We start from the raw sequence: 72,089 nt of genomic DNA, 5'->3' as shown, positions 1-72,089 counted from the left end.
CGGCTTTTACACCATCAGGTGGTTCTACAAGCTCCCAGACCTTATTAGAGTACATGGACTCTATTTCAGAATTCATTGCCTTTTGCCAAGATGCTGCATCTATATCTTGGAGTGCTTCGTCATATGATCGGGGATCAGGTTCATGTTTACCCGGGATCAAGTCCGAAGACTCTCCCAAAAACATGAATCTTTCAGGCTGCCTCACAACCCTCCCACTACGACGAGGCACTGTCTGTGGTTGTGTATCATGTGTGACACGTGTTGCAGTCTCTTGTGGTACTTCATCTTGTACTGTTGGTACTGAAGTAGACATGTCCTCTCTAAGTTCTTCTAAAACGACTTTGCTACTGGGCTTGTGATCCATTATATAGTCTTCTTCTAAAAACTGGGCATTGGTGCTAACAATGACCTTCTGGTCTTTAGGACTATAAAATAAACCACCTTTCGTTCCTTTGGGATACCCCACAAACACGCGAACTTCTGTACGAGATTCTAACTTATCAGCATCTGGTTTCAGCACATGTGCTGGACTACCCCAAATCCGAATATGTCTTAGACTGGGTTTTCGCCCATTCCACAATTCTATGGGAGTAGAAGAAACTGATTTAGAAGGTACTAAGTTCAGAACATATACTGTTGTTTCCAGAGCATATCCCCAAAACGAATTTGGTAATTCTGAAAAACTCATCATCGATCTAACCATCTCCATAAGAGTCCTATTCCTTCGTTCTGCTACACCATTCTGTTGGGGTGTTCCAGGTGCAGACAATTGGGATTGAATCGACCTCGATAAGTAATTCCTAAACTCTCCTAAGAGGTATTCGCCACCACGATCTGACCGTAGTGTCTTGATACTTTTACCTAGTCGTTTCTCCACATCAGCCTTGTATTATTTGAACTTATCAAAGCACTCAGACTTGCGGCGCATTAGGTAAATGTATCCATATCTTGAATAATCGTCTATGAAAGAGACAAAATATTCAAAACCTCCTCTTGCCTGGACAGACATAGGACCACACAAATCAGAGTGAACCAACTCTAACACTTCTTTGGCTCTATACCCCTTGGCCTTGAACGACCTCTTGGTCATTTTACCTTCCAAGCAATATTCACAAGTTGGAAAATTTTCCAACTCTAATGAACCCAAAAGTCCATCGGCTATAAGCCTCTGAATCCTACTTAAGTTAATATGACCAAGCCTTAGATGCCAAAGATATGCTTGGTTCATTTCTGAAGGTTCTTTTCTCTTATTAGAAGATGAGTTATAAATTTCCATGTTTTGCTTTGTGGAAGAAATTAGATTTAAAATATACAAATTGCCAACTAATGCACCAGAACAGATAATCACTTTATTTCTTTTAATAACTACATCGTTACTGAAAGAAACTGAATATCCATCTATAAACAGTTTAGAAACTGAAATTAAATTCTTTCTAAAACTGGGTACATAAAGACAATTTCTTAAAACCAAATTCCTATTTCTACTAAAAGATAAGTAGACGTCTCCCACTGCAACAGCTGCCACCTTAGTAGCATTGCCCATGTAGACGGTAATTTCTCCTTCAGATAGTCGTCGGGTTTCCTGGAACCCCTGCAAGGAATTGCAGACATGATCAGTGGCTCCCGTATCTACACACCAGGTGCTGGTAGATAACACCGCTAAACATGTTTCAATAACTAGAGTATGAGATATACCTTTGTTTTGGTTCCTACGAGGACAGTCCGCCTTCCAATGTCCTGTCTGCTTACAGATGAAGCACTTGCCCTTCGGCTTCTTCATTCCAGCTTTAAATCCCGTACTCTGAGATTTATTCACTTTCTTTGCTGAACCAGCTTGTTTCTTCTTCTTCTTTCCTTTCGGTTTAGAAGTAGAACCATTTTCAGCATAGTGAATTTGAGCATTGTGACGAAATAATCCTTCTGCTGCTTGAAGTTCTGTCAGTAGTTCCGCTAATGAATAAATCCTCTTATTCATATTATAGTTCAGGCGAAACTGCTCAAAACTTCTAGTTAGCGTTTAGAGGATCATATCGATCTGGGTTTCCCCATCAATTTCTCCTCCAAGGATCTGTATCTCGTTCAGATAAGCCATCATCTTTAGGATATGATCCCTTACAGGAGTACCCTCTTGCATGGTGGCTGTCATTATCTTTCTCATGGCTTCTTGCCTAGAAGCTCTATCTTGATGACCAAAGAGTTCCTTGAGATTGTTCATAATATCATAGGCTGTTGGTAAATCTTGATGCTAATGTTGCAATACATTTGACATTGAAGCCAAAATGTAACACCGCGCCATCTCATCTGCTTTTACCCATTTCCTATGATATTCAATCTCCTCTTGGGTAGATTCACCAGTAGGTGCATCAGGGCACTGCTCAGTCAGTACATATTTCAGCAGTAAGAACAATGTCCAGGTTTCTTTTCCAATCTATGTAGTTTGGTCCAGTAAGTCTATTCTGTTGAAGTATGATGGACAGTGGGTTGAAAGACATCCTAAGAATCACAAATAACTTTTGGTCAGAACTCTAAATTTAGAATAATATTGATTCCTCAAACAATACTATTTTAAATTAACCAACACCTCATAACACCGTGAATTTTGTATGCCACATTAGTGTGGACGTATACAAATTCAACATTTGTAAAAGGAGGGTTTTAACCCATTAATTTTATTATCTTGTCAACATAACTTTTTGACAAATAAAATTAATAGTTGATATCATTTTGTCACACAAATAATAGCAGTGACTCCGTTAGGGAGGATACTATTAGATGTGTCTAAGTGTATACCATTACTTGACACTAAGTCCATTAATAAGATTATGCCCCTTCCGTTGGGGAAGATCACACGCTCTTAATTAACTTCCTATAGTCATCCAAAAATGGAAGTCTGTTCTAGTGATCCGCAAACAAGCTCATCCGTTATGGAGGAAGGCACTCAGAGCCAACGCGCAAGCTTGTTTGCATCACTTACAAACCAGTAATGGAGACCATGGGATTTATTTAAAAATCCCTCTCCCACTTAGTTATTTATAAATGAGGAATTTTAACTATGCTAGCCTACTTAAACTTGTAAACTAACATTCACACACTGAAGACAATATAAAAGCAATAAATAGAAAATTTAATTTTCAACTATTATGGCTTTTATCTCTAATTGTCCTCCGTGTGTTGTCATCCCAAGCTGCCGCCATATTTGGCCACCACCGGGTCTAGCTGTCGCATCCATCTTGCTCCTAGTTCCACTGCGCCTCTGGTCCTTAGAAGGTTCCACGCTTTGCAAGATTCGATCCACGACATAAATAGAATTTTACATTTTGATCCTATATTCCATAAAAGGAATGTACATGTATCTAGATCAAAAATAAAATCCTAATAAAACTAAATACGACTCCTGCGTATTTTAATACAATCATGCACACACATATAAATTGCCCTTGACATGTCCAAGGGTCCAATCACACACATAATTAACTAAAAGCCATAATAGTTGGATCCTGCATCCACAAAGTTAGCACATCCTACTATTATCCTGCCTAAATTATGTATGACATGTGCATAATTAAACTAAATACCAAATACACAGAGGCAAAACCCTAGCTCTGATACCAATTGTTGGTTGCTACTCGGAAAACCTAGAGGTTCCACTGTACAAAATTTTGTACAAAGGTCTGAACCTTTTCCTAGCTACCATGTGTTCTTTTAAATTAAATTTTGGATCGCTGCGGAACTTAACACGTTTGATCCAAAACTTAATCTATTTGTTCTTTAGGTTTTAACTTGGATCTCTGCGGAACTTAACACGCTCGACCCAAGTCTCCTTAAGTTATTAATTCCATTAAATACTAATTTCCATAAAGGTTCCCAGATTGACGTGACGAGGCACATGGCCTTCTTGGATATGGGAGCAACCACCACCGACTAGACAAAACCTTTAATAGAAAGCTAATATTTAATTTCCTAAAATAACTTTAGGTTAACCAAAGAGAACAATCAAATCACAAGGAAAAGAAAGAAAACAAAAGAACACAACATCGAAAAACATATTCGAAATACTAGATCATAAGCCTCTTGTATTTGGTATTATTTCCATAAATAACTAGCATGATGCGGAAATAAAAATTACTAATTATACCTTGTAGAAAAACCTCTTGATCTTCTACCGTATTCCTCTTCTAACCTCGGACGTTGTGTGGGCAACGATCTACCAAGATGAGAAACCACCAACCACCTTCTTCTCCTCCAAGCAAGGTTCGGCCACAAAGGAAGAACTTTACCAAAGAAGAAAATCAAAATACTAACCAAGCTCCAAGAGATGCTAACTTTCTCTCCTTCTTCTTCTTCTTCTCCAAGTAGTATCCGGCCACCACAAGAACTCCAAGAGAGATGAAGTATTCGGCCACCACAAGAGGAAGAGAGGGAGAGGGTAATGGCCGGCCACAACACCAAGGAAAAAGGGAGAGAAAACAATAGAGGTTGTCTCTCATGAAGGCACCCCTACCCCTTCTTTTATATTCCTTGGCCTAGGCAAATTAGGAAATTTAATTACAATAAATTTTCCTTAATTTCCTTGACTTGATTTAATTGAGAGAAATAAAATAAAATTTCCCAAATCAATTTCCAGTGGCATCATTGGAAAACAAAAGAGGACAAGTTTTAATCAACAATTAAAACTTCCTAATTTGTTTCTGGAAATTTTAAAAAATAAAATTTCTCTTTAAAATCTCTTCATGGTTAATAAAAGGAAATATCTATAATTTTAATTTTATTAACATGTGAATAATTTTAAAGAGAAAATAAAACATCTCTCCAATCTACAAATAAGGAAAGAGATCTAATCTCTTTCTTTAATCTTTTGTAAATCTTTTACAAGAGAGATATTTTAATTCTAATTCTCTTTAAATTATATCTTCCACATTATAATAAAAATTAAAATTAAATTTCTTTTTTAATTTATTTTGGCCGGCCCTACTAGCTTGGGTTCAAGCTAGGCCACCCAATAATATACCTAGGCCGGCCCTAGCTTGGTTCCCAAGCTAGCTTGGCCGGCCCCTTATTGGTGGGTATAGAAGGTGGGTATAGGTGGGTATAGAACTCTATAAATAAGAGGCTACGATAGGGACCGAGAGGAGGAATTGGTTTTGGTCTCCCGATAAAATTAAGCATCCCGTGTTCGCCCCGAACACACAACTTAATTTTATCAATGATAATTCATTCCACTAGAGAACTATCATTGAACTACCGCACCAATCCCAAATTACATTTTGGGCTCCTTCTTATTATGAGTGTGTTAGTCTCCATGTGTTTAAGATATCGAATGTCCACTAATTAAGTGAGTTACTGACAACTCATTTAATTAATATCTAAGTCCAAGAGTAGTACCACTCAACCTTATTGTCATGTCGGACTAAGTCCACCTGCAGGGTTTAACATGACAATCTTTATGAGCTCCTCTTGAGGACATTATCAACCTAGTATCTCTAGGACACAGTTTCCTTCTATAATCAACAACACACACTATAAGTGATACCATTTCCCAACTTATCGGGTTTATTGATTCAACGAACTAAATCTCACCCATTGATAAATTAAAGAAATAAATATCAAATATATGTGCTTGTTATTATATTAGGATTAAGAGCACACACTTCCATAATAACTGAGGTCTTTGTTCCTTTATAAAGTATAAAAGAAACGACCTCAAATGGTCCTACTCAATACACTCTGAGTGTACTAGTGTAATTATATAGTCAAGATAAACTAATACCTAATTACACTACGACCTTCTAATGGTTTGTTCCTTTTCCATTTTGGTCGTGAGCTACTGTTTATAATTTATAAGGTACTGATAACATCATCTTCTGTATGTGACACCACATACTATGTTATCTACAATATAAATTAAATGAACAACTACAAACAAATGTAGACAATTAAACCAAATGTGATTCTTTATTCATAATAAATGTTTACAAAGCTTAGGCTTTCAGTATACATTCCAACAATCTCCCACTCTTTATACCATATCTTGAATTGGTTCAACACCAATCATCTTTCTTTTCTCTCGCCGGAAGGGCCTTAGTGAAAGGATCTGCCAGGTTATCCGCTGATGCAATCTTGGTTATGACAACTTCTCCTCGCTTCACAATATCTCGTATCAGGTGGTACTTGCGCTCTATATGTTTACTTGCCTTATGAGCTCGTGGTTCCTTCGAGTTTGCAACTGCACCACTATTATCACAATAAATTGTGAAGATTTTGGGCAAACCAGGAATCACATCTAAGTCCATTAGAAAGCTCCTGAGCCATACTGCTTCTGCCTCAGAGGCTGCTACATATTCAGCTTCCATGGTTGAGTCCGAAACGCATTTCCGCTTAACACTCCTCCATGAAATGGCTCCACCTCCTAAAGTAAACACATAGCCTGATGTAGACTTCATGTTATCCCTATCTGATTGGAAATCAATCCGTGTAACCCACAGGGAGCAGATCGTTTGCTTGGTAAACTAGCATATAATCTCTAGTCCTTCTCGGTACTTCAATATATGCTTTCCGCAGTCCAATGTCCTTGTCCAGAGTTACTCGATATCTACTGACCATGCCCACGACAAAAATCAGGTCTCATGTATAACATTGCATACATTAGGCTTCCTCCAGCAGGAACCGCTTTCATGTCCTCTATCTCTTTTGATGTCTTTGGAGACATCTCTTTAGATAGAGCTACTCCATGTCTAAAGGTAAGAAACCTTTCTTGGAATCCTGCATGCTAAAGCGAGCAAGGATTGTATCTATATATGAAGCTTGGGATAGACACAACATTCTTTTCTTACGATCCCTTATAACTTTGATCCCAAGAATGTGTGCACATTCTCCTAAGTCCTTCATATCAAATTGTTTGGACAACCATACCCTTACGTCTGATAATACCTTGACATTGTTGCCAATTAACAAAATATCATCTACGTATAGTACAAGAAATACCACCACGTTTCCGTTACACTTCTTATATACACAAGACTCATCCGGACTTTGAATAAATCCATATGACTGGATTACTTCATTAAACCGGATGTTCCAAGACCTTGAAGCTTGCTTCAGTCCATAAATGGACCGATTGAGCTTGCACACTAGATGCTCTTTGCCTTTTTCAATGAACCCTTCTGGTTGCTTCATATGGATGTTCTCTTCAAGACTTCCATTAAGGAAAACTGTCTTGACATCCATTTGCCAAATCTCATAATCCATATGAGCAGCAATGGATAAGAGTATCCGGATAGACTTAAGCATAGCTACCGGTGAAAAGGTCTCCTCATAATCGATTCCCTCTTTTTGAGTGTACCCTTTTGCAACAAGCCTAGCTTTGAAGGTTTCTACCTTCCCGTCTGTCCCTCTTTTCCTTTTGTAGATCCACTTGCATCCAACGGCTTTTACACCATCAGGTGGTTCTACAAGCTCCCAAACCTTATTAGAGTACATGGACTCTATTTCAGAATTCATTGCCTTTTGCCAAGATACTGCATCTATATCTTGGAGTGCTTCGTCATATGACCGGGGATCAGGTTCATGTTTACCCGGGATCAAGTCCGAAGACTCTCCCAAAAACATGAATCTTTCAGGCTGCCTCACAACCCTCCCACTACGACGAGGCACTATCTGTGGTTGTGTATCATGTGTGACACGTGTTGCAGTCTCTTGTGGTACTTCATCTTGTACTGTTGGTACTGAAGTAGACATGTCCTCTCTAAGTTCTTCTAAAACAACTTTACTACTGGGCTTGTGATCCATTATATAGTCTTCTTCTAAAAACTGGGCATTGGTGCTAACAATGACCTTCTGGTCTTTAGGACTATAAAATAAACCACCTTTCGTTCCTTTGGGATATCCTACAAACACGCGAACTTCTGTACGAGATTCTAACTTATCAGCATCTGGTTTCAGCACATGTGCTGGACTACCCCAAATCCGAATATGTCTTAGACTGGGTTTTCGCCCATTCCACAATTCTATGGGAGTAGAAGAAACTGATTTAGAAGGTACTAAGTTCAGAACGTATACTGCTGTTTCCAGAGCATATCCCCAAAATGAATTTGGTAATTCTGAATAACTCATCATCGATCTAACCATTTCCATAAGAGTCCTATTCCTTCGTTCTGCTACACCATTCTGTTGGGGTGTTCCAGGTGCAGACAATTGGGATTGAATCCCAGCCTCTGATAAGTAATTCCTAAACTCTCCTAAGAGGTATTCGCCACCACGATCTGACCGTAGTGTCTTGATACTTTTACCTAGTCGTTTCTCCACATCAGCCTTGTATTCTTTGAACTTATCAAAGCACTCAGACTTGCGGCGCATTAGGTAAATGTATCCATATCTTGAATAATCGTCTATGAAAGAGACAAAATATTCAAAACCTCCTCTTGCCTGGACAGACATAGGACCACACAAATCAGAGTGAACCAACTCTAACACTTCTTTGGCTCTATACCCCTGGCCTTGAACGGCCTCTTGGTCATTTTACCTTCCAAGCAGGATTCACAAGTTGGAAAATTTTCCAACTCTAATGAACCCAAAAGTCCATCGGCTATAAGCCTCTGAATCCTACTTAAGTTAATATGACCAAGCCTTAGATGCCAAAGATATGCTTGGTTCATTTCCGAAGGTTCTTTTCTCTTATTAGAGTTAGAAGATGAGTTATAAATTTCCATGTTTTGCTTTGTGGAAGAAATTGGATTTAAAGTATACAAATTGCCAACTAATGCACCAGAACAGATAATCACTTTATTTCTTTTAATAACTACATCGTTACTGAAAGAAACTGAATATCCATCTAAAAACAGTTTAGAAACTGAAATTAAATTCTTTCTAAAACTGGGTACATAAAGACAATTTCTTAAAACCAAATTCCTATTTCTACTAAAAGATAAGTAGACGTCTCCCACTGCAACAGCTGCCACCTTAGTAGCATTGCCCATGTAGACGGTAATTTCTCCTTCAGATAGTCGTCGGGTTTCCTGGAACCCCTGCAGGGAATATGATCAGTGGCTCCCGTATCTACACACCAGGTGCTGGTAGATAACACCGCTAAACATGTTTCAACAACTAGAGTATGAGATATACCTTTGTTTTGGTTCCTACGAGGACAGTCCGCCTTCCAATGTCCTGCCTGCTTACAGATGAAGCACTTGCCCTTCGGCTTCTTCATTCCAGCTTTAAATCCCGTACTCTGAGATTTATTCACTTTCTTTGCTGAACCAGCTTGTTTCTTCTTCTTCTTTCCTTTCGGTTTAGAAGTAGAACCATTTTTAGCATAGTGAATTTGAGCATTGTGACGAAATAATCCTTCTGCTGCTTGAAGTTCTGTCAGTAGTTCCGCTAATGAATAAACCCTCTTATTCATATTATAGTTCAGGCGAAACTGCTCAAAACTTCTAGGTAGCGTTTGGAGGATCATATCGATCTGGGTTTCCCCATCAATTTCTCCTCCAAGGATCTGTATCTCGTTCAGATAAGCCATCATCTTTACGATATGATCCCTTACAGGAGTACCCTCTTGCATGGTGGTCATCATTATCTTTCTCATGGCTTCTTGCCTAGAAGCCCTATCTTGATGACAAAGAGTTCCTTGAGATTGTTCATAATATCATAGGCGGTTGGTAAATCTTGATGTTGCAATACATTTGACATTGAAGCCAAAATGTAACACCGCGTCATCATCTGCTTTACCCATTTCCTATGATATTCAATCTCCTCTTGGGTAGATTCACCGATAGGTGCATCGAGCTCATTCAGTACATATTTATAGCTTTCAGTAGTAAGAACAATGTCCGGTTTCTTTTCCAATCTATGTAGTTTGGTCCAGTAAGTCTATTCTGTTGAAGTATGATGGACGGTGGGTTGAAAGACATCCTAAGAATCACAAATAACTTTTGGTCGAACTCTAAATTTAGAATAATATTGATTCCTCAAACAATACTATTTTAAATTAACCAACACCTCATAACAGTGAATTTTGTATGCCACGTTAGTGTGGACGTATACAAATTCAACATTTGTAAAGGAGGGTTTTAACCCATTAATTTTATTATCTTATCAACCTAACTTTTGACAAATAAAATTAATAGTTGGTATCATTTGGTCACACAAATAATAGCAGTGACTCCGTTAGGGAGGATACTATTAGATGTGTCTAAGTGTATACCATTACTTGACACTAAGTCCATTAATAAGATTATGCCCCTTCCGTTGGGGAAGATCACACGCTCTTAATTAACTTCCTATAGTCATCCAAAAATGGAAGTCTGTTCTAGTGATCCACAAACAAGCTCATCCGTTATGGAGGAAGGCACTCAGAGCCAACGCGCAAGCTTGTTTGCATCACTTACAAACCAGTAATGGAGACCATGGGATTTATTTAAAAATCCCTCTCCCACTTAGTTATTTATAAATGAGGAATTTTAACTATGCTAGCCTACTTAAACTTGTAAACTAACATGCACACACAGTACAATATAAAAGCAATAGAAAATTTAATTTTCAACTATTATGGCTTTTATCTCTAATTGTCCTCCGTGTGTTGTCATCCCAAGCTGCTGCCATATTTGGCCACCGCCACCGGGTCTAGTTGTCGCATCCATCTTGCTCCTAGTTCCGCTGCGCCTCTGGTCCTTAGAAGGTTCCACGCTTTGCAAGATTCGATCCGCGACATAAATAGAATTTTACATTTTTGATCCTATATTCCATAAAAGGAATGTACATGTATCTAGATCAAAAATAAAATCCTAATAAAACTAAATACAGCTCCTGCTGTATTTTAATACAATCATGCACACACATATAAATTGCCCTTGACATGTCCAAGGGTCCAATCACACACATAATTAACTAAAAGCCATAATAGTTGGATCCTGCATCCACAAAGTTAGCACATCCTACTATTATCATGCCTAAATTATGTATGACATGTGCATAATTAAACTAATACCAAATACACAGAGGCAAAACCCTAGCTCTGATACCAATTGTTGGTTGCTACTCGGAAAACCTAGAGGTTCCACTGTACAAAAATTTTGTACAAAGGTCTGAACCTTTTCCTAGCTACCATGTGTTCTTTTAAATTAAATTTTGGATCGCCTGCGGAACTTAACACGTTTGATCCAAAACTTAATCTATTTGTTCTTTTAGGTTTTAACTTGGATCTCCTGCGGAACTTAACACGTTCGACCCAAGTCTCCTTAAGTTATTAATTCCATTAAATACTAATTTCCATAAAAGGTTCCCAGTACTGACGTGGCGAGGCACATGGCCTTCTTGGATATGGGAGCAACCACCACCGACTAGACAAAACCTTTAATAGAAAGCTAATATTTAATTTCCTAAAATAACTTTAGGTTAACCAAAGAGAACAATCAAATCACAAGGAAAAGAAAGAAAACAAAAGAACACAACATCGAAAAACATATTCGAAATACTAGATCATAAGCCTCTTGTATTTGGTATTATTTCCATAAATAACTAGCATGATGCGGAAATAAAAATTACTAATTATACCTTGTAGAAAAACCTCTTGATCTTCTACCGTATTCCTCTTCTAACCTCGGACGTTGTGTGGACAACGATCTACCAAGATGAGAAACCACCAACCACCTTCTTCTCCTCCAAGCAAGGTTCGGCCACAAAGGAAGAACTTTACTAAAGAAGAAAATCAAAATACTAACCAAGCTCCAAGAGATGCTAACTTTCTCCTTCTTCTTCTTCTTCTTCTCCAGTAGTATCCGCCACCACAAGAACTCCAAGAGAGATGAAGTATTCGGACCACAAGAGGAAGAGAGGAGAGGGTAATGGCCGCCACACCAAGAAAAGGAGAGAAAACAATAGAGGTTGTCTCATGAAGCCCCTACCCTTCTTTTATATTCCTTGGCCTAGGCAAATTAGAAATTTAATTACAATAAATTTTCCTTAATTTCCTTGACTTGATTTAATTGAGAGAAATAAAATAAAATTTCCCAAATCAATTTCAAGTGGCCGGCCACATCATTGGAAAACAAAGGAGGATAAGTTTTAATCAACAATTAAAACTTCCTAATTTGTTTCCGGAAATTTTAAAAAATAAAATTTCTCTTTAAAATCTCTTCATGGTTAATAAAAGGAAATATCTATAATTTTAATTTTATTAACATGTGAATAATTTTAAAGAGAAAATAAAACATCTCTCCAATCTACAAATAAGGAAAGAGATCTAATCTCTTTCTTTAATCTTTTATAAATCTTTTACAAGAGAGATATTTTAATTCTAATTCTCTTTAAATTATATCTTCCACATTATAATAAAAATTAAAATTAAATTTCTTTTTTAATTTATTTTGGCCGGCCCTACTAGCTTGGGTTCAAGGTAGGGCCGGCCACCCAATAATATACCTAGGCCGGCCCTAGCTTGGTTCCCAAGCTAGCTTGGCCGGCCCCTTATTGGTGGGTATAGAAGGTGGGTATAGGTGGGTATAGAACTCTATAAATAAGAGGCTACGATAGGGACCGAGAGGAGGAATTGGTTTTGGTCTCCCGATAAAATTAAGCATCCGTGTTCGCTGAACACACAACTTAATTTATCAATGATAATTCATTCCACTAGAGAACTATCATTGAACTACGCACCAATCCCAAATTACATTTTGGGCTCCTTCTTATTATGGTGTGTTAGTCTCCCGTGTTTAAGATATCAAATGTCCACTAATTAAGTGAGTTCTGACAACTCATTTAATTAATATCTAAGTCCAAGAGTAGTACCACTCAACCTTATTGTCATGTCGGATTAAGTCCACTGCGAGGTTTAACATGACAATCTTTATGAACTCCTCTTGAGGACATTATCAACCTAGTATCTCTAGGACACAGTTTTCTTCTATAATCAACAACACACACTATAAGTGATACCATTTCCCAACTTATCGGGTTTATTGATTCATGAACTAAATCTCACCCATTGATAAATTAAAATAAATATCAAATATATGTGCTTGTTATTATATTAGGATTAAAACACTTCCATAATAAGCGAGGTCTTTGTTCCTTTATAAAGTCGGTATAAAAACGACCTCAAATGGTCCTACTCAATACACTCACGGGTGTACTAGTGTAATTATATAGTCAAGATAAACTAATACCTAATTACACTACGACCTTCTAATGGTTTGTTCCTTTTCCATTTTGGTCGTGAGCTACTGTTTATAATTTATAAGGTACTGATAACATCATCTTCTGTATGTGACACCACATACTATGTTATCTACAATATAAATTAAATGAACAACTACAAACAAATGTAGACAATTAGACCAAATGTGATTCTTTATTCATAATAAATGTTTACAAAGCTTAGGCTTTCAGTATACATTCCAACATACCACCCCCTAGGATTTTCCCCGAAGCCGTCGACCCACCAAGACTTTCCCATAGGGTTACCACCGCCTAGACCTAGGGTTACCACCCCCTAGGGTTTTCACCTTGCCTATGTTGGTTGCTACTCGGAAAACCTAATGTTTCCACTGTACAAAAATTTTGTACAAAGGACTGAACCTTTTCCTAGCTACCATGTGTTCTTTTAAATTAAACTTGGATCGCCTGCGGAACTTAACACGTTTGATCCAAAGTTTAATCTATTTGTTCTTTTAGGTTTTGACTTGGATCTCCTGCGAAACTTAACACGTTCGATCCAAATCACCTAAGTTATTAATTCCATTAAATATTAATTTCCATAATTGGTTCCCAGTACTGACGTGGCGAGGCACATGGCCTTCTTGGATATGGGAGCAACCACCATCGACTAGACTAAACCTTTTAAGGAAAGCTAATATTTAATTTCCTAAAATAACTTTAAGTTAACCGAAAGGAACAATCAAATCACAAGGAAAAGAAAAAAAAACAAAGAACACAACATCGAAAACAAATTCGAAATACTAGAATCGCATGCCTCTTGTATTTGGTATTTATTTCCAAAAATAACTAGTATGATGCGGAAAGAAAAAATGCTAGTTATACCTTTTAGAAAAACCTCTTGATCTTCTACCGTATTCCTCTTCTAACCTCGAACGTTGTGTGGGCAATGATCTTCCGAGATGAGAAACCACCAATGCACCTTCTTCTCCTCCTTGCAAGGTTCGGCCAAGTCAATAGCTCCTCGAAGGATGAAGAGAAAACACCACCAATGCTCCAAGGGATAAAGCTTTCTCTCCTTCTTCTCCAAGCTTGAATCTGGCCACCACTTAATCTCCTAGAGGAAGAGAAGGTTCGGCCACGACAAGGGGAAGAGAGAACTTGAAGGGGCCGGCCACACCAAGGAAGAAGAGAGGGAGAAGAATAATAAAAGTTGTGTGTCATGAAGGCACCCCAACCCCTTCTTTTATATTCCTTGGCTTTGGCAAATAAGGAAATTTAATTATAATAAAATTTTCTTAACTTTCCTTGACATGAATTAATTGAGAAAAATAAAATAAAATTTCCCAATTAACCTTGTAATGGTCGGCCACCTCATGGAGATCAAACAAGACAATTTTCAATCAACAATTAAAAATTCCTTATTTGTCTTCGGAAATTTAAAAAAATAAAATTTCCATTTAAAATCCCTTCATGGTTGATAAAAAGAAATTTTTATAATTTTAATTTTTCTACATGTGAATAATTTACAAAGAGAAAAAATAAAATATCTTTCCTATCTACAAATAAGGAAAGAGATCTAATCTCTTTTCTTAATCTTTTGTAAAAGAGATATTTTAATTTTAATTCTCTCTAATAAATTATATCTTCCACATAAGAAAAATTTTAATTTAAAATTCTTTTAAATTTAATGGGGGCCGGCCACCTAAGCTTGGGTTCAAGCTAGGGCCGGCCACCCATGAACCAAGGCTTGGCCGGCCCTAGCTTGAACCACATGCTAGCTTGGCCGGCCCATATATCATGGGTACGAAGGTGGGTATAGTACTCTATAAATAAGAGGCTACGATAGGGACCGAGAGGAGGAATTGGTTTTGGTTTCCCGATAAAATTAAGCATCCCGTGTTCGCCTCGAACACACAACTTAATTTTATCAATAATAATTCATTCCACTAGAGAACTATTATTGAACTACCGCACCAATCCCAAATTACATTTTTGGGCTCCTTCTTATTATGAGTGTGTTAGTCTCCCTGTGTTTAAGATGTCAAATGTCCACTAATTAAGTGAGTTACTGACAACTCATTTAATTAATATCTTAATCCAAGAATAGTACCACTCAACCTTATCGTCATGTCGGACTAAGTCCACCTGCAGGATTTAACATGACAATTCTTATGAGCTCATCTTGAGGACATTATCAACCTAGATTACTAGGACACAATTTCCTTCTATAATCAACAACACACACTATAAGTGATATCATTTCCCAACTTAACGGGCTTATTGATTCATCGAACTAAATCTCGCCCATTGATAAATTAAAGAAATAAATATCAAATATATGTGCTTGTTATTATATTAGGATTAAGAGCACACACTTCCATAATAACTGAGGTATTTGTTTCTTTATAAAGTCAGTATAAAAGAAACGACCTCTAATGGTCCTACTCAATACACTATAAGTGTACTAGTGTAATTATATAGTCAAGAAAAACTAATTCCTAATTACACTACGACCTTCCAATGGTTTGTTCCTTTCCATTTTGGTCGTGAGCTACTGTTTATAATTTATAAGGTATTGATAACATCATCTTCTGTATGTGGCACCACATACTATGTTATCTACAATATAAATTAATTGAACAACTACAACTAAATGTAGATAATTTGACCAAATGTGATTCTTTATTCAAAATAAATGTTTACAAAAGCTTAGGCTTTCAGTATACACTCTAACAATCTCCCACTTATACTAATGACTAAGCTGCCATATCTTCTGGCATACATCTGATTCTCATTCCTTCCACATGCCGATCAAAAGCTTTTGCCGGAAGGGCCTTAGTGAAAGGATCTGCCAGGTTATCTGCTGATGCAATCTTGGCGATGACAACTTCTCCTCACTTCACGATATCTCGTATCAGGTGGTACTTGCGCTCTATATGTTTACTTGTCTTATGGGCTCGTGGTTCCTTCGAGTTTGCAATTGCACCGCTATTATCACAATAAATTGTGATGATTTTGGGCAAATCAGGAATCACATCTAAGTCCATTAGAAAGTTCCTGAGCCATACTGCTTCTTTAGCCGCCTCGGAGGTCTACATACTCCTTCCATGGTTGAGTCCAAACGCATTTGCTTAACACTCCTCCATGCAATGGCTCCACCTCCTAAAGTAAACACATAGCACTGATGTAGACTTACTATTGTCCCTATCGATTGGAAATCTGAATTCGTATAACCCACGGGAGCAAATCGTCCGCTTGGTAAACTAGCATATAATCTCTAGTCCTTCTCGGTACTTTATATATGCTTTACATGATCAATGTCCTTGTCCAGGGTTACTCACGATATCACTAACCATGCCTACAGTAAGCGGATATCAGGTCTCGTACATAGCATTGCATACATTAGACTTCCTACAGCCGAAGCATAAGGAACTGCTTTCATGTCCTCTATCTCCTTTGATGTCTTCGGAGACATCTCTTTAGATAGTGCTACTCCATGCCTAAAAGGTAAGAAACCTTTCTTGGAATCCTGTATGCTAAAACGAGCAAGGATTGTATCTATATATGAAGCTTGGGACAAACACAACATTCTTTTCTTGCGATCCCTTATAACTTTGATCCCAAGAATGTATACACAATCTCCTAAGTCCTTCATATCAAATTGTTTGGACAACCATACCCTTACGTCCGATAATACTTTGACATTGTTGCCAATTAACAAAATATCATCTACGTATAGTACAAGAAAAACCACCACGTTTCTGTTACACTTCTTGTATACACAAGACTCATCCAGACACTGAATAAATACATATGACTGGATTACTTCATTAAACCGGATGTTCCAAGACCTTGAAGCTTGCTTCAGTCCATAAATGGACCGATTGAGCTTGCACACTATATGCTCTTTGCCTTTTTCAATAAACCCTTCTGGTTGCTTCATATGGATGTTCTCTTCAAGACTTCCATTAAGGAAAGCTGTCTTGACATCCATTTGCTAAATCTCATAATCCATATGAGCAGCAATGGAAAAGAGTATCCGGATAGACTTAAGCATGGCTACCGATGAAAAGGTCTCCTCATAGTCGATTCCCTCTTTCTGAGTGTACCCTTTCGCAACAAGCCTAGCTTTGAAGGTTTCTACCTTCCCATCTGTCCCTCTTTTCCTTTTGTAGATCCACTTGCATCCAACGGCTTTTACACCATCAGGTGGTTCTACAAGCTCCCAGACCTTATTAGAGTACATAGACTCTATTTCAGAATTCATTACCTTCTACCAAGATACTGCATCTATATCTTGGAGTTCTTCGTCATATGTTCGGGGATCAGGTTCATGTTTACCCGGGATCAAGTCCGAAGACTCTCCCAAAAACATGAATCTATCAGGCTGCCTAACAACTCTCCCACTACGACGAGGCACATTCTGTGGTTGTGTATCATGTGTGACACGTGTTGCAGTCTCTTGTGGTACTTTATCTTGTACTGTTGGTACTAAGGTAGACGTGTCCTCTCTTAGTTCTTCTAAAACAACTTTGCTACTGGGCTTGTGATCCATTATATAGTCCTCTTCTAAAAACTGGGCATTGGTGCTAACAATGATCTTCTGGTCTTTAGGACTATAAAATAAACCACCTTTCGTTCCTTTGTGATACCCCACAAACACGCGAACTTCTGTACGAGATTCTAACTTATCAGTATCTGGTTTCAGCACATGTGCTGGACTACCCCAAATCCGAATATGTCTTAGATTGGGCTTTCGCCCATTCCGTAATTCTGTGGGAGTAGAAGAAACTGATTTAGAAGGTACTAAGTTCAGAATGTACATTCTTTGTTTCAGGCGTATCCCAAAGCAATTTGGTAATTGAATAACTCATCATTGATCTAACCATTTCCATAAGAGTCCTATTCCTTCGTTCGCCACACTATTACATTGGGGTGTACAGTGCGAGCGGTTGGGATTGAATCCGACCTCGATAAGTAATTCCTAAACTCTCCTAAGAGGTATTCGCCACCACGATCAGACCGTAGTGTCTTGATACTTTTACCTAATCGTTTCTCCACATCAGCCTTGTACTCTTTGAACTTATCAAAGCACTCGGACTTGCGGTGCATTAGGTAAATGTATCCGTATCTTGAATAATTGTCTATAAAAGAGACAAAATATTCAAAACCTCCTCTTGCCTGGACAGACATAAGACCACACAAATCAGAATGAACCAATTCAACACTTCTTTGGCTCTATACCCCTTGGCCTTGAACGACCTCTTGGTCATTTTACCTTCCAGGCAAGATTCACAAGTTGGAAAATTTTCCAACTCTAATGAACTCAAGAGTCCATCGGCTATAAGCCTCTGAATCCTACTTAAGTTAATATGACCAAGTCTTAGATGCCAAAGATATGCTTGGTTCATTTCTGAAGGTTCTTTTCTCTTATTAGAGTTAGAAGATGAGTTATAAATTTCCTTGTTTTGCTTTGTGGAAGAAATTGGATTTAAAGTATACAAATTGCCAACTAATGCACCAGAACATATAATCACTTTATTTCTCTTAATAACTACATCATTACTAAAGGAAACTGAATATCCATCCAAAAATAATTTAGAAACTGAAATTAAATTCTTTCTAAAACTGGGTACATAAAGACAATTTCTTAAAACCAAATTTCTATTTCTATTAAAAGATAAGTAGATGTCTCCCACTGCAACAGCCGCCACCTTAGTAGCATTTCCCATGTAGACGATAATCTCTCCTTCAGTTAGTCATCGGGTTTCCTGGAACCCCTGCAAGGAATTACAGACATGATCAGTGGCTCCCGTATCTACACACCAGGTGCTGGTAGATAACACCGCTAAACATGTTTCAACAACTAGAGCATGAGATATACCTTTGTTGTTCTGATTCCTACGAGGACAGTCCGCCTTCTAATGCCCTGACTGCTTGCAGATGAAGCACTTGCCCTTCGGCTTCTTCATTCCAGCTTTAGGTCCTGTACTCTGAGATTTATTCACTTTCTTTGCTGAACCGACTTATTTCTTCTTCTTCTTTCCTTTCGGCTTAGAAGCAGAACCATTTTCAGCATAGTGAATGTGAGAGTTGTGACGAAACAATCCTTCTGCTGCCTAAAGTTCTGTTAGTAGTTCCGCCAATGAATATACCCTTTTGTTCATATTGTAATTCAGGCGGAATTGCTCAACACTTCTAGGTAGTGTTTGGAGGATCATATCGATCTGGGTTTCCCCATCAATTTCTCCTCCAAGGATCTGTATTTCGTTCAGATAAGCCATCATCTTTAGGATATGATCCCTCACAGGAGTACCCTCTTGCATGGTGGCTGTCATTATCTTTCTCATGGCTTCTTGTCTAGAAGCCCGATCCTGATGACCAAAGAGTTCTTTGAGATTGTTCATAATATCATAAGCTGTTGGTAAATCTTGATGCTGATGTTGCAAGACATTTGACATTGAAGCGAAAATGTAACACCGCGCCATCTCATCTGCCTTTACCCATCTCTTATGATATTCAATCTCCTCTTGGGTAGATTCACTAGTGGGTGCATCAGGACAAGGTTCAGTTAGTACAAACTTATAGCTTTCAGCAGTAAGAACAATGTCCAGGTTCCTTTTCCAATCTATGTAGTTAGGACAAGTAAGTCTATTCTGTTGTAGTATGATAGACAGTGGGTTGAAAGTCATCCTAAGAATCACAAATAACTTTTGGTCAGAACTCTAAATTTAGAATAATATTGATTCCTCAAACAATACTATTTTAAATTAACCAACACCTCAAAACACCATGAATTTTGTATGCCACGATAGTGTGGACGTATACAAATTCAACATTTGTAAAAGGAGGGTAAAACCCATTCATTTTATTATCTTGTCAACCTATCCTTTTGACAAATAAAATTAATAGTTGGTATCCTTTGGTCACACGAATAATAGCAGTGACTCCGATGGGGAGGATACTATTAGACGTGCCTAAGTGTATACCATTACTTGACACTAAGTCCATTAATAAGATTATGCCCCTTCCGATGGGGAAGATCACACGCTCTTAATTAACTTCCTATAGTCATCCAAAATGGTAGTTTGTTCCAGTGATCCACAAACAAGCTCATCCGATATGGAGGAAGGCACTCAGAGCCCGCAAACTTGTTTGCATCACTTACAAACTAGTAATGGAGACGTGGAATTTATTTAAAATCACTCTCCCACTTAGTTATTTATAAATGAGGAATTTTAACTATACTAGCCTACTAAACATGTATACTAACATGCACATAATATAAAAGCAATAAATAGAAAATCTAATTTTCAACTATTATGACTTTTATCTATGTTGTCCTCCATGTGTTGTCATCCCAAACTGCTGTATATTTGGCTAGCTGTCGCGTCCATCTTGCTCCTTGTTCCACGCCTCTGGTCCTCAAAGGTTCCACGCAAGATTCGATCTGCGACATAAATAGGATTTACATTTTCGATCCTATATTCCTTGAAGGAATGTACATGTAAACTAGATCGAACATAAAATAAAAATTTACATCCATCGATCCTATATTCCATAAAAGGAATGTACATGTAACTAGATCAAAATAAAATCCTAATAAAACTAAATACAGCTCCTGCTATATTTTATAATACAATCATGCACACACGTATAAATGCCCTTGACATGCCAGGGTCCAATCACACATAAAAAACTATAAGTCATAATAGTTGGATCCTGCATCCACAAAGTTAGCACATCCTACTATTAACCTGCCTAAATTATGTATGTCATGTGCATAATTAAACTAATACCAAATACACAGAGGCAAAACCCTAGCTCTGATACCAATCGTTGGTTGTTACTCGGAAAACCTAATGGTTCCACTGTACAAAAATTTTGTACAAATGTCTGAACCTTTTCTTAGCTACCATGTGTTCTTTTAAATTAAACTTGGATCGTCTGCGGAACTTAACACGTTTGATCCAAAGTTTAATCTATTTGTTCTTTTAGGTTTTGACTTGGATCTCCTGCGAAACTTAACACGTTCGATCCAAATCACCTAAGTTATTAATTCCATTAAATATTAATTTCCATAATTGGTTCCCAGTACTGACGTGGCGAGGCACATGGCCTTCTTGGATATGGGAGCAACCACCACCGACTAGACAAAACCTTTTAAGGAAAGCTAATATTTAATTTCCTAAAATAACTTTAGGTTAACCGAAAGGAACAATCAAATCACAAGGAAAAGAAAAAAAACAAAGAACACAACATCGAAAACAAATTCGAAATACTAGAATCGCATGCCTCTTGTATTTGGTATTTATTTCCAAAAATAACTAGTATGATGCGGAAAGAAAAAAATACTAGTTATACCTTTTAGAAAAACCTCTTGATCTTCTACCGTATTTCTCTTCTAGCCTCGGACGTTGTTTGGGCAACGATCTTCCGAGATGAGAAACCACCAATTCACCTTCTTCTCCTCCTTGCAAGGTTCGGCCAAGTCAATAGCTCCTCCAAGGATGAAAAGAAAACACCACCAATGCTCCAAGGGATAAAGCTTTCTCTCCTTCTTCTCCAAGCTTGAATCCGGCCACCACTTAATCTCCTAGAGGAAGAGAAGGTTCGGCCACAACAAGGGGAAGAGAGAACTTGAAGGGGTCGGCCACACCAAGGAAGAAGAGAGGGAGAAGAATAATAAAAGTTGTGTGTCATGAAGGCACCCCAACCCCTTCTTTTATATTCCTTGGCTTTGGCAAATAAGGAAATTTAATTATAATAAAATTTCCTTAACTTTCCTTGACATGAATTAATTGAGAAAAATAAAATAAAATTTCCCAATTAACCTTGTAATGGCCGGCCACCTCATGGAGATCAAACAAGACAATTTTCAATCAACAATTAAAAATTCCTTATTTGTCTTCGAAATTTTTAAAAAATAAAATTTTCCTTTAAAATCCCTTCATGGTTGATAAAAATAAATTTTTATAATTTTAATTTTTCTACATGTGAATAATTTACAAAGAGAAAAAAATAAAATATCTTTCCTATTTACAAATAAGGAAAGAGATCTAATCTCTTTTCTTAATCGTTTGTAAAAGAGATATTTTAATTTTAATTCACTCTAATAAATTATATCTTCCACATAGGAAAATTTTAAAATTAAAATTCTTTTAAATTTAATGGGGGCCGGCCACCTAAGCTTGGGTTCAAGCTAGGGCCGGCCACCCATGAACCAAGGCTTGGCCGACCCTAGCTTGAACCACAAGCTAGCTTGGCCGCCCCCTATATCATGGGTACGAAGGTGGGTATAGGTGGGTATAGTACTCTATAAATATAAGGCTACGATAGGGACCGAGAGGAGTAATTGATTTTGGTCTCCCGATAAAATTTAGCATCACGTGTTCGCCCCGAACACACAACTTAATTTTATCAATAATAATTCATTCCACTAGAGAACTATTATTGAACTACCGCACCAATCCCAAATTACATTTTTGGGCTCCTTCTTATTATGAGTGTGTTAGTCTCCCTGTGTTTAAGATGTCAAATGTCCACTAATTAAGTGAGTTACTGACAACTCATTTAATTAATATCTTAATCCAAGAATAGTACCACTCAACCTTATCGTCATGTCGGACTAAGTCCACCTGCAGGGTTTAACATGACAATTCTTATGAGCTCATCTTGAGGACATTATCAACCTAGATTACTAGGACACAATTTCCTTCTATAATCAACAACACACACTATAAGTGATATCATTTTCCAACTTATCGGGCTTATTGATTCATCGAACTAAATCTCGCCTATTGATAAATTAAAGAAATAAATATCAAATATATGTGCTTGTTATTATATTAGGATTAAGAGCACACACTTCCATAATAACTGAGGTATTTGTTTCTTTATAAAGTAGTATAAAAGAAACGACCTCTAATGTGTTAGAGTGTATACTAAAAGCCTAGCTTTTGGTATAAACATTTATCAAGAAATAAGAATCACATTGGTCAAATGTCTACATTTATGATAAATGTAGTTGTTCAATTAATTTATATTGTAGATAACATGGTGTGGGGTGTCACACACAGAGGATCATGTTATCAGTATCTTATAAATTATAAACAATAGCTCACGACCATAATGGAAAGGAACAAACCATTGGAAGGTCGTAGTGTAATTAGGTATCAGTTTATCTTGACTGTATAATTACACTAGTACACTCAGAGTGTATTGAGTAGGACCATTTGAGGTCGTTTCTTTTATACTGACTTTATAAAGAAACAAAGACCTCGGTTATTATGGAAGTGTGTGCTCTTAATCCTAATATAATAACAAGCACATATATTTGATATTTATTTCTTTAATTTATCAATGGGTGAGATTTAGTTTGATAAATCAATAAGCTGATAAGTTGGAAATGGTATCACTTATAGTGTGTGTTGATTATAAAAAGCGTGTCCTAGATACTAGTTTGATAATGTCCTCGAGAGCTCATAAGATTGTCATGTTAAAGCGGTGACTTACAGGCACGTGTGATAATAAGGTTGGTGGTGCTACTCTTGGACTAAGATATTAATTAAATGAGTTGTCGAACTCACTTAGTAGTGGGCATTGACATCTTGACTTAAACTGCATAATGAAGGAGCAAAATGTTGGGATGTGTGAGTTCTGGTCAGTGGAATGAATGTGGTGTGTTCGAGGCTGAACAGATGCTGTCGGGGACAAACCAATTCCTCTCGGTCCCTATCGTAACCTCTTATAAAGTACTATACCCACCTATACCCACCTTCATACCAATAGGGGCGGCCAAGCTAGCTTGGAGTTCAAGATAGGACCCTAGGTTCAGTTGGGTGGTCGGCCTAGCTTGAACCCAAGCTTAGGTGGCCGGCATTAAATTAAAAATTTTATTTTATTTTATTATGTGGAAGATATAATTTATTACAGAATTAAAATTAAAATATCTCTCTTTAAAAGATCTACAAAAGATTAAAAGAAGAGATTAGATCTCTTTCCTTATTTGTAGATTGGAAGATATTTTTTTTTCTCTGAAAAATTATTCACATGTTGAAAATTAAAATTATAGAAATTTCTTTTTATCAACCATGAAGGGATTTTAAAAGGAAATTTTATTTTTTAAAATTTCCAAAGACAAAAAAAGGAAGTTTTAATTGTTGATTAAAATTATCCTAATTGCTCTACATAAGGTGGCCGGCCACATACAATTAATTTGGAAAATTTATTTAATTTTTTCTTAATTAATTGTTGTCAAGGAAAGTTAAGGAAATTTTATTATAAATAAATTTCCTTATTTGCCAAAGCCAAGGAATATAAAAGAAGGGGTAGGGGTGCCTTCATGGTTAACAACCTCTATTATTTTTCTCCCTCTTTTCTTTGGTGTGGTGGCCGACCCTTCCCTTTCTCTCTTCTCCTCTTGTTGGACAAAACCTATCTTCTTGGTGGAGTTTTTGTTTGTGGCCGGATCAAGGAAGGAGAAGAAGGAGAGAAAGCAAGTCTCATCTCTAGCATCCCTTGGAGCATTGGTGGTGGCCGAAATTATTCATCCTTGAAGAAAATTATTGTGGCCGGCCATCCTTTTCCTTTCTTCCTCTTTTGTGGTGGCCAAAACTTATCTCTTGCTTGGAGTTCTTGTGGTGGCCGGATACTACTTGGAGAAGAAGAAGAAGAAGGAGAGAAAGCTTGTATCCCTTGGAGCTTGGTTGGTGTTTTCTTCTTCGTCCTTGGCGAAGCTTCTTTGTGTTGGACGAACCTAGCTAGGAGAAGAAGAAGGTGCTTGGTGGTTTCTCATCTCAGAAGATCGTTGCTCACACAACGTCCGAGGTTAAAAGAGGAATACGGTAGAAGATCAAGAGGTTTTTCTACAAGATATAACTAGTAATTTTTCTTTCCGCATCATACTAGTTATTTATGGAAATAATACCAAATACAAGAGGCTTACGATTCTAGAATTTCGAATATGTTTTTCGATGTTGTGTTCTTTTGTTTTTTCTTTTCCTTGTGATTTGATTGTTCTTTTCGGTTAACCTAAAGTTATTTTAGGAAATTAAATATTAGCTTTCTATAAAAGGTTTTGTCTAGTCGGTGGTGGTTGCTCCCATATCCAAGAAGGTCGTGTGCCTCACCCGCGTCGATCTGGAACCAATTATGGAAGTGATTAATGTTTAATGGAATTAATAACTTAAGGTGATTTGGGTCGAACGTGTTAAGTTCCAGGAGATCCATGTCAAAACCTAAAAGAACAAATAGATTAAGTTTTAGATCAAGCGTGTTAAGTTCCGAGGCGATCAAAATTTAATTTAAAAGAACACATGGTAGCTAGGAAAAGGTTGGACCTTTGTACAAAATTTTTTATGCGATGGAACCTCTAGGTTTTCGGTAGCAACCAACAATTGGTCTCGAGCTAGGGTTTTGCCTCTGTGTGTTGGTATTAGTTTAATTATGCACATGTCATACATAATTTAGGCGGGTTAATAGTAGGATGTGCTAACTTTGTGGATGCAGATCCAACTATTATGGCTTTTAGTTATTATGTGTGATTGGACCCTTGGACATGTCAAGGCATTTATATGTGTGCATGATTGTATTATAAAATACAGCAGGAGCTGTATTTAGTTTGATTAGGATTTTATTTTGATCTAGATACATGTACATTCCTTTATGGAATATAGGATCAAAATGTAAAATTCTTTATGTCGCGGATCGAATCTTGCAAGCGTGGAACCTTCTAAGGACCGGCGTGGCGGAACTAGGAGCAAGATGGATCGACAGCTAGTCACGGTGGCGGTGGCTAAATATGGCGGAGCTTGGGATGACAACACGGAGGACAACTAGAGATAAAAGCCATAATAGTTGAAAATTAGATTTTCTATTTATTGCTTTTATATTGTCCTGTCTGTGCATGTTGGTTTACATATTTAGTAGGCTAGCATAGTTAAAATTCCTCATTTATAAATAACTAAGTGGGAGATGGTTTAAGTAAACCCATGGTCTCCATTCTTGGTTTTGTAAGTGATGCAAACAAGCTTGCGTTGGCTGGTGCCTTCCTCCATGCGGATGAGCTTGTTTGTGGATCACTAGACAGACTTCCATTTTGGATGACTATAGGAAGTTAATTAAGAGTGTGTCCCCCAACGGAAGGGCATAATCTTATTAATGGACTTAGTGTCAAGTAATGGTATACACTTAGACACATTTAATAGTATCCTCCTGAATCACTACTATCACTTGTGTGACGAAGGAAACCAACTATTGATTTGTCATAAAACTAGATTGGCAATATAATATAATTAATAAACCCTCTTACAAATGTTTGAATTTGTATCGTCCACACTAATACAAGATTCATGGTGTTTGAGGTAATTTTATTTGTCAAAGGTTATATTGACAAGATAGTCAATGGGTAAAACCCTCCTCTTACAAATGATGAATTTGTATCGTCCACACTAACGTGGCATGTAAAATTCACGGTGTTTGAGGTGTTGGTGAATTTAAATAATATTGTTTGAGGAATCAATGTTATTTTAAATTCAAAGTTTTGACCAAATATTTGATCAAAGATGATCAACTATTAATTTTATTAATCATAAAGTAAAGTTGACGAGATAATAAAATTAATGAATAAAATCTCCTCTTCGATTTTGTATCACAAATTTATGGAGATTTTAAGGAGTTGATCTTGACCAAATATTTTTGTGATTCTTAGGATGTTTGTCAATCCCTAGTAGTCATACTATAGAAAAAGACTTAGTAGTCCCAATTGTAATGATTGGAAATAGGACTTGGACATTAAGGTAGACTGTCTTCTTAGAACTAAGAACAATTTAGGTGTATTTAATTCATTAGTTGAAACATGTCTAGTAGTGTTATCTACCAGAACCTGGAGTGTAGATACAAGATGCCATTAATCATGTCTGCAATTCATTGCAGGGTTCCAGGAAACCCGACAACTAAATGAAAGGTAAATCACCGTCCACATGGGCACTACTGTAAAAGTGGTAGCTATTGCAGTGGGAGATGTTTATCCTTTGATAAGAATAAAATATGGATTTTAAGTAATTGTCTTTACGTACCAAGTTTAGAAAGAACCTGATTTCAGTTTCTAAACTATTATAGATATTGTGTCTATTTTGATAACAAAGTTGTTATCAAGAAAAATAGGGAAGTTATCTATTCTGGTATGATGGTTGACAATTTATAATCCAATAACTCCCACGATGCAACAAATGGAAATTAGTAACACATCTTCTAATTTTAAGAAAAAGCAACCTTCGGAAATGAACCAATTATATCTTTGGCATCTAAAAGCTAGGTTATACTTGAGTAGGATTCATAGCTAATGAACTTTTGGGTTCATTGGTAGTGGAAATATTTCCAACCTGCGAGTCTTACTTGGAAGGAAAATAACCAAGAAGCTTTTAAGTCCAAGGGGTATGGAGTCAAAGATATGTTGAAATCGGTTCATTCTGATTTGTGTGATCCTATGACTATCCAGACAAGAGTTAGTATTGAATATTTTGTCTATTTTATAGACAACTATTCAAGATACAAATAAATTTACTTAATGTACCGCAAGACTAAGTACTTTGATTAGTTCAAAGAGTACAAGGTTGATGCGGAGAAATGTTAAAGTAAAAAGTCACTATGGAAGATCGTAGTGGCAAGTACCTCTTGAGAGATTTTAGGAGTCACTTATCGGTGGTTGGTTTGATCCCAACTAACTGCATCTGGTACACCCCAACAGAATGGTGTAGTAGAAAGAAGGTAAAGGACTCTTATGGAATAATTAGATAGATGATGAGTTATTCAGAAAATTACCAAATTTGTTTTAAGGATAAAACTCTGAAAACGAAAGTGAACATAGTACCTTCCAAGTTAGAACTCTCTACTCATATAGAATTGCTGAATAGACGTAAGCCTATTTTGAAGTATATTCGGATTCGGGAAATCCAGCACATATGTTAAAGAGAGATAATAATAAGTTGGATAGGAGTTCACTTGTTTGTAAGTTATCCTAGATAAACAAAAGTAGGTTTATAGTCTTAAAAATCAGAAGGTCATTGTTAGCATCAATGACTGATTTTAAAAGGACTATATAATGAACCACGTGCTCATAAGTAAATTTGTTCTTAAGGAAATAATAAAAGACATGTCTAATCTAGTACAAGATAAGATACCACAAGAAAACTGCAACACGTATCACAAATGATATACAATTGCAGAAAATGCCTTGTCGTAGTGGGAGGGTTGTTAAGCAACCTTAAAAGATTCATGTTTTGGGAGAGTTTTTGAACTCGATCCCTGAAGGACATGAACCTGATCTCCGGACATATGACGAAGCACTCCAAGATAAATATGCAGCATCTTGGCAAAGAGTAATGAATAATAGAATTAGAATATATGTATTCTAATAAAATCTGGAAGCTTGTAGAACCACCAGTGGTGTAAAAGCCTTTGGGTGTAAAAGGTCTATAATAGGAAAGGGTAGACTAGAAAGAGAGAAGCAATGAAAAGGAAACTTTTTCTTTGGTAGCCATGCTTAAGTCTATCCGGATTCTTTTATCTATTTGGGCAAGTGGATGTCAAGACAACTTTCCTTAATGGAAGTCTTGAAGAAAACATCAGAGCGTCTTGTGTATAGCTCAATCGATCTATGGTGAGGCAAAGCTTCAAGGTCTTGGAACATCCGGTTTATCAAAGTAATTCAGACCTATGGATTTATTTAGTAACCGGGTAAGTCTTGTGTATACAAAAGGTGTGATGGGCGTGGTGGTATTTCTTGTACTATCCGTAGATAACATTTTTGGTAGTTGGAAACAATATCAAAATGTTGTCGAAAAGTAAGGGTATGGTTGTCAAACAATTCGATATAAAAGACTTGGGAGAATGAATATATTCTTGAGATCAAAGTAATAAGGGATCGCAAGAAGAATATTTTACTTATCGCTTCATACATCGGAAAAATCCTTGCTCGTTTTAAAGCATACAAAACTCGAAAGGTTTCTTACCTTTTCGGGATGGAGTAACTTTATCTAAAGATATGTCTCTGTAGACATCAAAGGAGATAAAGGAAATAAAGGCAGTTCTTTATGCTTCGGCTGTCGGAAGCCTAATGAATGCTATGCACGAGATAAGAAATCTGTTTTACCAAGGGTATAGTTAACAGATATCAAAATAACTCTGGACAAGGACAGTGGACTGCAGTAAAGCATATATTGAAGTACCTTAGAGGCACTAGAGATTATATGCTAGCTTACAAGGCAGTTAATTTGGTCCTTGTGGGTTGCATGGATTTTGACTTCCAATCGGATAGGGACAATAATAAGTCAACCTCGGGGTTTTGTGTTTACTTTAGGAGGTAAAGTCATAACTATGGAAGAGTGATAAGCATAGGTGTTTTTCTGGACTCCACCATAGAAGCTTAGTATATGGCAAGCTTCTGAGGTAACCCTAGGAGAAGAAAAGTCCTAGCTACGGTTAGGCAAGCTTCAGTATACACTCTAACAGCCTAACCGTAGCTAGGACTTTTCTTCTCCTAGGGTTACCACCCCCTAGGACCTAGGGTTACCACCCCTAGGGTTTTTACCTTGCCTAACCACAGCTAGGACTTTTGCCTAAGTACACTTAGGACTTTCCTGTAAGCTCATTCAAACTGTTAAACCACAAAACAACTTAACTTTGAACCCTTTGACATAATCAAAACTCAGGTTCGATCGTCTGATGCTTCCCGCACCAACAATTTTAGGATGGATGACCTCTTGGGAAGTTTTCTCAGGGTGCGTGCGAGTGATGACAAAGCACGCTGAAAGGTCCTACGGTGGTCTGTGGAACTAGTCGTTAACCCGATGGGCAATTCTGGTGGCATTCCCGGTTCTGTCCGGGTGGGGCCCGGTCCGAGCGGGGGCGTTATAGATGGTATCAGAGCGACCTTGCGACCGTGAGTGCACCTGTGGCAGGAGCACCTAGGGCACTATCTAGAGAGGGAGATTCTGAGATTTGTCTATGGTATGATTTGTGGTTACACAATAAGGACGTTGTGTCTTTAAGTGGGGGTGATCAAGGTACCCGCTAACCTTGAGTGGACGTTGTGTCTTCAGATTGTCTTTAAGTGGGGGTGAACAACTGAATTTAGAAGTATTATTTTAGTGAGTTTAATAAATTGTCATGCCCCGAGGAGTCCCTGGCAGACAAAAATCTGGCAGCATCTCCCCTCTACCGGTGACAATATGAAACTTAACTACAACGCACAATACACGGCCAATACGGCCAGAACATATATATATATATATATATATATATATATATATATATATATATATATATATATATATACACACACACACACACAACAACACAGTATAATAAACACAACAACCGCACAGTATAATAGTAAAAACCAAACTAAAACAATGATAAAGAAGACATCTCAAATATTCTACTCAAATACACCCATAAAACTTAAATCTTATTCCTACTCCACTACACCCATAAAACTCAAATCTCAACGACGCAATAAAGTCAACTCATCTCTTCTGCCATCCAGGCAGGCATGTAGCAGAACATATCCAAATAAAATCCCATCGACAAATAAAAGACCATAAGATATCCAAGGTGCCAAAACATACAAGTCTGAAATATAATAAGAGTCGATAACATAAATATGAAAATCAAGGAAAAGATCCAAAACAAAAATCCTCACAATCTGGAGGGGGGACTAGCAACTGGAATCTCCTGACGACCTCAACCTGAAAATAGTAATATCAACGGGGTGAGTCAACTACTCAGCGGGTACTACTGACATGCATAGTAAGAAAATAATAAATAATAATAAATATACGTACAGTCTCCTGGATATATATATCATATGGAAAATGCAAAACTGTAAGGAAAAGGAGTATCTGTACTAACCAGCACCTGAGTATAGGGATAACAAGGTCATCAGACCGAGAAGTATCATATATCCTGTATGTATGTCAAACATATGCATCCATCAAATATGCAGCATATAAAGTGCAGCAAACACAAGCAATAAATACAATCCTGCATATGATGCAAATGACATGGTCACCCCTGACGCAGTCAGCCATCTCACACACGGTGGTGAGATCGAGTGGGTAGGGCTATGGCAACCGTGCACTCTGCCATCACTGCTCCTGAGCGACTGAGTGGACGAGATGCTGTCGGAGTACACCTATCCTCCTACCCCAAATCATAAGTGGGGGAGCTCAATGCTCTTATCTCCCTGAGACAATCCAGAGGAGGGATCCCTGTCCTACTACCACGCTACGTCACACTACCCATGAGTGGACCAACGGAGCAACAACAGGGCAACCTGCTGCAACACACCCTGCCTGAATAAAAACCATTAACCCATGAGTGGTTGTGTGTGCAGATCCATGTAACTGGCGATGTGCTCAACAATAATGGAGTCAGCTATCGCACAGCATGTAATCATGCGAGATGGTGCATGACACTAAGCTGTTAGACCCCATGGTTATTTTGATATGATCAACCAAGTTGGTTAGGTCCTACTTTGTGTTTGATCCATGTGTCTGAGTGTGCAGGAGCTTAGGAGCGCAGGAAGTCGAGCGGAAGAAGCAGCTAGCGAGAAGGACGGCATGGGAAGGGAGCCGACGAGCTCGGTGTGTCCGAAGGACGAGAGAGCTGCGGAAGAGTACACCGGTGGGAGAGAAGAACGTGCACGGCGTTCGAGGGACGTTAAGCTGGGGAGGAAGGCTACTCGAGAAGAAGGCCGAAAATTGGGTTCGGGTGAGCCCTATTTCGGTTGGCCGAAATCACCCAAAAGAATGGAACTTCGGAAGTCGAAGCAAAGAAGTAAGCTGGAAAAGCTGCCAGCTTGGAGGCGCCTCCAGCTTGAAGGCGCCTTCAGCCCTTGTTGAAGGCGCCTTCAACCAGGTCAAACTGACCGTTTGAGCACCGGATAGAATTATATACACTCATCGAATTGGAGGCGCCTTGGACCCTCAGGATAGACTTTCCAGGAGCTATATAAAGGCCCCTGGAGTTAGGAAATACTCATTCATTCAAGCAACCAACTCTATAATCATTCCTAGCAACTAAGTGAGCGTTCTAAGTGTAAAAAGGCTTCTCCGCCTATAGTGAAGGAGACTCTGCTAGTGGAGCTGTTCAACCGCCTTGGATTAACAACCGTCTTGGTTGTAACCAAGTTAAATTCTGTGTCCCTTTTCTTTTCTGTTTTTACTTTTATTATAGTTGCTGTTATTTTGAGTTGAAAGCTTTGAGGAGGGTATCGTTTTTAATTTTCAGAAGTAATTCACCCTCTCTTGTCGGCCTCCGCTGCACCTTCAATTGGTATCAGAGCCTGACCGCCTCAGAAGGACTAACCGCCGACTGAAGCACGAAGATCAAGAAGATGGCCGGAATAAGCATTCATCCCCTAAAGTTCGACGGAGACTTCGTGACGTGGAAACGCCGGATGGAGGTATTTTTTAAAACCGACTTCGATATTTTACTAATTATGAAATATGGTTTTGAAGTTCCGAAAGACAAAGAAGAGCATCAGTGGAGCAAAAATGAACAAGCAGACTTCGTCGCCAACAGAAAGGCTGAGTTCCACCTGCTCAGCGTTCTGCCGCCTCAGGAGGTAAGTCGGATCGGAAACTACGACTCCTCAAAAGACCTCTGGGAAAAATTCCTGGAGCTTCACGAAGGTACTTCCGAAGCGAAGCTTGCAAGACGCGATATCCTCCGGACTCAACTTACGAACATCCGAATGAACAATGGTGAGAATGTAGCACAACTCCAAGCAAGGATTAAGGAGCTAATAACTCAACTAAGCAACCTTGGAGAAGAAGTAACGAATCGGGACTCAATCAGATATGCGCTCAATGCCTTCCCCAGAACTCCAGAGTGGGCCTCCTTAGTAGATGCGTACTACATCTCTAAGGACTTCGAGGTAAGTACTTTAGAAAATTTATTTTCAACTTTTGAACTTCATGAATCTCGGATTGCAGAGCCCAATGAAGTGGAGAAAACAAGTCAGAACATTGCCTTAAAGGCAAGAACAAACGATTCTGACTTTGAAGCCTCGATCGATCAATCGGAAGTGGCACTATTGGTAAAGCGTTTCAATAAGTTTTTTAATTCTAATAAATTTAGATCGCAGACAAAGAGGCATGAGCGAAAGAGAAGAATGGTTAGTTGCTACAACTGCAATGAAGAAGGGCACATCAAAGATGACTGCCCAAAATTGAAGAAAAAATGAAGAGTAAAGGAAAAGAGACAACCTTCCTCCAAACAGAAGAACCTGAAAGTCACTTGGTCAGATTCGTCTTCTTCTGAATCAGACATCGAAGCCTTCTCGGGGTTAGCGCTAATGGCTAACCATCAGTTGGAAGAAGAGTCAAACTCAGAGATGAGCATAGATGAAGGGGAAGGAACATCAGAAGAGGAAAGCTGCAGTAAAGGGGGAGCATCACCAAGTCAGATAAGTAAGGTACGTAATCTAACCCCGACTCAGTCCTTTCAATTTATTAAGTCTCTTTCTAAAGATTTATTCAAATTAAAAAAATAAAATGCTGAATTGAAATTGAACCTAGCAAAAGCATGTCCACTAGAAATGTATGATAATCTAAAATTAGAAAATGAAAAATTAAAAGGTGAAATTGAGAAATTGAAGAATAATGATGCATGCTTAAATAAATTTTCAAAATCAAAATTAAGAATTTATGAAAAATTAAATTGGTATATTAGAGAACATCAGGGACAACTTAGGAAAGTTCCCAGAAATTATGTACCCCCTAAATTTTTAAATAACCCAGTAGGAAAGAACCTCTATTGGGTTCCAAAATCTATGCTAAATTAATTTTTTTTTCTTTTAAATTAAGGCTTTCAGAAGAAAAATTAAACGTTAAAATTTCTTTATGAAGATTTGTCTGAGGAAGTGGTTGTTGCTCCAATAACCAAGAAGGCCTAGTGCCTTGCCACGACCTGGAATCTGAAATATTGAAATAAAATGTTTAATTAACTTTCTAAAAAAGCGTTAAAACTAGAATTAAATAATGCTTTGAAAGTTGTTCAAACATTTTTTTGAAAATTCTAAAAATTCATTTTTTTAGAAATTATTTTGAAAAAATTCAGTTTACTTAGAAATTTTTTCTAGAAAACTATAAAAATTCATTTTACATAGAAATTATTTTGAAAATTTTAAAAATTCAGTTTACTTAGAAATTTTTTTCTGGAAAACTCTAAAAATTTATTTTTACTTAGAAATTTTTAGAAAAATTCATCTTGCTCAGAAATTTTTTCTAACTTAAAAATTTGCTAAATATTTTTTAAATATCATATTCTTATCTCGTTTTTGCTGTGATCAAGGGGGAGAGAAGGTACAAGCTTAGGGGGAGAGAATTTTGAATTTTGTTTTCAAAACTCATATTTTTGAAAAAATTCTGTTTAAACTCTTAATTAAATAGTTATAATTTTATTTATTGCAAATTTATGCTTAACATGTTAGTTAAGTAATTTTCTTTAAAATTACTGTTTGTCTATTTTTTCCCTAACTTGAACTTGGGTTGATGCACATCAAAAAGAGGGAGATTGTTAGACCCCGTGGTTGTTTTGATGTGATCAACCAAGTTGGTTAGGTCCTACTTTGTGTTTGATCCTTGTATCTGGGTGTGCAGGAGCTTAGGAGTACAGGAAGTCGAGCAGAAGACACAGCTAGCGAGAAGGACGACACGGGAAGGAAGCCGACGGGCTCGGTGCATCCGAAGGACGAGAGAGCTGCGGAAGAGTACACCGATGGGCGAGAAGAACGTGCGCGACGTTCGAGGGACGTTAAGCCGGGGAGGAAGGCTACTCGAGGAGAAGACCGAAAATTGGGTTCGGGTGAGCCCTATTTCGGTTGGTCGGAATCACCCAAAAGAATGGAGCTTCGGAAGTCGAAGCAAAGAAGCAAGCTGGAAAAGATGCTGGCTTGGAGGCGCCTCCATCAGGCATTGGAGGTGCCTCCAGCTTGAAGGCGCCTTCAGCCCTTGTTGAAGGCGCCTTCAACCAGGTCAAACTGACCATTCGAGCACTGGATAGAATTCTATCCACTCACCGAGTTGGAGGCGCCTTGAACCTCATTGGAGGTGCTTTAGACCCTCAGGATAGACTTTCTAGGAGCTATATAAAGGTCCCTGGAGCTAGGAAATACTCATTCATTCAAGCAACCAACTCGGTAATCATTCCTATCTGTTAGGATCTCTTCGTACGGCTAGAGAGGGGGGTGTGAATAGCCGACCCCAATTGCTCGCGTTTCTTTCTACAAACTAGGGTTAGCGCAGCGGAAACTAAATGCAGAAAGAAAACAGGAGAAGAAATCAAACCTCTACGCAAGGATGTAACGAGGTTCGGAGATGAAACTCCTACTCCTCGGCGTGTCCGTAAGGTGGATGAAGCCTATCAATCCGTCGGTGGATGAGTCCCCGGAAAACCGGCTAAATCAAACTCCTTGTGGGTGGAGAAACCTCGCCACAATCACTTGCAACAGCAAGCTAAGAGTACAAGAGAATAGCAAGAAAAAAATACAACAGGAATGTAAACACAATAGCTTGCCTTCTCGTCGACTGGGGTCCCGGATGAAGTAGCAACTTCACGGACAGATGCAACAAGCAACTCAGCAGCAGCTGATCCAGCTTTGGAGGAGCTCAACAAAGCTCAAGCACAGCAGCACTTAGGGACAGGAAGAAGGAAGAAGAAGCAAGAGCCCACTGTAGAAACCCTTGAACTCCTTTTATAACTGCGAAGAAGACACGGTGAAACTAGCGTTGCTCATGGCGGCTAGACTGAACCGATCGGGCGGCTGATCGGTCGAAAGCTCGATCGGTCACGGGGACGATCAGGCCCAATCTGATCGGTCCGGACCGATCCCTCTCTTCGAGAGGTGGGCATCTCGATCGGTCGCGAGACCGATCGGACTCCCGATCGGTCTCGGACCGATCGGTTTACTCCTGAAGGTTGGCTCGACTCATCGATCGGTCTCGGGCCGATCGGATGACTCTGAACCCTACATTTGTTATCCGATCGGTCACCGACCGATCGATACTCAGCGTATCATTGGATCGGTCACGAGACCGATCCGGTTTAAACTCGACCCTAAACCTAAATGGTCACGAGCGAGCTCAGAGGCCCTCTCTTGACCTAGTCAGGAGAATGAGCTACCGAGCCCTCTCGGCTTGTCGGTCAGAGCGAGCGAGCCCTCTTTGACCACGGTCCGGAGAGCGAGCTCACGAGCCCTCTCCGACTTTCCGTGCCAAGTCTCGACTTGGTCTTCTCGTGCCAAGTCTCCATCCTTGGACTTTTCCGTGCCAAGCTCCCTGCTTGGACTTTTCACCGGATGTCCGTCAACCTTGACCATCTGGATTTCCCTTGCCTGCTTCACTCATCATTTTCCAACCGCCTAGTTTCACTCACTAGGTCTTTCCTTCTCGGCTTCACTCACGGGACTTTCACCTGCCTCACTGTTTTCCAACTGCCTAACATCCGGTTAGGACTTTCTCACTTGGCTTCACTCACGGGACTTTCCAACCGCCTAACATCTCGGTTAGGACTTTCCCACTTGGCTTCACTCACGGGACTTTCCACTAACATCCAGTTAGGACTTTCCCTCGTGCCAACTCCTGCTTGGACTTCTCCGTGCCAAGTCTCCATACTTGGACTTTTCCCGTCAGTCGACTCACCTTGGTCAACCAGGTCAACCTTGACCACGGGTTGCACCACAATCTCCCAAGCTTGTATCCTTGTCAAACATCAGGATACAACTTTGTCGAACACAACTCGTCAAACATCGAAACACAACTCGAGTCAAGTACATAGTCAAGCACAGGTTCGACCTTTGGTCCCCTGCACCACAATCTCTCCCTTTTGATGTTTGACAAAACCCATAATCAAGTTAGGTTAACCCGATAACCTAACTTAGGTTTTCCAACCATTCTTCCCCTTTTTGACAACATTCTTCTTCCTTGAACATTCTCCCCAAACCTAACTCTCCCCCTTTTTGACACACATCAAAAAGAGTGAATCAAGGTCAAGAGTTCCCTCCTAATGAAAGTCTCATACCTTTCATTGAAACTCTTAATTTTCTCCCTTGATACTAACTTCAACAATCAACTTAGTGATAATCCCATATCACTAATCCTTAAAAGTCTTAAGGAGTAAAAACTCCCCTAAAGTCAACTCCTTTGACAATTAGGTAAAACTCCCCTAAAGGTCCACTTCCCTTGACCATTGCACCAACAATATCTTTGAGAGTTCCAAACCTTTAGAAATCCAAAACACCACTTCGGCGAAATTTCGACAGGTTGAAAAATCAGAAATTAGCGCATCTTGATCGGTCCTGGACCGATCGAACCCTGGATCGATCCCGGACCGATCCACGCTTTCAGATCATCAGCGATCGGTCACCGCACGATCAGGACTTCTGGATCGGTCCGGTGACGATCCACTCTAATCGAGATTTCTGATTTCCCTTCTCCGGAAATTCAGAAACTCCTAATAAATTCCAGAAAATTCCAAAAATCGTAAAATTTTGAGGATACACTCCTCATACCATATACTATCACGGAAAAATAATTTTCTATGAAAATAGTTTCCATTTTCAAATCTTGATACAAAATTCGAAAACTTTGAAATAGTTCAAAGTTAACTCAACTTTGTATCACAATGTTCAATGATGAATGCTATCACTAGGAAAGCTTCATCAAGGTTTTTCAAATCAATTTTAAAATGCTTTTAAAACCATTTGAATTTAGGACCATAATCTTAGGGCTAGATGTACATGACTTGTACACAAGCTTTCCCTATGATCCTTAATTTCTTGAATTAGGGTCATCTAGGTACAAGGACAATGCACCTTGATCCTAACTCATGATCCTAATATCTCACACACATCTAAGGTGTATCAAACCACATTCAAGTCAATTTGATGTGAGATATGGGTTAAGGTCAACTTAGGCTAAGTTCTCATGCATTTTCTAAACACCAATTTGATCTCAATATCAAATTATATATTTGTCCTCAAATCAATTTCATTGATTATAATGCAAGAGATGATGGCATGGCATATAATGATATCATAAGTAAAAACATGTGCCAATGTCATGATGTCATGGCATAAAGTTTGAAAACTTAAATAAAGCATGACATATAAACTAGCCTAAGCATTATCATGACATTTCAAATGATAATAAAATAAATATGATGTCATGGCATGGAATATGGCAACCAATCATGGCAAGTTAGCACAAATAAAATACCTAAATTCCCTATCTAAGTATCCTTAGCCTTAGCTAACTTAAAATCTAACCCTAGATTGCCCATATATCCCTAAGAGAAAACCAAAATCCCAATTATGGTATTTCTCTAGGTTTTCTTAAATTGTGCCAAATAATATTAAAATCGATATTTTTCAAATATGGTACAATTTACTCTTCAAGGAGTAAATAATAATTCTTTTTCATTTTCAAAGGTTATCAAAACCTTGAAAATGCTCCTTGAGTGTCAATTTCCTCAAAGTTGGGTTAACTACCCTTCTAATTGGAGTTGACACTCTCTAACCCATCTATGGGATAGAGAAGATGCTCCTACGAACCCAATATCTATGTTAGCTCATTGGATTCACTAAATATTCACTAGGGATGACTTCCCTAGCAACCCTCCTAATGACCCTCCTAGGCTTTGAAGCCTTGGTCATTTGGGACTCATCAAGATCAACTCTAGGGGTGACTCCCCTTGTGACTTTGGTGGTCTTCCTAGCCCTAGGTTTTATTCCATAATCGAATGGAACATCATGATAGGTGGGCTTGACCACTTGGGACTTAGGTTTGTGACCCATACCTTTCTTGTCCTTGGACATTGGTTTTTGACCCTTAAACCCTAGGGATGATTTCTCCATGTTCTTAAGAGTCTTTTCCAAAGTATCAAGTCTTGACTTCAAGACTTGATTCTCCTTCTCTAATACCTCAATTTTTGATTTATCACTCTTCCTTGAGGTATTCTTAGGCATATGTCTAGTTGATTTAGGATTCCTACCTAGGTTATCCTTAGCCTTAGATGGGTTGATCCTAGGGTTAGCCTTTCTAGAATTATCCTTATCTAGACTCACATGTTTAGCTCCTAAGCACATGTATTGATTCCTAAGGTTATCATGCTTGTTATTATCGACAAGTGCAATAAAATTCCTAACATGCATTTTATTAGAATTGCAAAAATGAACCTTAGAGGTTACCTTAGGGTTTGCCTTAGCTCCCCCTATCGATGTGCCCGGTCTCTTGCCCTTGTGAGGTTGCCTCCCCCTCGGACAATGGCTCCTATAGTGTCCCCTTTGCTTGCATTGGAAGCACACGATGTGCTCCTTGCCCTTGCGTTTTGGGACTCCGGTTTCCTTGACCTTTGGCGCCGGTGGAGTCTTTCTTACCCTCTTCGGACACTTACTCTTGTAATGTCCATGTTCCCTACACTCAAAGCACATAATGTGTAATTTAATTGAACTTAAATTGCTTGAGTTACCTAGGGTTGAGGGTGGATGCGAGCTCTCTTCTTCATCCCTTTCGGAGGTAGAAGCTTCTTCTTCTTGCTCCGAACTTGAAGAAGAACTCTCCTCCTCTTCGTCCTTAGATGTTGAGTAACCCTCAACTACTAATTCCTCTCCTCCATGATGTGAGCTACTTGATGACTCACTTGTCTCCTCTTCATGATTTGAAGTGGAGCCTCATGGTACTTGGCCAAGTTATCCCATAATTCCTTGGCATTGTTGTAACCTATCTTACACAAGATGTTAGTAGGCAATGAAAATTCAATTATTCTCATTACCTCTTCGTTGATTTCGGATTTGTGAATTTGTTCTCTGGTCCACTCCTTCTTCTCAAGAGGTTTTCCTTCCTTATCCACCGGAGGAGTAAAACCTTCTTGTACACAAAACCAATTCATTATGTTAGTCATAAGAAAGTACTTCATCCTTACCTTCCAATACGCGAAGTCACCGCATTCGTAGAAGGGTGGAATGGTGACATCTTCTCCAAGTAGATCCATGCTATAGGACTCTTATGGAAATAAGTAGATTGATGATTGTTAGGATCTCTTCGTACGGCTAGAGAGGGGGGTGTGAATAGCCGACCCCAATTGCTCGCGTTTCTTTCTACAAACTAGGGTTAGCGCAGCGGAAACTAAATGCAGAAAGAAAACAGGAGAAGAAATCAAACCTCTACGCAAGGATGTAACGAGGTTCGGAGATGAAACTCCTACTCCTCGGCGTGTCCGTAAGGTGGACGAAGCCTATCAATCCGTCGGTGGATGAGTCCCCGGAAAACCGGCTAAATCAAACTCCTTGTCGGTGGAGAAACCTCGCCACAATCACTTGCAACAGCAAGCTAAGAGTACAAGAGAATAGCAAGAACAAAATACAACAGGAATGTAAACACAATAGCTTGCCTTCTCGTCGACTGGGGTCCCGGATGAAGTAGCAACTTCACGGACAGATGCAACAAGCAACTCAGCAGTAGCTGATCCAGTCGTGGAATGAAGCTCACGCGAAGCTTTGGAGGAGCTCAACAAAGCTCAAGCACAGCAGCACTTAGGGACAGGAAGAAGGAAGAAGAAGCAAGAGCCCACTGTAGAAACCCTTGAACTCCTTTTATAACCTGCGAAGAAGACACAGCAGAAACTAGCCGTTGCTACGCAACGGCTAGGACCTGGACCGATCAGGCCCTAGCCTGATCGGTCCAGGGAACCTCTGATCGGTCCTGGGGACCGATCAGGCCCCAGTCTGATCGGTCCCCGGACCGATCCCACCTCTCTTCCAGAGAGGTGGCTGCATCTCTGATCGGTCGCGGAGACCGTCGGACTCCTGATCGGTCTCGGGCCGATCGGTTTACTCCTGAAGGTTGGCTCGGCTCATCGATCGGTCTCGGGCCGATCGGATGACTTCGAACCCTTACATTTGTTATCGATCGGTCACCGGGCCGATCGGATACTCAGCGTATCTGGATCGGTCACGGACCGATCCAGGTTAAACTCGACCTAAACCCTAAATGGTCCCGAGCGAGCTACCGAGCCCTCTCTTGACCTAGTCCGGAGAATGAGCTACGAGCCCTCTCGGGCTTGTCGGTCCGGAGAGCGAGCTCAGAGCCCTCTCGACCACGGTCAGGAGAACGAGCTACCGAGCCCTCTCCGACTTTCCGTGCCAAGTCTCCACTTGGTCTTCTCGTGCCAAGTCTCCATCCTTGGACTTTTCCGTGCAAGCTCCCTGCTTGGACTTTTCACCAGATGTGGTCAACCTTGACCATCTGGATTTCCCTTGCCGGCTTCACTATCAGGGACTTCCGCCTAGCTTCACTCACTAGGTCTTTCCCTTGCACCTGCTTCACTCGACTCGGCTTCACTCACCAGGATTTCCACACTGCCTAACATCCCAGTTAGGACTTTCTCACTGCCTGGCTTCACTCACCAGGACTTTCCAACTGCCTAACATCTCAGTTAGGACTTTCCCACTGCCTGGCTTCACTCACCAGGACTTTCCACTTGCCTAACATCCCAGTTAGGACTTTCCCTCGTGCCAAGCTCCCTGCTTGGACTTCTCCGTGCCAAGTCTCCATACTTGGACTTTTCCCAGTCAGGTCAACTCACCTTGGGTCAACCAGGTCAACCTTGACCACGGGTTGCACCCACAATCTCCCAAGCTTGTATCCTTGTCAAACATCAAGATACAACCATTGTCAAACACAACTCGTCAAACATCAAAACACAACTCGAGTCAAGTCAACTCGAGTCTGGTCAACCGGGTCAACCTTGACCTAAGGTTGCACCAACACTATCAACTAAGTGAGCGTTCTAAGTGTAAAAATGCTTCTCCGCCTACAGTGAAGGAGACTCTGCTAGTGGAGCTGTTCAACCGCCTTGGATTAACAACCGTCTTGGTTGTAACCAAGTTAAATTCTGTCTCCCTTTTCTTTTGTATTTTTACTTTTATTATAGTTGTTGTTATTTTGAGTTGAAAGCTTTGAGGAGGATATAGTTTTTAATTTTCAGAAGCAATTCACCCCCCTCTTGCCGGCCTCCGCTGCACCTTCATAAGCATGGAAATATCCTGATCCTATCCATCTCTATATAATGTGTACCATAGGGTAAATGAATCAAATCAAAAGATTTAGGTACACAGGTTAGATATGGTATAAAAACCTAGTCTCGTATATCAAAAAACATGGTATGTCATTACCTCTATGATCATAAGTAATCTGAAGGGTACATAAATGAATGCAAACATGTAGCAAAATAAAACATGCTCAGGTAATTGATAATGACATACCATACAGATATAAAACAGAACTATTATCATTTGTTAAAATCTACTATACATATCATATGACAATATCTAAAAAGATAAGTCAAGGTACTTGCCTCCAATGTAGATCGTATCTGAAATAGATCCCTCGTCGAGATGTCGTCTCAAATCAAAGTCCTATCATAAATCGTACCATTTAGCTAAGTTTTATATAACAAAAATAGCTAAACAAAATCCTAATTCGATTTATGGTTCAATTCTATTGGATAATCTTATCCTTCCTTTATATTTAAAATCCATGAATTAATCCAACTAGAGATGTCAATTGATAATTGAATCTCTAACCCATGATCAATCATTTAAGCAATCCTAACCATTTCACCTTCTAATTAGGTTTTGCATTTAGCATAATCAAAACAATAACCTTAATTTCAAATTCCTCTAGCCCTTACCTTAGTATGGGTGCTCCCTGTTAGCTCACAGTCGAAGAACTTGCTGCCGAAAACGATGAGCAGCGCTAGGAAGGGCTATTGTCATCTAAACCAAATACCCTAATTTAGTACTAATCATAGATCAACAAAGCTCAGGTTAAGGAATTCGTTACCCATGGTTTCCTCTTCTTCTCCCGTGCCCTAGGTCTCCGACTTCACCACTTCAGTACCCGATCGTGCTGGCCCTGTCCATCCCAGTGTCGGCCGAGCATCCCATCTCTTTTCCCGATTATTGCAAGCCACAGTGCCGAGCCACTCTACGCAACAGGTACGAGTCAACGATCCTCCTCTTATTTCCGGATCTCTGGTGTCTACCCTTTTTCCCTTGCAGATCTGTCAACCCTTTTTACCTGGCGAATCTAGGTAGAGTATCAGTTGCGGCTCTTCTTTGCCTCAGCGCGACACCACCGCAGCCACTTGCTGAGTGAGAGTCACCGATCACCAGGTGTCGCTGCTGTAGCAACAAGAATCCTGTTGGGATGTATACTAAAAGCCTAGCTTTTGTATAAACATTTTGAAATAAGAATCACATTGGTCAAATGTCTGCATTTATGTTAAATGTAGTTGTCCATTTAATTTATATTGTAGATAACATGGCGTGTGGTGTCACACAGAAGGTCATGTTATCGGTTCCTTATAAATTATAAATAGTAGCTCACAACCAAGATGGAAAGGGACAAACCATTGGAATGGTTGTAGTGTAATTTGGTATTAGTTTATCTTGACTATAAAATTACCCTACTACACTTTATGTGTATTGAGAAGGACCATTGGAGGTTGTTCGATTTATACTGACTATATAAAAGAACAAACCTCTGTTATTATGGATGTGCGTACTCTTAATCCCAATATAATAACAAGCACATATACTTAGTATTTATTTCTTTGATTTATCAATGGGTGAGATTTGGTTCGTCAAATCAATAGACTCGATAAGTTGGAAAATAATATTATTTATATGGTGTGCTGTTGATTATAAAAGGAAACTGTGTCATAGTGATCTAGGTTGATGATGTCTCCTTGAGGAGCTCATAAGGATTGTCATGTAAAGCCTGCAGGTGGACTTAGTCCAACATGACAATGAAGTTGAGTGGTATTACTCTTGGAGCTAGATATTAACTAAGTGAGTTGTCAGTAACTCATTTAATTAATGGACTTTTGATATCTTAAACACAGGGAGATTAACCCACTCATGAAAAGAAGGAGCCTATAATGTAATTTGAGATTGGTGCGACAGTGCAATAATAACTCTTTAGTGGAATGAGTTATTATTGATGGACTTGAGTTGTGTGTTCAGGGCGAACACGGAAAGCTTAAGCTCATCGGGAGGCCAAAACTAATTTCTCCTCTAGGTCCCTGTTGTAGTCTCAATAAAGCATCATATCCATCCATTCAAAGCCCAGCTTCTTAGCCTAGCTAGGGGTCGGCCACAAGCCAAGCTTGGAGCCCTAGCTATGGACAGCCAAGCCTAGCTTGGAGCCAAGAGGTGATCGGCCATAGCTTGGTGCCCAAGCATGGGCCGACCACAATGATTTTAAAAGGAGTTTTAAATTTTTAAAATCTTTCTTTGTAGCCATCTATAAGTTTTAAAAGAGAGATTTTAAATTTTAAAAGTTTCTTTTTAAAAATTTATAAAACTTTATTTTTTTGTAACCATGTAAAAGAGAATTTAAAAGAGAGGTTTTAAATTTTAAATTTTAATTTTAATTTTTAAAACTTTCTCTTTTATCATCCACAATAGGAATTTAAAAAGAGAGCTTTTAAATTTGTAAAAAAAAATTCCTTATTTGCTTGTGGCCGGCCATCACATGCTTGGTGTCCAAGCAAGGGTCGGCCACATAAGGAATTGAAAGGGAACCATGAGAAGGATTAAAAGGAAGATTTTAATTTTTTGTAAAAATCTTCCCTTTTTAGCCATGAGCAAGGATTATAAAAGAAAATGAGGTGATGCCTCATGGTACATCTATTCTATTTTTTTCCTCTTGCTTGTTCTCCTTGGTGGCCAGTGATAACCATGATTTTACTGCATTATTTTGATTCATATATGCATGGTTTGATGTTGATTTCATAGGTTAAAATCATGGCTACATCACATTTTGTGCATTATGTGTATTTTTGGACTAAATTGTAAATTACTTTATTTTTATATTATTTTATGCTAATATTTGATTCTTATTTTGTAGGCATCAAAGGATCTTGAATTTGGATCTATTTGGACCGAAATTGGGCTCAAATCGGAGTTCAAACAAGAAGATCAAGCTTTAAAACATTATGGGCCATTTATCAAGAATAGGACAGATCTGGACCATCCGTTGAAGATCTGGCCGATTAAACTTAATGGGGAGCAGATCTGAGCCATTGATGAAGATCCAGAAGTTTTGATCCAGATCTGAGTTCATCTAGCCATTGATCAAGCCGAATTAATCTGGGCCGTTCAATGAAGACTAGGCCGATCTGGGCCATCCAGTGATGATCTGATCAATCTGACCTACGGGAGGGTAGATCCAGACCCTAGATCAACATCAGTACCTTCGGATCAGATTTTGGATGACTTTTCACCGTTGATTTAGCCCGGAATCATCTCAACCGTCCATTCCAGATCCAGATTTGATTTAAATGAGAAGCTACAGTACCCAGCTTCTTCGTCGACTCCACAGCGCACAGCAGCTTCGTCCCGCGGTGATTTTTCTAGATTTCAACCACCTTTCCTTCTCCTTTCAATCTCCCGAGCTTCAATCTCGGTGGAGAGCTTCTCGGCGGCATCATCCCGATCTTCTGGAGCCATTGGAGGGTGTTCTCTCCGGTGGAATTTGGCTCGCGGCATCTCCCTATTTCACCTCAGATTTGGAGGTGGTCCTCCAAATCCGAGCTCAGATTCTCATCAGAAGCGTTAGGCGATGGTCGTCCTCCGGCGTTGCTGAACTCCATCTGACGTCCATCCGCGTCCCACAGCTTCCCATCAGATCCAGAGATCAGATTTCAGATTTCGGCCATTCTTGGGGTTTTGGGTTGTTTCCAGTGTGCCGAAGGTGGTCCGTCGGTACTTGTGAGCATTCCTCGAGCTGATACGACACTGAGATGCTCCACTGAGGTCCGAAATTGGGTGGTTTCGATTTCGACCTCTTGTGTGACGGCTTGAGTGTGAAGTTTGATGAGATTGGTTGTGAGAATGGATTGGTTTACCTTTTTATTTCATTTTAGTTCTTTTTCTTACTGTTTTATAGCTTAGACAGATTTCTTTTAATGTTTGTTACGTTTTAGCAAGTAACCTAGCATTTCATTTCATAGTTGAAGCTTAATTTGTGTTTATTTGATATTTGGTTAATTGTTTAGTGTTTAAGTGTTAAGTTAGGGTTGACATTTTGTTGTAGATCAGATTTACTTGTGTTTTTGTATTTCATTTCTAGTTTAAGTGTGTGTTAATAATTTAATCAAAACATAGAGTGACAATGCGTTTGGGTTTGATTGTTGGCACACAAGTGTTCATTAGCATATAGTTAGGTTTTACTCTTGCATTAGATTAGTTTTTATTTGCTGTGCTTTACTTTTGTAGATTTAGATTCAAGCTTAAACTCCCCCATTTTCATACTAAAACCCCAAAAATAGGAAATAAAGACAATCCTAAATTACATTCTACCGTTGGTTCCTCGGGATCGATCCTAGGCTCATTACTACGACATTATTATTTAATTAAGGGGTTCAGTGGAAAATACATTTGTACAATTTGATTAGCGGATGTGACAGATTCGCTACACCAGCCGGCCCTCTCTCTCTTTTTCCCTTTCTCTCTTTTGGTTCTCTTGGTGGTGGTGACCAAATCTCTTGAATGAAGAAGAAGGCTTTGGGTGGTGTTCATCTTGGTAGATCATCGCCCACATGACGTCCAAGAGGAGGAGAGGAATACAACAAAAGATCTTGAGGTCTTTGCATACAAAGGAAGGTATAACTAGTTGTTATTTTCCGCATCATACTAGTTTAGTTATTCTTTGTATAGATCCTAAAATACCAACACAAAAGGCAAAACGATCTTAGGATTTTATTGTGTTTTTTTTTATTATTTTTCATTTGTGTTTCTTTTCGTGATCTTTTGTAGTTAAACCTATGATTTACTGTAAGTAGTTTAAATATCTAATTTCTTTGAAAGACTTTGTCTAAAATTGGTGGATGTTCTCATACCCAAGAAGGCTGAGTGCCTCGTCATGGCCTGGAAGCCAATCTTTGAAATAGATATTTAATCAACTTTTGTAAATTGGTTTTAACTTATAAAGAACACATGGATTAAACTTAGGATTAATAATGTTAAGTTTCGTTTGCAATCCAAGTTTAATCTTTGAAGAACACATGGATTGCTAGAAATAATTCTGTGCTTGTACAATTTTTTTTTTTGTACAGGGGAAACAGAACAGACTTCCAAGTAGCAGAACCTAAACCCAACAATTGGTATCAGAGCTAGATTTTGCCTTTGTGTGTTTGGTTTTTAGTTTAATTATGCACCGTTCATACATAATTTTAGGCATGATAATAGTAGGATGTTCAAATAGATTAACTCTGTGATTGCAGGCATCCTAGTTCCGACTATTATGGTCTATTGTGTTTGTGTGTGATTGGACCCTTGGACATGTCGTGGGCATTTTTATGTGTGTGCATGATTGTATTTATAAAATACAGCAGGAGCTGTATTTAGATTTAGGATTTTATATTTTGTTATATTTAGATTACATGTACATTCCTTTGTGGAATATAGGATCGATAAATGTAATTTTTTTTTATTTTTGTTCGATCTAGATTACATGTACATTCCTTTGTGGAATATAGGATCGATAAATGTAAAATTCTATTTTTGTCACGGATCGTATCCTTGCTTTGCGTGGTGCTATTTGGAGGACCGGAGGCGCAACGAAAAAGAAAACAAGATAGATGCGAAGAGATGACCTGTTGACGGCGATTAAGGATGGCGGCAACTAGGGTTGGCGACACACGGAGGACAGCGATGGAAGAGACCATAATAGTTGGAAATTTTTTTTTCCATATTTATTGCTTTTTATATGTGTTGTGTGTATGTGCTTGCATGTTAAACTTCCTCATCTTAAATAACTAAGTGGGAGAGGAATTATTTAATTTCATGAAAATTATTTAATTCCACGGTCTCCATTACTGGTTTGTAAGTGATGCAAACAAATTTGCGCGTCGGCTCTGAGTGCCTTCCTCCATAACGGATGAGTTTGTTTGTGGATCACTAGATCAAACTTCCTTTATGGATGATTATAGGAAATTATTTAGGAGCGTATGATCTTCTCCAACTGAAGGGGCACAATCCTATTTAATGGACTAAGTATCAAGTAATGGTATACACTTAGGCACATTTAATAGTATCCTCCCCAACGGAGTCACTGCTATTATTTGTGTCACCGAAGACAAACCAACTATTAATTTTAAAAACCCCCTCTTACAAATGTTTGAATTTTGTATACGTCCACACTAATGTGGAATACAAAATTCACGGTGTTTTGAGATGTTGGTGAATTTAAAATTAATGGGTAAAACCTCCTCTTACAAATGTTTGAATTTTGTATACGTCCACACTAATGTGTCATACAAAATTCACGGTGTTTTGATGTGTTGGTGAATTTAAATGATATTGTTTGAGGAATCAATATTATTTTAAATTCTAAAGTTTGACCAAAACTTATTTTGTGATTCTTAGGATTTCAAATGGCCTTCAATCCTCTTGCTTTTATTTTGAAGGAGAATAAACTTACTGGTCCCAATTACATAGATTGGAAAAGAAACCTAGACATTATCTTGACTGCTGAAGGCTATAAGTTCGTGTTTTTTGAGGTTTGTCCTAGCTTGCCTAACAGCGATTCTAGTGAAGAGGACATTAAGTATCATAAGAAGTGGGTCAGGGCAGATGAAATGGCATGATGTTACATTTTGGCTTCTATATCAAATGTATTGCAACATTAGCATCAGGCCATGTCCACTGCTTATGATATAATGCACAATCTTAAAGAACTCTTCGGACACCAGAATCGGGCTGCCAGGTAGGAAGCTATGAGGAACTTGATGACGACCACCATGACTGAGGGGACACCTGTGAGGGATCATATCCTCAAGATGATGGCTCATTTGAATAAGATAGAAGTCCTTGGAGTAGAAATCGATGGGGAACTCCAGGTCGATATCATTCTACAATCGCTACCTAAGAGTTTTGAGCAGTTTCGCTTGAACTACAATATGAATAAAAGGATTTATTCATTGGTGAAACTTCTGACAGAACTCCAAGCAGCGGAAGGGCTATTTCATCAGAGTTCTCAAGTTCACGTTGCTGAAAATATTTCTATTTCTAAGCCGAAAGGCGGAAAGAAGAAAAAGAAACGAGCTGGTCGGCAAAGAAAGTGAATCAACCTCTAGGGGCTGGATGGAAAGTAGGTATGAAGAAACCGAAGGGCAAGTGCTTCATATACAAGCAGTCTGGACATTGGAAGGTGAACTGCCCTCGTAAAAAGGAGAACAATAAAGGTATATCTTATTCTCTAGTAGTTGAAACATGTTTAGCGGTGTTATCTACTAGTACCTAGTGTGTAGATACGGGAGCCACTGATCATGTCTGCAATTCATTGCAGGGGTTTCAGGAAACCCGAAGACTACATGAAGGGGAGATTACCATCTACATGGGTAATGCTACGAAAGTGGCAGCTGTTGCAGTGGGAGATGTTTATTTATCTTTTGAGAAGAATAAAACATTGATTTTGAGAAATTGTCTTTAGTACCAAGTTTTAGAAAGAATTTAATTTCAGTTTCTAAACTTTTTATGGATGGATATTCTGTTTCTTTTAATGACAATGTGGTTGTCAAGAGAAAATAGAGTGATTATCTATTCTGGTACATTAGTTGACAATTTGTATACTCTAAAACTAATAGCTCCCACGATGCAACAAATGGAAATTAATAACACATCTTCTAACTCTAATAAGAGAATGCATCATTTGGAAATGAACCAAACATATCTTTGGCATCTAAGGCTTGGTCATATTAACTTGAGTAGGATTCAAAGGTTAAAATCCGATGGACTTTTGGGTTCATTAGTGGTGAAAAACTTTCCAACCTGCGAATCTTGCTTAGAAGGTAAAATGACTAAGAGACCTTTTAAGGCCAAAGGGTATAGAGCCAAAGATGTATTGGAATTGGTTTATTCTGATTTGTATAGACCTATGACTATCCAGGCGAGAGGTGGTTTCGAATATTTTGTCTCTTTTATAGATAACTATTCGAGATATGGATACATTTACTTGACGCGCCGCAAGTCTGAGTGCTTTGATAAGTTCAAAGAGTACAAGGCTGAGGCGGAGAAACATCATGGTAAAAGTATCAAGACACTACGGTCTGATCGTGGTGGCGAGTACCTCTTAGGAGAGTTTAGGAATTATTTATCAGAGGTCGGGATTCAAACCCAACTGTCTGTACCTGGTACACCCCAATAGAATGGTGTGGCAGAACGAAGGAATATGACTCTTATGAAAATGGTTAGATCGATGATGAGTTATTCAGAATTACCAAATTCATTTTGGGGATATGCTTTGGAAATGGTAATATACATTCTGAACATGGTACTTTCTAAGTCAATACCTTTTACTCCCATAGAATTATGGAATGGGCGTATGCCTAGTCTGAGACACATTCGAATTTGGGGTAGTCCAGCACATGTGCTGAAGGGAGACACTGATAAGTTGGAATAACGTACAGAAGTTCGCTTATTTATGGGCTATCCTAAAAGAATGAAAGGTGATTTATTTTATAGTCCTAAAGATCATAAGGTCATTGTTAGCACCAATGCCCGATTTTTAGAAGAGGACTATGTAATGAACCACAAGCCCATGAGTAAAATTGTTCTTGAGGAAATAAGAGAGGACACGTCTACTTTAATACCATCTGTACAAGATGAGATACCACAAGAAACTGCAACACGTGTCATAAATGATGCATAATTACAAGACGTGCCTCGTCGTAGTGGGAGGGTTGTTAGGCAACCTGATAGATTCATATTTTTGGGAGAGTCTTCGGACTTGATCCCTGGTGAACATGAACCTGATCCCTGGACCTATGACGAAGCACTCCAAGATAAAGATGCAGCATCTTTGCAAAGTGTGATGAATTCTGAAATAGAATATATGTAATCTAATCAGGTCTGGGAGCTTGTAGAACCACCAAATGGTGTAAAAATCATTCGATGTAAATGGGTCTATAAAAGAAAAAGAGGAACAGACGGGAAGGTGGAAACCTTCAAAGCAAGGCTTGTTGCGAAAAGGTATACTCAGAAAGAGGAAATGGATTATGAGGAAACTTTTTCATCGGTAGTCATGCCTAAGTCTATCCGGATTCTTTTATCTATTGCCGCTCATATGGATTACGAGATTTAGCAAATGGATGCCAAGACAGCTTTCCTTAATAGAAGTCTTGAAGGAAACATCCATATGAAGCAACCATAGGGATTCATTGCGAAGGGCAAAGAGCATCTAGTATGTAAGCTTAATCAGTCTATCTATGGACTGAAGCAAGCTTTGAGATCTTGGAACATCTGGTTTAATGAAGTAATCCAGTCTTATGAATTCATTCAGTGTCTGGATGAGTCATGTGTATACAAGAAGTGTGACGGAAACGTGGTGGTATTTCTTGTACTATACGTAGATGACATTTTGCTCATTGGCAACAATGTCAAAGTGTTATCAGACGTAAGGGTATGGTTGTCGAAGCAATTTGATATAAAGGACTAGAGAGAATGCAGGCATATTCTTGGGATCAAAGTTATAAGGGATCGCAAGAAAAGGATGTTGTGCTTATCCCAAGCTTCATATATCGATACGATCCTAGCTCATTTTAGCATACAAAACTCCAAGAAAGGTTTTCTGTCTTTTCGGCATAAAGTATCTTTATCTAAAGAGATGTCTCCTAAGACATCAAGAAGATAGAGGAGATGAAGGCAGTTCCTTATGCATCGGCTATAGGAAGCCTTATGTATGCGATGCTATGTACGAGACCATATATCTGTTTTGCCGTGGGCATGGTTAGCAGATATCAAAGTACCCCAGGACAAGGACATTGGACTGTCATAAAGCATATGATTTGCCCAGATATTAAAGTACCTGAGAAGGACTAGAGATTATATGCTAGTTTACCAGGCAGATGATTTGCTCCCTGTGGGTTACACGGATTTTGACTTTCAATCAGATAGGGACAATAGTAAGTCAACCTCAGGGTATGTGTTTACTTTGGGAGGTGGAGCCATAGCAAGAAGGAGTGTTAAGCAGAAATGTATTTTGGACTCCACCATGGAAGCTGAGTATGTGGCAGCCTCTGAGGCAGCAAAAGAAGCTGTATGACTCAGGAACTTCTTAATGGACTTAGATGTGATTCCTGGTTTGCCCAAAATTATCACAATTTATTGTGATAATAGTGGTATAATTACAAACTCGAAGGAACCACGAGCCCATAAGGCTAGTGAACACATAGAGCTCAAGTACCACCTGATACGAGATATCGTAAAGCGAGGAGAAGTTGTTGTCGCCAAAATTACATCAAAGGATAACCTGACAGATCCTTTCACTAAGGCCCTTTCAGTGAGAGCTTTTGATGGGCATGTTGAGGGGATAGGAATCAGATGTATGGTAGCATATATGACAGCATAGTCTTTTAGTATAAGTGGGAGATTGTTGGGATGTATACTAAAAGCCTAGATTTTTGTATAAACATTTTGAAATAAGAATCACATTGGTCAAATGTCTACATTTATGTTAAATGTTGTTGTCCATTTAATTTATATTGTAGATAACATGGTATGTGGTGTCACACAAAAGGTCATGTTATCGGTTCCTTATAAATTATAAATAGTAGCTCACAACTAAAATGGAAAGGGATAAACCATTGAAACGGTTGTAGTGTAATTTGGTATTAGTTTATTTTGACTATAAAATTACACTAGTACACTTTGTGTATATTGAGAAGGACCATTTGAGATTGTTTGATTTATACTAACTATATAAAAGAACAAACCTCTATTATTATGGATGTGCGTACTCTTAATCCTGATATAATAACAAGCACATATACTTAATATTTATTTCTTTGATTTATCAATGAGTGAGATTTAGTTCATTAAATCAATAGGCCCGATAAGTTGGGTAATATTATTTATATGGTGTGTTGTTGATTATAAAAGGAAACTGTGTCCTTGTGATCTAGGTTGATGATGTCCCCTTGAGGAGCTCATAAGGATTGTCATGTAAACCCTGCAGGTGGATTTAGTCCGACATGACAATGAAGTTGAGTGGTACTACTCTTGGAGCTAGATATTAATTAAGTGAGTTGTTAGTAACTCATTTAATTAATGGGCATTCGATATCTTAAACACAAGGAGATTAACGCACTCATGATAAGAAGGAGCTCATAATGTAATTTGGGATTGGTGCGGTAGTGCAATAATAACTCTTTAGTGGGATGAGTTATTATTGATGAACTTGAGTTGTGTGTTCGGGGTGAACACGGGAAGCTCAAGCTTATCAGGAGGCCAAATCTAATTTCTCCTCTAGGTCCTTGTTGTAGCCTCAATAAAGCCTCATATCCATCCATTCAAAGTCCAGCTTCTTAGCCTAGCTAGGGGCCGGCCACAAGCCAAGCTTGGAGCCCAAGCTATGGTCGGCCAAGCCTAGCTTGGAGCCAAGAGGTGGCCGGCCATAGCTTGGTGCCCAAGCATGGGCCGGCCACAATGATTTTAAAAGGAGTTTTAAATTTTTTAAAATCTTTCTTTGTAGCCATCTATAAGTTTTAAAAGAGAGATTTTAAATTTTAAAACTTTCCTTTTTTGTAATAGGCCGCATGGTTTTTAAAAGAGAATTATAATTTTTTTTTTAACTTTTCTTTTTGGTAACCATCCACATGGTTTTTAAAAGAGAGTTATAAAAATTTATAAAACCTTCATTTTCTGTAACCATGTAAAAGAAAATTTAAAAGAGAGGTTTTAAATTTTAAAACTTGGTTTTAATTTTTAAAAATTTCTCTTTTTATCATCCATAATAGGAAATTAAAAAGAGAGCTCTTAAATTTGTAAAAAAAATTCCTTATTTGCTTGTGGCCGGCCACCACATGCTTGGTGTCCAAGCAAGGGCCGACCATATAAGGAATTGAAAGGGAACCATGAGAGAGATTAAAAGGAAGATTTTAATTTTTATAAAAATCTTTCCTTTTTAGCCATGAGCAAGGATTATAAAAGAAGAGGAGGTGATGCCTCATGGTACATCTATTCTATTTTTTTTTTCCTCTTGCTTGTTCTCCTTGGCGGCCGAACCTCTCTCTCTCTTTTTCCCTTGCTCTCTTTTTGTTCTCTTGGTGGTGGTGGCCGAATCTCTTGAAGGAAGAAGAAGGCTTGGGTGGTGTTCATCTTGGTAGATCGTTGCCCACACGACACCCAAGAGGAGGAGAGGAATACAACAGAAGATCTTGAGGTCTTTGCATACAAAGGAAGGTATAACTAGTTGTTATTTTTCGCTTCATACTAGTTTAGTTGTTCTTTTATAGATCCTGAAATACCAACACAAAAGGTAAAATGATCTTAGGATTTTGTTGTGTTTTTTTAGTGTTTTTCGTTTGTGTTTCTTTTCATGATCTTTTGTAGTTAAACCTATGATTTACTGTAAGTAGTTTAAATATCCAATTTTTTTGAAAGGCTTTGTCTAGAATTAGTGGATGTTCCCATACCCAAGAAGGCCGAATGTCTCGCCATGGCCTAGAAGTCAATCTTTGAAATTGATATTTAATCGACTTTTGTAAATTGGTTTTAACTCAATCATAAGAGCTCTGTCCAATGTCTCCAGGTAAGACAAATTCCCAAAGCCGACAATCTTTACTTGCAGATGTCCATCCAGTCCCTGGACAAACTGAAGCATACGAGACCTATCCTCAGCAACCAACTCTGGATAAAATATGGCTAACCGATTAAACTCAGCATTGTACTCTGTAACGGTGCGATTGCTCTGCCAAAGACTCAGAAAATCATGTCGGTGAGTCGTTTGATATGCCCATGAAAAGTACCGACTCTCAAAAGTCTCTCTAAATCTCGCCCAAGTAATGTTCTGTTCACCTAGGATGGAGCGTTGCGTATCCCACCAGATGTTGGCCTTCTCTCGTAGATGGAAAGCAGCCAGCTCTGCTTTCTCCCACTCTGAGCAAGACATGTAGAAGAAGGTTCGCTCCATCATCTCAATTCAGGACTGAGCCACACTCGGATCAATCTCTCTGCAGAATAGGGTGAATTGACTCTTCATCGACTCTGCTAAGGTTGGGATCCGGGCTCGCGCCGCGACAATATCAGTGAGGTGGGTAGGGATCGCCGCGGGAACTGGCGGAATCACTGGAGCTGGTGCTACAGGAGGTACGGCTGGATAGACGGGGGAGGTACTCCCGATGCTGCTGCAAAGGCTGGGGCATGTACCACTAGTGGCACTGCCAGGTTAATATAGGTGGGACGCGGTTGGGGGTACAACAGGTGGTGGTACCAGATATGGAGCAACCAGTACTGTTGGTGCGGGTGCGGGGTACGCAGTAGGCACTAGTGGCACTGGTGTCGGGTACATAGGAGGCACTGGTGGCGGTGGTGTCAGGTACTATGTAGGCATAGGTGTCGGGTATGCTTGTGGTACCGCTGGTGGTACCGTAAATACGGTAGGGGTGGGTACGATGGGTACGACCGAGGTAGGTACCTCTAGAGTAGCCATCGGAGTCTGGGAACCCGACGCGCCCGCAGTATCATAAAGAGTCTATCCCTGAATGACAGGCTCGACTCCCATAGACGTCTTTGGCGACTCTACTGCCAGGGACTCCAACGTCCTCTTACGTGGTCGTCCTGCACCACGTATCGGCACAGGTGCACGTGTAGATCTCCTCATATCTATTAAGTGATAACCTAGTTATTACAATAAGTAACAAAATTATAAAATTACATTTTTACCTATTTGTCGTCTGAAGATGTTCCGTCGCTATCCAGTCCCCATTTTTTACCTCAAAATTTCGAACGAGAAAATCAATGGAAACACGTACACATCCAAAAATAAATACCCAAATTAACTAGCAAACTTGGGCTAACTCGAAAATCCAAACACGGAAAGCAAGTATCATAAACCCGCTCTGATACCAAATAAATTGGTATCAGATTATTTCAAAAATCCAACCCACGAAAATCAAACACTGTATACCTATCTCTGATACCAAATAAATTGTTACGCCCCGAGGAGTCCCTGCCAGACAAAAATTCGACAACATCTCCCCTGTACCAGTGACAATTTGAAACTTAACTACAACGCACAATACACGACCAATATATATATATATATATATATATATATATATATATATATATAATAAACACAACAACCACACAGTATAATAATAAAAAACAAACTAAAGCAACGATAAAGAAGACATCTCAAATATTCTACTCAACTACACCTATAAAACTCAAATCTTATTCCTACTCCACTACACCCATAAAACTCAAATCTCAATGACACAATAAAGTCAACTCACCTCTTCTGCCATCCAAATAGGCATGTAGCAGAACATATCCAAATAAAATCTCATCGACAAATAAAAGACCATAAGATATCCAAGGTGGCAAAACATACTAGTCTGAAATACAATAAGAGTCGATAACATAAATATGAAAATCAAGGAAAAGATCCAAAACGAAAACCTCGCAATCTGAAGGGGGGACTAGCAACTGGAATCTCCTAGCGGCCTCAACCTGAAAATACTAATATCAACGGGGTGAGTCAACTACTCAACGGGTACTACTGACATGTATAGTAAGAAAATAACAAATAATAATAAATATGCGTACAGTCTCCTGGATATATATATCATATGAAAAATGTAAAACTGTAAGGAAAAGGAGTATCTGTAATAATCAGGACCTGGGTAAAGGGATAACAAGGTTGTCAGACCAAGAAGTATCATAAATCCTGTATGCATGTCAAACATATGCATCCACCAAATACGCAACATATAAAGTGCAGCAAACACAAGCAATAAATGCAATCATGCATATGATGCAAATGACATGGTCACCCCTGACGTAGTCAACCATCTCACACACGATGGTGAGACTGAGTGGGTAGGGCTATGACAACCGTGCACTCTGCCATCACTGCTCCTGAGCGATCGAGTAGATGGGATGCTGTCGGAGTACACCTATCCTCCTACCCCAAATCATAAGTGGAGGAGCTCAATGCTCTCATCTCCTTGAGACAATCCAGAGGAGCGATCCCTGTCCTGCTACCTCGCTGTGTCACACTACCCATAAGTGGACCAACGGAGCAGCAACAGGGCAACCTACTGCAACACACCCTGCTTGAATTAAAACCACTAACCCATGAGTGGTTGTGTGTGCAGATCCATGTAACTGGCGATGTGCTCAACAATAATGGAGCCGACTATCGCACAACATGCAATCATGCGAGATGGTGCATGACAGTAAGCATGGAAATATCATGATCCTATCTATCTCTATATAATGTGTACCATAGGGTAAATGAATCAAATCAGAAGATCTACGTACACAGGTCAGATATGGTATAAAAATCTAGTCTGGTATATCAAAAGGCATGGTATGTCATTACCTCTATGATCATAAGTAATTTGAAGGATACATAAATGAATGTAAACAGGTAGCAAAACAAAACATGCTCAGGTAATAGATAATGGCATACTATACAGATATAAAACATAACTATTACTATTTGTTAAAATCTACTATACATATCATATGACAATATCTAAAAAGATAAGTCAAGGTACCCGCCTCAAATGTAGATCGTATTCGAAATAGATCTCTCGTCGAGACGCCATTTCGAATCAAAGTCTTGTCATAAATCGTACCATTTAGCTAAGTTTTATATAACAAAAATAGTTAAACAAAATCCTAATTCGATTATGGTTCAATTCTATTGGATAAGTTTATCTTTCCTTTATATCTAAAATCCTTGAATTAATCCAACTAGAGATGTCAATTGATAATTGAATCTCTAACCCATGATCAATCATTTAAGCAATCCTAACCATTTCACCTTCTAATTAGGTTTTGCATTTAGCATAATCAAAACAGTAACCTTAATTTCAAATTCCTCTAGCCCTTATCTTAGTATGGTTGCTCCCTGTTAGCTCACAGCCGAAGAACTTGCTTCCGAAAAGGGTGAGCAGCACTAGGAAGGGCTATTGTCATCTAAACCAAATACCCTAAATCAGTACTGATCATAGATCAACAAAGCTCAGGTTAAGGAATTCATTACCCATGGTTTCCTCTTCTTCTCCAGTGGCTTCTTGTTGCTACAGCAGCAACTCCTGGCGATCGGTGACTCTCACTTAGCAAGTGACTGCAGTGGTGTCGCGCCGAGGCAAAGAAGAGACGCAACTGATACTCTACCTAGATTCGCCAGGGAAAAAGGGTTGATAAATCCGCAAGGGTAAAAGGGTAGACACCATAGATCCGGAAATAAGAGGAGGATCGTTGACTCGTACCTGTTGCGCGGAGTGGCTCGGCACTGTGGCTCGCAACAATCGGGAAAAGAGATGGGATGCTCGGTCGATGCCGGGATGGATAGCTCCAGCGCGATCGGGTGCTGAAGCGGCAAAGTCGGGGACCTAGGGCATGGGAAGCACACTCGGTCGGATCTGGTGGTCGATCAATGAGTTTGTGCTGGCGAGGAAGAGGAGCTCGGTGTCGAAGAGGGGCATCAGCGCGTTCCTGATCTCCCTCGATCTAGGGCTCGGCTGGCAACGCCGCTTTTGGCTGTGGCGACCCCAGGACGACGCGACAAAGAGGAGGAGAAAGCGCGATTAGATCGGGAAGAGAAAGGGAATTGGGTGAGGAGCAGAAGAAGGAAGACGATCGGTTTGGGGAGAGAGAAAGAACCGGGAGGAAGAAGAGAAATGGGGGACGACGTCGAGGAGAAAGAAAAGGAGGAGGAAATAAAGAAAAAGAAAAAGAAAAATCAAACTTTTCCTTGTTTAAATGGGATAGCTCAAACAAGCTTTCCCATAGTCCCATATTTAATCCCCTTAAACTCGTTATACGAGCTTCGAAAAATTTCCAGAAAATTTCTAAAATTTTTTAAAAATTCCCTTAAAATTATTCCTCCGTTATCAAAGTGTCATATTTTACACAAATCAAGGGGCAGCTTCCAAGAACAAAACTAAGGTACCATTAGTTAATGGTATTTCTTTAAATAATGGCAAAAATATGGTAGAAATAATTTCTATCATTTTAATATTATTTATCATGAAAATAGGAAGCATGAAAAATATAAGAAAAATTACAAGTCATTTTATGCTAGAATTATTTTACCTAAGGGTGGGAAGGTAGATAACAATTTAGGCAAGAAATCCAAGGAAATTAAATATGTGTCTAAAAATAAGAATATCCAAGGCAATAAGAAAAAAAAATCCAAATCTAAGAATTTGAAGACAGAAAATCAAGTTTTGAGATCAAGACTTGAGAAATTAGAAAAGTCCTTTAAAAGAATGAAAAATTTGTTTAAGGGGTCAAAAGAATAAAATCTAGGTTTAGGGAGACAAGAAGCATTAAATGGCAAGAGGGGTTTGGGATACAAACCAAAAGCCAAGGAAAATGTGCCCACATACCATAGAGTTCCATATGGTTATGGAACTAACCCTATGTCTAGGAGTCAAGCCAAGATTACAGGGAAATTATCCTTAGAGTTGACCTTGAGGAAACTAGAATTACATAGAACACCCAAGGAGCAATAATAGGTTTTGGGTTCCTAATAGTGTGTTCTCTACACCCTAGATAGGTTTTAGAGAGTGTCAATTCTAATTGGAATGATGGTTAACCCAACCGTGATAAAGTTGACACTTTAAGTAAATTTCAAGGTAGTTGCCAACCTTGAAAATGAAGAGTTTATTTTTACTCTTAAAGAGTAAAAGTGTGTCAATAAATTTGAGTAATTGTTGATTAAATTGGCACAATTCAGATAGAAGTCAAAGAAGTGTCAAGTTGGAATTTTGACAATTTCTTAGGGAGATAAGGGCAACTTAGGTTATCTTTGGACTTAGTGATAAGTTAGTGATATTTAGATAGAGAATCTAGGTATTTTCTTTATGCTAAAGTTACCATGATTGTGTGCCCTATCATATGCCATGATATTATATTTTGCATTCATATTCATATAAAAAATATCATATGTCATGTTATACATACATCATTTATGAAATCCTAATCATGGGATATCAAATCAATTACAATCAACCAACATGAACTCATACACACAATCAAATGATCGAAACACTCATCAAGCTAAGAAATGGCGACTCTGAATAGAAGAAGTATGTTGTCCAGATCTGTGGAAGAAGGGCTGATCGGAGAAGCTTAAATATGTTGTTGTTCGACAATGGGAAAGATGAAGATGCTGTTGTCGGTGTGCTCTCCTAAATGAGGCAGGGAATCCCCTTTCCCGCTTGAGGTCTTGGTGAAAGTGAGATGTCTAGATCTAAGGGTGGAATGGTGATGATGCGTTGTTGGCTAATGAAGTGATCGGGCGTAAGCTTGGAGAGGTAGCGGGTGAAGTAAAGAGGTTGGCTAGGTAGGGAAACCCCTTACCTTGGTGGATGAGGCGATGGGCGATGGGCGATGGTCGGTGTGTTGTCAATGGAGATGGGAGGCAATGCGGCTTTGGGTGTGGGGAAGAAGAAGATAGCATCGTCAGCTTCAATGGTGGAGATGAGGGAATTAGGTAGGGAATCCCCTTACCTTGGTGGATGGATGATTGCTAGAGGAAGGGAACCACTTCACCTCTACTAGTGGGTTCATGTGTGATGAGGAGGTTGGCAGTGAGGAGCTTCAGGAAGAAGATGTGTGATCGCGAGGAAAAAAAATACCTCTCCCGCACTAACTGCACTAACTACAGCTTCTTAATTTACATCCTCACAACAGACGGTCCATAATGTTTCAAATCTTGATCAATAGCCAGATCGATTCAAATCTAGATCAAAGGCTCCAGATCTAGATCAATGGTAGTTATATATGCTCTCTTGACTTGGATGGTTCAGATCTTTGATGGATGGTGCAAATCACTCATGTTCTTAGATGAACAATTCAGATTACTCCAAATTAGACCCCTCTTTAAGACCTAACTATGCGCTCAATTTGAATCGATTTGACTTGAGCCCATGATCTCTTGATTGCCTACAAAGATCACATTCAAATATTAGCACAAAATGCCACAAATGTGAGATAAATTGTATTTAAGTCCACAAATGAATCCAACCCGCAAAATGTAGTATGAATACGAATAGATCAAAACACAAGTATACATGCCAAAATCTCATATCTAAATGATGTTTATTAAAATCCTCCACACTTATTCTTCTATGTCTCGGGCAAGCAAATAAAACTAAGAAACAAACTAAAAAACATCTTCCTAACAACTTTCCTAGCAATACCCCGAAGATAATATAAGTATACCTATGACCATCAAATTTACAAGGATCAAAACATTCATGAATCCAAACCTTACACTAGTCAACAACATAGTGATTTCAAACTACTTATAGACTAAGTATGAAAAGAGCCTCACAAGATAATATCAGTATTTGGTTCTCAAAAACATGTGTGAAAAAATGGAGTTCCACTCAAAGTCAAGTGGTTAGATCACAATAAAATCTAACTTAACTTACTTGTCATTCATCAAAACCTGAGTTAGACCGTTAATGCAAACTGCACCAACACTCTCTTTTTATATTGCCTTGCATAACCTCCGTAATTATAAGGTGTCAGAGAATGTCGGGTGTTAGAGTATGTCAGCTGATGAAGGATGTACGGTGGGCCTCCATTGGATGAAGGAAGGTTCCGCGAAATGCCTATGGTAAAGCATGAGAATATTTCCTGACAAATGACCGTTATTCTTGAACAAGTTGTTGCAATTCCTTGACAATATTGTCTCCTAGTGATAGTCCAACCGGCGTTGGAGCTGGCCAGGAGTAAATTAGGAGTTGCGCCTAGGGGAGGTGGGGGACTGAGCCCTGGGGGTCCGACAGGCTAAGAAGCCAACTAGGAGTAGACTAGGAGTTGTGCCCAAGATAAGTGAGGGGACTGAGCCCAGGGGGGCTGACCAGCTAAGAAGCTGACCAGGAGTAGACTGGGAACTGTGCCCAGGATAAGGGGTTGAGCCCTGGGGTCCAACCGGCTAAGAAGCCGATCAGAAGTAGATTGGGAGTTATGCCCAGAATAAGTGAGGGGACTGAGCCCTAGGCGGCCGACCGGCTAAGAAATCGATCAGAAATAGACTAGGAACTATGCCTAGGATAAGTGAGGGGACTGAGCCATAGGGGGTGATCGGGTAAAAAGTAAACCGGGAATAGACTGGGAGTTATGCCCAAGATAAGTGAGGGGACTAATCTCTGGGTACCGATCGGCTATGAAGCCGACCCAGAGTAGACTGGGAGTTGTGTGGAGACTAAGCCCTTGGGACCTGACCAGCTCTTAGGTTGGCTAAGGATAGTGTCATGCCCCGAGGGAGTCCCTGCCCGACAAACGGACAACATCTCTCCCCCCTCCCCCTATGACAATATATGAAACCTAGATACAATGTCACAAGGAAATACAAGAATAATATTAACAGCTCACACTGCTGGAAATAATCACAACCACACAGTTGTATATGCAGCCCACACAGCTGGAACAGGAATACAGTGGAAGGCAATGAGATAACACAACGTAGAACACAAAACAACTGACTTGCGAGCCAGCTTGGCTTACACTGACAACAAAGCAAATACAAGAAATCACAGAGCTAAACTCCAAAATCAAGTCGAATTATTATAATGTCAAATCCACAAATTCAAAATACAAGTAAAGCAGAAAACAGGACTGGTATAAGACAGATAGTGCATGAACATAATAAATATCTAAAGATTCAAAAGTATACAGTCTCATAGGGAATAAGCAACAAGCGTAACAGTAATGCAATAATAAGTGTCCATACTTGAATGGTGTATCGAGCACTTAATAACTGCAAGTGCAAAAGTGAATCTACAACATAACTACTTGTATCTATTAAAACATCATATATGGTCTATCCAGCTACTAATATGCAGGCTAATGTCAAATATATGCAGCAGACATATCTCAACCATATGTAAACATATCATAGATATCATAGACATATGGATATAATCAATCACAAGCATATGCAAACACAATATCATATGCATATGCACAACATGGTCACTCCCGCCCACCCCTCAGCACCACGACTCCTATATGATCTAGAGATCAGGACAATGACAACTGTACACACTACCAACAGCCACTAGTCCTGAGTGGTGCGAGTGGACAATTTGTATAAGAGCTATCTAGCTACATAACAACGGGGTCCTTGCTGCTCGTAACTTCAGCTACCACTACCCTTGAGTAAAGCGAGTTGAGCGCGATAGGATAAGTTGCACTCACTCCACGCATATTACCCCGAGTGGCGGAGTGAGCAACAAGGGCCAACGACTCTCTCAACTACAAGGAGGCATAGTCACTGCATGCATGCAATGCTATGATGAGTAAGATGCGAATAATCATCACTACAGATATAGTAAACAACTATACCACAAAAAATCCAGCATGCCCAATAGAGTACATGTATATATAGCAATCAATGTAAATAAATAAGATATCTAGTATCTACTAAATGTCATAGATGGCAACAAGATACTATATAGATATGGAGTCAATCATCTCAAAGATCAAGCAAGGAAAGTATCAAGCTCAGGTAAAATATGAGTAGAGTCAAGGTAAATACAACAACTATCCGAATATAGCTCATGCACTAAGGTCAAAGTACTAAAGAAATAAGTCAAGAAGTGCCTGCCTCTAATGTGTGTAATCCATGCAAGATAACTCCCATGTCACGATGCTCATCTCAATCAGGGTTCTATATCAACATATACAATTTAGCTACCTTTATATGAATTAAATAGTTGAATCAAATTCTCTAAACTAATTAGGGTAGCCCTAATCGACAAACGATCTTCGCTTATGCCCCGAATAAATGTTTAGGCCCCTCTAATCTCATTCTTCTCATTAGATTAGATTTAATCCTCAATTAACCCTAATCACTTATCAATTAAATTGGATTAGCTAATCCCTAAACATTCCACACCCAATTTGGATTTAAGTTATTACACGAATTAACCCAAAAACTCACCTAAATCTGATTGTGCCACTGTAAACTCACGGACGGAGAAGGTTGCTGCCGAAAATTGGTGGTCGGAGCTAAGTGAGGCTCCTGACCACTAAATCAAATACTCCAAATCAGTAATCCAACATTCAAACACCCAAATCAATAGCTAGGATTAATCTGTTATCTCAACAACACGTAACTTGGCTCTAGCAGTTGCGAATCTAATTACAGCAGCACACGACACCTCAGGGATCACCGACCTACTATGGTGGCCAGGATTCTGTCAAGAAGATGGTCATTCTAGGCCTAGATCTGCAACTAGCGTGCCAATCGGATCAACACAGTGGCTAGCAGTCAGGTAGGGAAATGAAGTGGCACACTATACCTTCTAATGGCTAGAAGAGTGGCAACCATCGGGTATTGTCAGTGCCTGCGATCACCGGTGTCGATGATGTGGGGTTGTGGCATCCCGTGGAGGGGGGGGGGGGGAGTGGAGTTTGGATGGATCAAGTTATGGCATAGGCTGGCCACTTCTCGGTCAGTAAAGGGAAGAAGAGGTGACACCAGTAGAGGCTCGTGGTAAATCGGAAGAAGAGAAGGAGTTAGGGCACGACTCAATGGGGCTTGTGAGTTACCGTCGCATGGGTCAACTCCTGGTCGAGGTCGTCATCCAGGGAGGAGAGGCTAGTCCAGGGGATCGGCAAGGTTCGACGTCGAGTGGTCGATATCACGAGAGAGGAGGAAGTGACGTCATCAGAGAGGAGGAAGTGTCAGGTGAGCTACAGAATCGAGACTGTGAGAAGGTGGAAATGTCATTTTTAAGCTTAGCTATTGTACCATAGTTGGCAAAAGGCGACTGCGCTCGCCCTTAGTACTCCTGCTAACCCGTCCCAAGGCCAACACGGAGGAGATAAATCACAGGTGGCTACTAGCCTTGGAATAGTGACTAGCGCATGAGGGAGGTATATACCTCGGCTTCACCGAGATTCAAACCCCACACCTCTAGTTGACAAAACCACATGCACTAACCACTATACCATTCCGAGGGGACTTTAGGTATTGTACCATAGGTTATATACTTGGGATTTGATGATTATAAACCTAGATTTTCCTTATTTATACGATTAAACATATTTAGGAAATTAAACATTTCACCGTTTATATTCCTTTTAATCTTGTTTATTCTGTAACCATGATATACAGACTTGGTTTAAATCCTTTCTAAAAAATCTCAGTAAATTCTTTAGTGTTATTTCTCAAATAACACTTATTTAATTGTCGTATCTTATATTTTTCCCCTCACTAATGAAGATTTGGTTCCCGAAATTTACTGTTTAAACTCAGGGATCATCATCTAAGAGTAACAACTAAACAACATACCCATATACTACTCCTTCCTAGTATCATGAATAAATCTCTAACTGTGAGGGATTAAAGTTCCTTTATAAAATTATGGGTAAAATCCACTAGACATAAATGGTGTTCACAACTACCTCCGAAATCCATAACACAAACTATCAACATATCCTCTAACATTTGTACAGTGCTCTCAATGTTAGTTGGAGTCCTAGAGCCAATCATTTGATGATTGTTGTATGGACTCATTGTATCATATTCTTGTATATATAAATAAAGGCATTTGTTTTGGTTATTATACTTAATTGTATTGGTATCAAATAACTAAGTATAATAGCATCCTTGAATAGAGGGTTCTTACCTATATCAATCGGTTAATTGAACCGATAGTGAGATGATATAGGAAACACTACTCTTAATCATTCCTAGTCGAGTATTAACATTCAAGGACAATGTTAATGTGACGAGACTAGCATGTAGGTCAACTCGATGACTTGATCTCACAAGTCATGGATATAGAGATATCAAGTTGACACATGGGTATGCATTGGAGAATGTATACTGAATGACCCGCCATGAGAAAGTATCATGGATCGTTATATGAGTGTCATATACTTTCTCATGTGGCTATTAGTATGACTACTAGTCCTTGGACCTAAAGTCACAATGGATCCCTACATAAGGAGTTACGTACTTTGGTTTCGTCAAACGTCACCCGTAACTGGGTGGACTATAAAGGCGATTACTGGGTATGTAACGAATTATGTAGAGGGATGTGAGTGATGTAGATGGGATATATCCCTCCTATATGATGTGAGTGACATCGATATTCTTGATAGAGTGAGACCACTAAGTGCATTGTCATGCCCAAATGAGTCAATATGAGATATTGAGCTCATTTGATCAAGTGAGTCTACTTGGAGTTCAAGATTTAGGTTGATTAGAGGATGACATGGTCTATGCCTCATATTGATCAATCTAGATGTCTATGATAGAAGGACACTTGTCATATATTGTGAGGAGTCACAATTAGTAGTCACAAGGTGATGTTGGATCTCAACATTCTTATAACTTGGGTAGTAATGATGTGTTGCTAGATACCGCTCATTACTTATGCTTCTAAATGGGTTTAGGAGCATTGCCAACGTTATAAGAACCTATAGGGTCACACACAAAGGACAATTAAATGGAGATTAGGTTCATATGATGAACCAAGAGGATTAGATTCATGTGATGAATCAAATTAGATTAAGAGTAATCCTAATTGAACTAATTGAGTTGGACTCAATTTAATTCATGTGTTCAATAAGTCTAATTTATATTATGACTCATTGAATCAATTTAATTAAATGAATTAGATTCATTATATTAAATTGGCTTTAATCAAATGGTTAGATTAGATCAACCAAGGAAGAGAAGTGGTCAAGTTTGACTTAACTTAAGTAGGAAGATGAAGAGTCAAGTTTTGACTTGACTTTGACTTGACCAATGCCACATCATCAAGGCTTCTTCATTTGGTAAGTTTGACTTGACCAAATGCCACCTCATGGGAGTTACCAAGAGTTGTGACTCTTGATATTCCATGGGAGTTACAAGCCATAATGTGGCCGGCCACTTAAGAATGAAAATTAATTTTTTCATTCAAGCCAATTCATTTCATCTTCTTCCTTGCTCTCATTATCCTCTCCCTCTCCTCCTCCTTGGCCGAACCACATAAGGTGATAGCACACCTTTGTTTGGTCTTCTCCACCTAGTTTGTTCGTGTGGATACTTCTAGAGGATCGTACGCTTGACGATCTCGAGATTCGGCGAACCGTTGGACGAGCGGGATTGCGAAGGGCATCGCATCGAGGGTAAATTCCTTCTCCTAGTGTAGATCTAGGCTTTAGTAAACTCGTACATGAAATTTTATTTTATAAACTTCGCACGGATCCGGTGGCATGGGAGATTCAGGGTTTCCGCAATGCAAAAAAGTGGTTTTTGCGGCCCGAAATTCCCAACAGTGGTATCAGAGCCACGTGCGAAGTCTTGTACGAGTTTAGTTTGCATTTTTATGAAAAATGTAGGTTCTATAATTTTCTGAAAATTTAGGTTTTTTATGGTTTTTATGGGTATTTTTCTCGTAGAAGCGAAGCACAAGTGTTTAGACACTTGTAGGCTTCGACTACCGAGAAGATTTTTCCGAAACGACAAGGTTTCACCCCAAATCCTTTTAGGACAGCAGACTAAGGCACTGTAGGATCACTTAGGAACATTCACGATGGTTATATCGCAGGTAGGGCTGCTGCCCCTGACCTCGCAAGGGGATTTGTTCCGTGATTGCGCCCGAAAACCGCTAATCGGGACTACCGGGAATTTTTACTCATAAAAATTGTAAAAATAGTATTAAAATTACAGAAAATTATGGAAATTACATAATTTAGAAGTATGTATAATTTGTGATGGTCATGACCCAAAAGGACTCAATTTGATTGGTATATTTGTGTTGTAATTCATATTACGGCCTGCGCGGCGTCATTTGTGTTGTGTGTGCTGTATACTTGATAGGCGACCTGCACGTCGTGTCTCTCTTTTATTCTTGTTGTAAATTAGTTTAGACTCAAATGTAACTCGAGTTTCAAAATTGTAATGTACAAAATTGGAGCCGTGGAAGGTCCACTCGAGACGGAGTTACGAGGAGGGCGCGAGCAACACAAGGTGGTCAAAGGGAGGAGCTTGAGAAGCTGTTGACCCTAGGTTGACCATCCGATCTTCTCATTGGCTTCAAAAGATCGTAGTAGGGCCATGACTAATCACAAATAGTATAATTAATTGCTTATGTGTGTGTATTTGATGCATGCTAGTAAAGTAGTTAATTAGCGCCTTAACGATTAGATTAGATTAGATCTAAATCGTGTACAAGGTACACCCTATGATTAGATTAGATCTCAATCGCGTCAACTCTAAAATGCCTACCATGTCGTGATACCTATCACTACCTCGATCACATGTGTTGTTGAATCTGCCAAAGCAGAGCAACACATATTATCTTAGTAGGGTACGGAGGGACAATCTTGGTCCCACCTATTAACACATGGGTGAGTAAAGACTCAATTTGATTGAGTACAACTAGTTAAATCGAGTTTAACTGTAGGCATTCTTCCAACGGTTGGAAAGATAGGACATAAATCACATTTATATTAATTCTTGAGTGTATTAGCCAAAGCTAACTCAAGTTTTAATATAACTGCGGATAATGATCCTATAAACAAGAGTTGCATAGAGATGTAATTGGTAAATCGTTACCTACCGATCATACTAAATCTTGGGCGTATTAGCCAAAGCTAACTCAAGGGTTAGTATGATGTGGATCTTGTCCCACATGAATTATAGAATTCAGTGGGAGCATCATTTAATTAAAGGCCTAATTAAATGATTACTAGAATATGATGTTTATTTATTTTCTGCATTTTTCTGTTGTAGATAACCATGACGTTAAACACGAACACCTTCTCTCTGCGTTCTGTCCTTGACAAGGACAAACTCAACGGAGCAAATTTCCTGGACTGGTATAGGAATCTGAGAATAGTTCTCACCCAGGAACGTAAACTGTACGTTCTAGAACAGCCCATTCCGGAGGCTCCTCTTGCCAATCCCACGCGAGCAGACAAAGATGCTTACAAGAAGCATCAAGATGACGCATTAGATGTATCATGTCTAATGCTTGCGACCATGAACTCTGAACTTCAGAAGCAACATGAGTTAATGGGTGCTTATGATATGGTTGAACATCTTCGTCAACTATATCAAGGGCAATCACAACACGAGAGATTTGAGATCTCAAGGGCACTATTTCAGTGCAAGATGTCAGATGGGGCTCCCGTAGGTCCATATGTACTCAAGATGATTGGGTACATAGAAAACCTACAGAGGTTGGGGTTCCCACTTGGCCAAGAGCTGGCCACTGACCTGATCTTGCAGTCCTTGTCAGATAGCTATAGTCAATTCATTCTAAATTATAACATGAATGAAATTGACAAGCCACTGCCCGAGATGCTTAGCATGTTAAGAACTGCTGAGCTCAACCTTAAGAAGGTTAAGCCCAACTCTGTTCTGATGATTCAGAAACATAAGGGCAAGGGCAAGCCCAAAGGTAAGAGAAAGTCCCAAGCCAAGGGCAAAGGCAAGGCACTGAAGCCTAAAGGAGGGGTTGCCAAGGATGCTACCTGTTTCCACTGCGATCAGACCAGGCACTGGAAGAGGAACTGCAAGGTGTACCTGGAAGATCTTAAAAAGAAGCGAAGTGAGACTTCCACTTCAGGTATATATGTTATAGAAGTCAATCTATCTATTTCTTCATCATGGTTATTAGATACCAGATGTGCTTCTCACATTTGTACTAATGTGCATGCACTGAGAAAAAATAGGGCATTGACGAAGGGCGAGGTGGACCTACGAGTAGACAATGGAGCACGGGTTGCTGCTGCTGCTGTAAGAACTTATCATCTATCTCTGCCCTCTGGACTTGTATTAGAATTAGATAAATATTGTTATGTGCCTGCTTTAACTAAGAACATAATTTCAGTTTCTTGTTTGGACAAGAAAGGTTTCTCTTTTATAATAAAGGACAAATGTTGTTCTATTTATTTAAAAGATATGTTCTATTGTAGTGCACCTCTGATAAATGGACTCTACATTCTAGACCTTGAAAGCCCTATCTATAACATAAATACCAAGAGGTTCAAGTCAAATGACATGAACCAAACCTATCTCTGGAACTGTCGCTTAGGTCATATAAATGACAAGCGCTTATCCTAACTCCATAAGGATGGTTTGCTGGACTCATTTGATTTTGAATCTTATGAGACGTACGAGTCATGCCTACTAGGCAAGATGACCAAGACTCCCTTTAGTGGGCACAGCGAAAGAGCGACTGATTTGTTAGGACTTATACATAGTGATGTATGTGGCCCTTTCAATGTCGCTGCTAGAGGCGGTTATAGGTACTTCATTACATTTACTGATGACTTCAGTAGATATGGTTGAGTACTTGATGACACATAAGTCTGAATCCTTTGAAAAGTTCAAAAAATTGAAGAATGAAGTACAAAACCAGCTTGGCAAGAGTATTAAGATACTTCGATCAGATCGAGGTGGAGAATACCTTAGCCATGAGTTTCGTGACTATCTAGCTGAGTGTGGGATTCTATCCCAACTCACTCCTCCTGGAACACCACAGTGGAATGGTGTATCCGAAAGGAAGAATCATACCCTATTAGATATGGTACGATCTATGATAAGTCACACAGATCTTCCTACATTTCTTTGGGGCTATGCTCTAGACACGGCAGCTTTTATACTCAACCAAGTTCCATCCAAGGCCGTGGTAAAGACACCATATAGGATATGGACTGGGAGAGATGCCCAGGTGTCTTTCATGAGGATTTGGGGTTGTGAGGCTTACGTTCGACGTCAAGTCTCAGACAAATTAGGACCCAAATCCGACAAGTGCTACTTTATTAGATATCCCAAGGAAACTAAGGGATATTACTTCTACATTCCCAGTCAGCACAAGGTAGTTGTGGCAAAGACTGGGGTCTTTCTAGAAAGGGACTTTGTTTCTAGAAAAGGACTTTGTTTCTAGAAAGACTAGTGGAGTACTTTCGATCTTGAAGAAGTTCAAGATGCGGACCAAAGCATTGAAGCCTCGATGGAAGTTGAATTGGAACCACAAAGTGTTGTGGATGATGTTGTTCCATAAAGAGTTGAGGAACAACAACCAGTTCAAGTAGACATACCTCTTCGCAGGTCTGATAGGGTACGTCGTCAGCCTGAGAGATACTCATTTCTCTTGTCTGACCATGATGACGTTGTGCTCATAGAGGATGAGCCCACCTCCTATCAGGAAGCTGTGATGAGACCAGATTCTGAGAAATGGCTAGAAGCCATGAGATCCAAGATGGAATCCATGTACACTAACCAAGGATGGACTTTTGTTGATCCACCTGAAGAGGTCAAACCCATTGGGTGTAAGTGGGTCTTTAAGAGAAAGACTGACATGGATGGACTTATTTATAAGGGTCGCTTGGTAGCTAAAGGTTTCAAGCAAATTCATGGTATTGACTATGATGAAACCTTTTCTCCAGTAGCAATGTTTAAGTACATTCGGATCATGCTTGCTATTGCAGCATACCATGACTATGAGATATGGTAGATGGATGTCAAAACCGTGTTTCTGAATGGAAACCTGCTCAAGGATGTGTATATGACACAACCTGAGGGTTTTATAGATCCACAGCATACTAGCAGAGTATGCAAGCTGCATAGGTCCATTTATGGATTAAAGCAAGCTTCTCGGAGCTGGAATCTTCGATTCAATGATGCAATCAAACAGTTTGGTTTCATCAAGAATGAAGATGAACCTTGTGTCTACAAGAAGGTTGTAGGGGATATAGTTGTCTTCCTCATATTGTATGTGGATGACATACTACTCATTGGGAAAGACATCCCTTTACTACAGTCTGTCAAGACTTGACTAGGGACTTGTTTCTCAATGAAGGACTTAGGTGAGGTATC

General features: G+C 39.2%; 1 long non-coding RNA gene across 2 annotated transcripts; it reads right to left on the bottom strand.

Annotated features, from left to right (window-relative positions):
- Positions 1–30,580: 30,580 nt before the first annotated feature.
- LOC122041360 lies at positions 30,581–58,943 on the bottom strand. 2 transcript variants are annotated; one of them, XR_006128969.1, is made up of 4 exons: positions 58,510–58,943; positions 58,281–58,414; positions 56,687–56,737; positions 30,581–30,899 (listed from the first exon to the last, which is right to left on the bottom strand). It is a non-coding gene; the product is annotated as an uncharacterized LOC122041360 (long non-coding RNA). The 2 variants fall into 2 exon arrangements; XR_006128968.1 differs by lacking the exon at positions 30,581–30,899 and having other exon boundaries at positions 56,395–56,737.
- Positions 58,944–72,089: the final 13,146 nt, after the last annotated feature.

Source organism: Zingiber officinale, chromosome 2A (genome assembly GCF_018446385.1).
Source record: "Zingiber officinale cultivar Zhangliang chromosome 2A, Zo_v1.1, whole genome shotgun sequence".
NCBI classification, from domain to species: domain Eukaryota; kingdom Viridiplantae; phylum Streptophyta; class Magnoliopsida; order Zingiberales; family Zingiberaceae; genus Zingiber; species Zingiber officinale.
Note: the sequence above shows the minus strand (reverse complement) of the source record. Positions and strands in the feature narration are given on the sequence as shown.